Raw genomic sequence first — 63,382 nt, 5'->3', positions numbered from 1 at the left:
TAATTGAATTATTAAATTGTCTTCTAGATTTTGAAACTAATAAGTTGGCCAACCTGTTGATTGAACAAGTAAATGAAAAGGTTAAAAATGACTGAATTGCTAGCTTGCTCATTCCTAGGTTCTGGTTTTTCCTTGAGAATTCCGATAGTTTCCATTTGGGGACTGTTCACGTGCCAGCTGTGTTTGATGGGAGCTCTCCATTTTTCTCAGACGAGTGGAAATACCTGCTTCTTTTTGAAAAGCTTATTGTAGGAGTGGGTAGAAGTGCTTAAGTGGTGTCTGTACAGTATTATATAGTATTCCTCTTTTCCAAATATCTAGGAACACAGAGAAAGGTAAAATGGATATTATCACTCATATTCCAAAATTCTCTATGTGGTTTGGATGGTTATTAAGAATCTCAAGCCGTACACGTGTCCAGAGAGGATCTCGTATCCCCGTGGTCTTTCTGCCACCCGCCACCCCATCCCAATTTCCCGTCTCAGTAAATGAGGACCGCCATCTACCTTGTTGTTCTAAGATACAGACCAGAAGTCATCCTTTGTTCTTCCATTCTCTCATCTTCTACATCCAGGCTCCTGCCGAGTTCACCTAATACGTCTTCGTCAGCTTCTCTGCCCTGACCCAGTCACTGTCCTTGGACTACCGTGGTGTACCACAGAAGAAGTCAGGAGAGCATCATGGTTGGAGTGCAGATTTAGAGTTAGCCCGCCTGGGTTTGCATCCCAGCGTCTCCACTGTTAGCTGTCAGGAGCTCAGCTGAGCTGGGACAAAATGAGTTGAGCTGTCACATGTGTCAGGAGTTGCAGTAGTTGATTAATGCAACAAGCCAACAATGAAAGGAGCCTTTAATCACCTGTGGTGATGGTGTGAGTGAGTGGTCTAAAATTGGAGAGGGTACCAACTCCTCTGGTTCCATTTCCCCATGGAAGGGTGCACTGATCCAGGGTCAGGTATATCAGCAGAGACATGGGGATTGTCTCAGTGTTGAGGAAGCCGCCAACTAAAGGCTCCAGCACTTCTGGGACCCCCACAGTTGTGGGGGAGGATAAAGGAAGTTGGGTTAGGAATGGAAAAGTATTGGAAAAAGTCAGAGTGGGACAAAGCATTTTCAAGGTTTCCCCCTCCTTCCCTCAGGAGGAGGTCTCAGCAGAGGTGCTCGAAGATCTCTGCCCAAGTCCTCACCTAAAGAGACCTAGGGATGAAGGCCTCGGGGCTGGGAATGCACATATTCCAAAAGCGTAACTGGCCAGGGAGGCCCAAGCTGCTGATGGCAACTGCTTTAGAGACTGCGGTGTGTTGCCTGTGCGTGGCGTCTTGGGCATGTGGGCGGGTACAACCTTTGCAGTTGCCTACGAAGAGATCTGGAAACCACACACAGGTTTGTAGCCAGGAGCCAGACTCCTCTGCTACGGGACCTTGGGCAAGTTTCTTAACCTCTGCATGCTACCATTTGTAAAGAAGATGTAAAATTATTAGAATTACATACTGTGTTAGTTTCCTCTTTTGTTGTGTAACAAATTTTCACAAACTTAATGGCTTAAAACCACACACACTTTTTACCTTAACAGTTCTGGAGGACAGAACATTATTGGAATAAGAAGAAAAAATCATGATTACATCAATGAAGGTAGAAATAAAAGCCTGATAAAATTCAACTCCTATTGATGATAAAAACTGTCATAAAATACAAAATTTTAAAGAGCTTTCTTGATTTGATAAAAACAATACACCAATAATTCTACAGCAAATACTGTGTTCATGGGGAAACTTGCATTCTCTGTAAGATCTGCCCATAGACAAGAAAACTCACTGTTACTGAAGGTTGGCCAAGGCTGTGATGGAAGGAAAAGAAGACTTACTGGGATTGGAAAGAAAAATAAAATTGCAAATATTTGCAGACATTATGATTAGGTAAATAAGAAATAAGTGGATTGAACAGAACAACATTAGAACTAATGGGAGATAAGAATGATAGCATGTATCTTTATTGGTATTAACCAAGCAAAAATTTAATTGGATATCAGATACTATCTATGATAGCTGCTAAAGCTATGAAGTATCTAAGAAATCTCTCAAAAGAGTGTAAAACAAAATTTACAGATGAAACATTAAAACTATTTAAAGGGCCCTGGCAGGTGTAGTTCAGTGGATTGAGCACGGGCTGCAAACCAAAGGGTCGCTGGTTCGATTCCCAGTCAGGGCACATGCCTGGGTTGCAGGCCAGGTCCCCAGTGGGGGCCACGTGAGAGGCAGCCACACACTGATGTTTCTTTAACTCTTTTCTTTTCTTCCCCTCTTTCTAAAAATAAATAAATAAAATCTTTAAAAAAAACTGCTTAAAGGACTTACCGGCCTGAGAGTGAGGGAAAACTTGAATAGGATCCAAAAAGCACAAACTTTAAGGTGAAAAATTGCTTACTACAAAATTAAGAGGTTCTTTGATTTGAAGGACAGCATAGAGGAAACGAACAGACAGATTACAGGTTAGGGAAAGGCATCCAAAATGCCTAACCAGGGACTGACATATAGAATATACAAAACAAAGCCTGCATTTCAGCAAGAAAAAGACAGGAACCCCGGTAGGAAAATGGGCAAAGGATATGGTTAGGTTAGTCTGTCTGGCTAGAAAGTATATGAAGATAGATACAACAACAACAACAAAACAAATAAAATAATTCAGTCCGCATCAGAATAGCAAATATTAAAAACCAGAAAATACCACATTTCAGTTAGGATGTGAGAACTCTTGAGCCCTTCTAACTGGTAGAGTTATCCTGGAAAGAATTCTGGGAAATCTTCGTAAAATTAAATGTGTACCTATGACCCAGTCGGCCCCTGCTTCGTATCTCTCAGAGGAATTTGACACAGGTCCATAGGGGAACTTTATTATTTGTTTACTGTGGCTTTGTTTAGGGTAGACATTTGGATTGTTTCCAGTTTTTCTTGTTGAAGCAGTGCTGCTATGAATATTCTCATTCATCTCCGCACGTGCCAACATTTCCCCAGTGCGATGGCTGGGTCCTGGGGAATGCGCATCCCCAACTGTACTTGATGATCCTGGTCGTCTTCCAAAGTGGAGATGCTGATCAGTATTCCCTCAGGCAGTGGGACCATAAGAAATGTAGTCACTCTAGATCCTTGTCAACACTTAAGACTGTCCGATTTCAAAAATATCACCAGTATGGTTGGTGTGAAATTGTATCTCAGTGTGATTCTGACTTTCGTTTTCTTTTTTACTAAAAAGTCAGGCATCATTTTCATAATTTTTTGGCCATTTGTGCTTCATTCTTCAAGGAAGCACATTGTGGCAAAGAACATAATCTCTATGATATCAATCATTTAAAATTAGGTAATCTTGTTTATGGCCCAGAATGTGTTCAGTTCTTATAAATTACTGTCTCTGCTTGACATACTTCTCCACTTTTTGGGTACAATGTGTTATATATACATATATATATATATGTATACACACACACACACAGTAAAGCTTATTAACTGTTCAAATCTTTTATATCCTTACTGATATTTTTCTGCTTGAGTTTGGAGCTATCAACCACTGTGGTGTGCTAAAAATCTTCATCTCCTCTGGTATGTGTATGTATTTCTTCTTGTAATTCTTTTTAAATATTTGCTTCGTATAGTTTTAAGTTATTTTGAATTTAGTTTAGAATTTTTATATCTGGTGAGTTAAACTTTTCTCATTATGTAGCTTGTTTCAGTGCCTTTGGCCTTAAAGTCTATATTAATACAGTAACATTAGCTTTCTTTTGGTTACTTGCACTGTATATATATATTTCATACATCTAATTTCACTATTTGTTATCATTATGTCATAGGCTTCTTTCTAAAGCAACTTGTAAGTGGATTTTTTAAAATTTTTATCCAATCTGATAATCTTCATTTTTAAACAGGTTTATTTTTCCATTGAGATTTATGTAATAATTCATATTTTGTATGTATTTTCATGTATTAATATTTATTAAAACATTAAATTCTGGTTTTTATTGGTCCATTTTTTCTATGTATTCATCTTTCACAATTTAGGACTTTCTAATTTTGAGGATTTAAATCATTTAACCTAGAAAATTCAACCATTATTTCTTTGAATATTGCCTTTCCAAATTTCCCCTATTCTATTCTTAGGAATTCCAACTTGACTTTTTTTTCTTCCTAGAAGTTCTGTTTGGTGTCTTTGTCCAAACATTTCTTTTTATGTTTTAATCTTTTATTTCCTATTTATATTTTAAATTCTCTGGCAAGTAGTTTACTGTGGGAGCTGGACCCAGTGAACAGGAGCGGAAGATTGCAGAAAGTGGGATAAGGAGAGAGGGAGAGAAAATGCAAGGGTGCCTGGTGGGTGGTTCTCTGCTGTGGGCAGCTGGGACTCAATTCCATCAGGAACTTTAGAAGAGGTGGTATCTCAGAACTGTCCACCAAAAGAGAGAAAGAGGAGGGCATTTGTTACACTTTTAGTCAAAGGTGTAGTGGCCCCAGGGATGGCGACTTCCCTGTACTTCCAGGTATGCATGCTGGGTGCCTACCTGGTTTCTGAAGGCATCCTGACATCAGAGAAGCCCAAGTCCAGAGAGCAAGTGGCGCAGCTGAAGGAAACAGTACCAGATTACACCCATCACTCTCCATTGCATAATTGCACTGTCTGGTGGGTGTCTTGTGGTCTGATTCTCATGGCTGTAGTTTCTACTGGCTCTGTATTCTACACTCAAGCACAAATGGTGATTTGTTTACGGGTCTTGTGACATTTTACACTGACCTTTTATTCCTCGGTAATTCCTGTGGGAATTCTTGGAGAATTGATTTTAAGGTTTTGGCCCCTTTAGGGTGGGGTTGCCTCTGATTCTGGCAGGCATCTAAGCGTACTACCAACTCGGATCATTTACCATGTTCTTAACCTACGGTTTCTTTGGCACTTCCCTGGTGCTGTGGATTTGTACTAGACACCCAAATGAAGGTCTCTTTTGTGGTTTTGAATCCTTAGGTGAGATTGGTTTTCTTGTCTACTAACACTAGGGATTGAGAAATTAGCTTTTCTTATTTCTGATGCACAAAGTGGATCTATGGGTCATGAGTTCTCCCATTAGACTCTCACCTCAGTCAAGCCCTGGACTTTGGGCCCACTTTTTCATTTAATTTTAGGTACATCAGCTTTCCTTTCCTACTTGTCAGCTTATTAGCATGTTTTAAAAGTTTCCTTTCTTTTAATTTTAGGCATCAATTTGGGGGGTTTTCAATGGGAGGGTCAATCTGACTATTTAGGTTGTAATACTGCCCAGAATGGACATATTTATTATTGTTTTTAAGTCAGAAAGAGCTAATAAAATTTCTAGTAATTCAGGAAATCTCCAAACTTATCGCTACTGCCACCCAGTAGTCAGAGCACGCGGCGGAGAACCAGTTTGCCTGGTCGGCATCTTGGCTCTGCAGTCACTGGCTGTAGGGTCACAGATGAGCTCATCAGGCCTCCTGTTCTCTCATCAGAACAACGGTGCCTATTTCACAGGGTTGTGATGAGAATTTCGTAAGTTAATAGACACAAAGCACTTAGAATGGTGGAAAATGTTAAGCGCTTAATATACATGAGCTATTATTATTACTGTTATTCTTTCAAACTTACCTTCTCCTTACAAACTACTCCTTCCGTTGCCCATTGATGGAATTGAGTGTGTGTTATTTTGTCTCTTCCAGCTCTCTTCCAGCTGTTAATAGGAGGAAGTCTTTCTCAAAGAATATGTGTTTCATCACTTAGGGAGAATTTTCAGCCCTGCACTCCACCATACCCCGCCCATCGTTGCTGGCTCCCTATCTGCTCTCTGTTTCCTTACCTAAAGGGTTGAAGTGTGGCAGGGCTCTCTGTGCAGGGCTTCTCTGACAGGGCTGCCTTCCTCAGGGGCAGGACTCACAACACTGCTATCACATACTACTGCACCAACCCTTGGAATCTTAACACAAGAGCAATAAGCTTCAATAACAAGATTTACAGCACTGGGAAGACCTGAAAATCGGAAACCCTCTAATCTACTGTTGAGTCTCGGATCTGGGGTTTACTAATGCTGTAAGTGATGCTTCAGCCTCTGTTCACCTCTCAGTGTGGTGGCAATAACGAAACAAGATAAGGGACTTAAAGATCTTGCTAACTAGAGAGCCCCACCTTGGCATTACTAAGAGTTTGGGAACGCTTGTTTGAAAGACAGGATGTGATTAAAAACCAACAAACCCTCATTTACATTTGGAGGAATCAAGTGCACTTGATTTGTTCATAAATGCTTGTGAGGACAGTGGGTTACATGCCATGAAGCCCAGTTGATGTAACATCATTAAACATGAATTGACACCACCACACACAACAGTGTGCTTCTTCCACCAGACCAAATGCAGTGATCATTAACCTAAGTAAGCACAAGAGGCTAGAGTTTGTGTGTCGACACAGAGTTCAGCTGTATGTACTTATTCCTCTAAGTACTTGTGACACGCCATGTCAAGAGTTCAGCAGCTGAGTTTCATAGAGGGCAGTGTGATTCATCGGGATTATTAGGATCCTCCTGGAGTGACGTCCCTGGGCTGATTGCCTTTGACAGATCGGTTTGCTTAGATTAAAAAGCAATTGCTGCTGTCTAGTCGAATTTAAACACTGGCTAGAAGAAGCTGAACTCTAACTCTGTACAGTCTATAGAAACTATTTGATGGGAAAATTACATCGAATGTAGTGAGAGAGAAAACTAAGTTTCGCAATACTCTGGGGCATGGTTTTGTAATAACGTGAAACAGTGTAACGAACAAAAGTGACCCCAGGCGTGTGTGAGGGAGGAACGAGTACATTGCTTTTTTTAAAAAAAGATTTTATTTGCTTATTTTTAGAGGGGAAAGGAGGGAGAAAGAGGAGAGACACATCCATGTGCCAGAGAAACATCGATCAGGTGCCTCTTGCACACCCCCAACCAGGGACCTCACCAAAGGGCAGGCCTGTGTTCCGACTGCAGACTTGAGCGGTGACCTCTCGGTTTGTGAGAAGGCACTGGCCCCAGCGAGCCTCACCAGTCAGGGCAACGGTACCCCACTTTTAATAGCAACTTCATCTGTGCCCACAGTACTGCTAAGTTGGTAACAGTGTTTGAGGTACCTCTCTGCTCCAGGCTCCTCAACACTGACCGCCATTAGAATTGGAGTGGAGAGGATTTGTCTTCTGAGCTGAACAGTGGAAAGTGTTTTGGGATGCAGGTGTCTCCTTCTTCCTCCCTTTGGAATGGGCCCAGGAATTTAACAGAAGAAGCAATAGCATCAAGGGGACTGAAATAGAAGTGTGCTAAAGTTTAAATCATCTTTTAAAGAAATGAATGTCTGATTTAAGTGACATTTAAGCCTAATGCCTAAAACTATATCCCCAGTCCGCCTGAGCTGTAGATGAAACAGGTTGAGATGACGTTAAGCTGACCTCTCTCTGGTGGGTCAGCCGACGGAGTATTGAAAGTAGTACGGGTGAGAGGAAAGTCTCACACACACCCTCCCTTTCACCACGGCTTCCTTTGAGAGGCAGTCTCCTTGATCTCTTTGAGCCTGGAGCCTGGCTGCGATGTTCCGAGTGGAGGAGATGAGATGCCTGGCTTCATGGGTATCACTCTCCTTTCTTAGGAGTATCAGCCCTCTAAGAGGATAACCCTTACTTGGACACAGACTACAGAAGGCATGGTTATACAGTCTTTATTTTAGAGAATTTGTAGTACATTTTTTTCAAAAGAGCATTGCTACCATGTCCATCTCTTAGTGTATTTGTTAAGTTTTGCAACCATCCTGATGTTCTAAGTTTAGACCATTTCATCACCCCAAAGAAACCCAAGTATTTGTTGGTAGTCTGTCCGGCAGAACACGGAGTGCCAGGAAGCAGTGCCAGGGGAAGACTCCAAACACATGGAGGACACAAAGCTCTCTGCAAGGCCAGCCATCTGGATGAGAACACCTCTGCCCGCTGCATCTTCGCATCAGAGCCACCCAGGACAATAAGGCAGTCTGGCACTGGATGGAGCAGTGCTCTCACTCCCGTGGAGAACAGGAGAGCAAGGTTCGCTCTTACGGTAGTCGGTCACTCATGCCTAGTGGCGGCCCCAGGCAGCTGACAGGGCAACTGGCCTATGCACGTTCCCCCGCTGCCACAACAGAAGGACCTCGACTCCTTGCCAATGGAGTGTGAAATACTGAAGCTGGGGAAGCACCTGAAGGCCACTGGGCTCAGGGACCATCTCTGGGCTACTTCTGCTAAAGGTGTGTCAGCAGATGTCCGCAGGCTGCTAGTGTCGTGGGGCTGCCCGCTCGACTCCTTGGTACCAGCCCACTGCAGGCTGTGCTTTGCGTGTGGGGGGCCTGGGCGGGACTTAGCAACACTGCCTCACTTCACTGAGGGCCCAGCACCCTCTGCTCCGGTGCCCCTCCCACTGGGAGGAGATCTCCAGGGGGAGGCAGCGATTGGCGAGCAGCAGGTGCAGCGCCTGCCCCAGCGGGCGCACAGGATTGAGTGTGGTGCGCTGCAGGGCTGTGATCAGCCCCACCCTGGTTCTCCTGGCTCTTCTGGCCCTCTGCTGGTTCACCTCCTGGTTCAGCCCGGCTCCCGCCACTGCTGTGGACTTGGCACCGTCTGGGCGTTGCCCACCCATGCTATATGGTATGCCATGCCATCTGGAAGGCTCTCACTGTAGACGGCCTGGGGTCCTCAGGCTGGACTTCCACCTCCGCATCACTGTTGAACTCGAACAGGAGATATCTCCTGGAGTGGATGACTGTGGTGTGGTCTAGGCAGGACCGCCAACACAGTCTCTGTGGTGGGAGGAGCCCCTTGGACTTCCGGGCCCTGGCTCCCGGCTGGGATCCAAGGGTTGTTGGAGGCCCTGCCTGTGCTGCTCCTGCTTGGCACAGATGAGCTCCATCTGTCTTTTCAGCCGGGCTGGGACCTCCCTGCTTCTGTGGGGGAGGTCCATGCTTTTGAGGTTGACACTGTTGTACAGGACCAAGCACCTGGAGGCCTGAAGGGCAGAGGCCTCGAGTTTGGCTCCGATGTGCAGGAAGCCACGGCTGAGGAAGACACATCTTGTAGCAGCAGAAACAGGCAGCAGACACTATCTGGGAGGATGTTGGCTCCTCATCCGGGAGCAGGCAGTCCTGGCCCTCGTCTGGAATCTCCTTGGGGTCATAGCAGCCTTTGACCATGCACACAAGGCTGAAAAATGGATGGCTCAGAAGTTGCTCTGCATATACTCTACGAAGATATAGGACAGGAGCATGTTTTTAGAGATGGTGACGGCAATGTTGTTGAAAATGCAGCAGCCCCATTGTGTGAGGTGGGTACATGTGTGCTTCTGCAGCAGGGTTGTGCCAGAGAGCAGCAGGTAGAAGCAGGCCAGCAAGAAGCCCAGCCGAAGATGCTGGTATGGGTGGCTCCTTTGATGAATACCACCACTGGCACCTTTTAGAAGAGGTAGAGAATGACTTCCACCTTCAGAATGTCAAGGTAGGACCTGCAGTGATGAAGTTGGGCACAGGGTTGGGCTCTCCTGCTCCCCAGACTCCAGGCAGTTGGTGTTGATGCCGGCCACACAGTGCCACCCTTTGGTATGCTTGGCAGAGAACACTTGCCACCACTGAAAGTCCCAGAGGAGCGGGGGAAGTCACTGATGAGGTTGGTGGAGTTGGGGGTCCTGAAGAAGTCAGGCAGGTACAACCACTTGATGAGTGTGGACTTCCTGGGGATGGTTTGGTTCGGCTGCCAAGGGTAGTCCATGTACAGGGTGGGCTGATGCCCAGGCTCAGCTTGTACTGGTGCAGCAGGAAGAGTGCTGGAGGAGGCAGTAGATAGGCCAGAGGTAAGGGATGGCCCGCAGCATCAGTGAGTGAGGATGGCCACCAGCCAGCAGCTGTGTAGGATGATTATTAAGTTCATGTGCTGCCTAATCATGTTCATGACTATCAGGAAGAAGATCTCCAGCCCAAATTGTGGAACAACTTGAAACAGCTGAACAGCTCTTGTTCCAGCTACTGGCAGTATTGTCAGTACTGGCTGGGGAGGGCAGTTGGGCCAGCAGGCGCTATATGGGCAGTGGTGCCCTTGGCACTGGTACACCATGGCCTTGAACAACAGCAGCAGCAGGATCTGTAGGTGGTTCTGGATGTAGCCCAGGTTCAAGAAGCTCTTCTATACCCTAAGCCAGTTGATGAGACTCTGGTACAGCAAGGACTGGTTTATCTCCATCTTCTACTGGTTGGTGTTATTAGGAGGGGCTCACTGAGTTGCTGGAATACTCTGGGGCTGATGATCTTGAGCTGATAGAGCAACTTGCACACAGTGATGCAGGTCCACAGTGTGGATAGACAAGAGGCCATGGAGGGAATGTGGAGGGAAGGTTCACAGCAGGGCCAGCAGGTGGTTCACTACCCACACCCTCTTTGAGGGCACCCAGATAGTACACATGGCCTCCATTCTGAAGATGTGCAGCTCCAACAGATGCTGCATGAAACCCTGCATATGGAAGTGAGGATGTCCCAGAAGCCAGCAGCTAGGTCTAGCAGCCGCTTGACTACCAGGCCCCATTTGTTGACTGTGGCTTTTGGGATCTGTGTGACCTGTTATGGGCCAGCTGTGCTCAGCCTGTCATCTCTGGGGCCCTCCTCCTTCTCCTCCTGCTGCTATAGCAGTGGGATTTTACCCTCCACAGTATGGCCAGTGAGCCCAGAGTGGGAAGTGGCATTGGGCAAGTGCAGGGATGGGGTGTGTGCCCCAAGCTGGTGAGGCATGAAGAGCTGGTGGAAGTAGTGCATCTGCAGGATGCAGGTGAGTAGGAAGTGCCCAGGATGAGGATGCTGGGCTGAACTGCTCCAGGCCCAGGGCCCCCAGTTCTCATCAGGGAAGGGCATCAGATTGTGCGAGTACGTGGAGAAGTGCTGGACCTGGAAGGTGTGGTAGCAGTGAGCACCAGTGTGGTATAGGCCATCACTGGCCACCAGAACACCTTGAGCAGCTTCCTCCACAGGCTGTAGTAGATCTGGAAGAGAGTGAGGTGGAGCAGGAAGAGGAACATCTCAATATTCTTGTAGAGAATGCGGCTGCCAGTGAGGCTGACTGCCAGAGACATGTCAGCACACACATAGATCTAGTAGCTGGCGTGGACACCTGTGACCAGTTCTCTCAGTCTCCAGAGCAGTGTCTGCATCTGTGTGGGCTCTGTGTCTGCCACCATGACCTCCATCAGTGCAGCAGGGACCTTCGCCTTCTTCTGCAGCTTCTCCTTGGGAAACTGGTGTCGCAGCAGCCAAAAGGTCAAAGTGTACAGAAATGTGGCACTGAGGTCCAGGCAGGCTAGAGGGTGTGCTGCTGCCCCAGGTGGTGCAGGCTGATGGAACCTAGGGTGGCGGGCAGCTGGGGATGCAGGCCCATTGCCTACATGTAGCGCAGGCCACATAAAACCAGCCTGTAGAGCAGGATGAAGGTTGAGCAGAGCATGGCCAGCTGGTGGCAGCTGCACAGAGGGAGGAAGAAGATAAAAGTGAAAGTGAGTCAGCTGTGGTAGGTGATGCTCCACGCCGTCCAGGTGATCAGGGTACACACAAGCTGCAGTCCGTGGCCCGGACTGTGCAGTGATGTCTGCCTAGGCTTAGCCAGCCTGGGGGGCAGGGGCCACTGCTGGACATGACTGTGGTCAGTCAGGTCGTGTGTTCATTGGCTTCTGGGTCAAGTACTGTGCGTGTAGGCTTCATATACTGGCCAGCCACTTCCTCTTCAGACCCGCAGACCTAGATGGTCAGACCGCAGACTGGTCAACCTTGGTCAGCACCACCTCCCACTCCTTCTTGCTCTTCTCCTACCCACCTCTTCCCTCTGTTCCAAGGGGTGGTATGTGTGGAGCTTTAGGAGTGAGTTTCAGAAGCTCAACTGTAAGACCTGTGCAATCCTGGAAGAGGTCTTCCAGAGGCTGCAATTCAAGGATATTTGTCTGGAGCAGATGAACCCAGAGGGAGTTGGTGCCTCAGCTCTCTTTGACGTGATGGAGTGTCACTAAGCGTCACCACCCCTTTCCAGCACCCCTCCTTCCACAAGCACATGGCCACTGCAGGCCAGCAGGCTGCTGCTCAGGACTGGGAGGGCACATTTGTCCAGTGATAATGCAGGGGTCCTAAAATGAGCTTAGGGAGGACAGAAACATCCCATGAAGTAGAAGGGCTTGCTTGATCTTCATTTCTAGTATGTGAATACAGACAGATCCTTCTAACCTTTTGGGTTTTAAGTGGGAGGCATCAGAAAAGTTGCCACAGGGACAACTGGCCGTGGTGGCCACGTGTTCATGGTGAGTTTCCTTTATTATTCTTTTGTGTCCATTCTTACTATCATTGTGAAGCAGAATTCACCAAGCATTGGATTGTTTACCTGATAGGTAATGTGAGTTGGGATTAGATCCTGGTTGAAACAGGCTAGTTTTACCCTACTGGTGATGTCTTGTTGCCAAGGTAATCCTGCTCGGAACAAGAAGGAAACACCCTGTCATTTTCAATAATCACAATTCTGGACTTCACTTTAACTTCAGAGAAGTGTTCTGAGCGTCACACTTAGGAATTTGATTTTGTTAATTCTATTTGAACGAAAGGCTTAAAAAAAACTTACTACAATATTCTTGAGATACTCAAAATTTTGTTCCTAGAATAATTTTCTAGATTATCTGGCTCAGGAATTAAGCAGCAGCTACTCAGCACCAATCAGCTACTGCCAGACTGAAATGAGGGCTCAGTGATGCCAGAACTTCCAACTTAAAAAAAAAAAAGCTGGAAATTTGGATATTTATGGAATATATCCATAATTTTAAATGGCAACAATGAATACAAAATTTTTTTAAAAAAGATTTTATTTATTTATTTTTAGAAAGAGGGGAAGGGAAGGAGAAAGAGAGGGAGAGAAAAACCAATGTGTGGTTGCTTCTCTCGTACCCGCTACTGGAGACCTGGCCTACAACCCAGGCATGTGCTTGACTGGGAATCAAACTGGTGACCCTTTGGTACATAATCTGGTGCTCAATCCAGTGAGCTACACAAGCCAAGGATGAATGTAAAACTCTTAAAACTCTGTTAAAGTTGGAGTCCCTGCTCTTTTAGTTTGTTTTCATCCTGCTCTGTCCTCAGCGTGCTGTGCATTGGTGATGTTGTCCACGAATTTAAAGGAATTATAGGAGATTGTAGGTCTTACTGGCTCTTCAGACTGACACAGACAATAAAAATGTTTTTAGCCTCAGCCTTTTAATATAAATATTGGCTATTCAGACCCAGATAGATATTAAGAAGTCATGTCACTAAACTTTCTTCCCTCTTTAAGCTTTCACACTCGATTAACTAGCCATTTATAAAGTTAGATCTTCAAAGACACTTTATGTTAGCTCTGGGAGTTGTCCCTTATACTCAGCTAGAACTTGATAAAATGCTTTAAAATCGAGACTCTATCTCCTTTCCAGCTCAAGTGTTAAAGATTGGTATCTTTTGAAAGTGGGGCTTTCATAAAGAAGCATCCTGGGCAATTTGACACTCAAGGAGAATGGCCTGGGAAACTTGCCCATGGAGAATCCAGCACCATCACTCAAAACAGAGCTCTCAATATATTTAAAGCCATACTGGGAAGGGACTAGAGATGCATTTTAAAAATATAGAATGGGGAGATAGAAACAGACTGTTTCTTGTGATCTTTTTCTCCTTGGCTGATTTGGGGATTTTATTTCTATATTCAAAAAAAGAGCTGGTTGTACATTCTGCTCCCTGAAATACTTCAGGCTCTTTCCAGATGATTGCCATAGTCTTTAGTTTCCTAATAACTTTCTTAAGATTTCCTTCCTGTGAAACTGTCTCATGGTGGAAGAAAGAAGCCTGTGGTCACATCCTGACTTTCTGGTGTGTGGTGGGTCAGTCTCTTTCTGATCGTAGAAAAAGGCAAGCAGGAGGAGGTTCCGAACCCTTCTCTTTTCTACCTATAAACATTCAGAATTATAAGCCTTTGAACCAACACAACTGGATGTCTAAATATGTTTTGCCAAGTAAGATGATCCTCTTAAAATGGGGCCATTTAATGGCAAAAGTGAAAATTTGGAATTTTCAGCATGGGAGAATGCCTGATGTTGGAGAGCTCTAATAAATGCAGTATGAGCATCTCTCTTCTGAGAGATCCAAGTGCTTTTGTACTTTTTGTGACTTCTATTTTTTACTTCATCTAGGCAAGATAGAGTTTTTGTCCCTCATGAATAGCAGTTGAAGTGCACATTGTATATACTAGTAGGTGGCTATGAGATGCTTCTGAAAATTAGCCACTAGAAGGTACATCTCATGTGTGAAGCAACATTTTGGCAGATGGACTTAGCTTCACATCGAGACTGGCCTAAAGTGGCTTTCAGGATCACAAATAAATTCCATGCGGAGCCCCACCAAATGGCATTAAATGGAGCATGGTGTAAATGCTTGAAATGTACATCACACTTGCTGAGATGGCCTTTCTGATAAAAAGTGGGTCCAGCAGCTAAACATATGGTGGTATTGTTTATGCAAAATTCATTGTCAAACTGCAGCGTATAGGAAAATAATGACTGTTGTTTTCTTTTGCTGCCATTCCTGCTAGGAGCAGATTATTGTCTGTTCTCTTGTCAAAATTATGTTAAATGATGATAATAATTAAAAAATAATAAGCTTCATAATTTTCCAAATGTTCCATCCCCAGTTGGTTGCTCTCAAAGAGTTTGGCGTATGAACCCCTCCTTCGGGATGCTGCATTTTTTCTCCCTTATAGCTAGGGTCTGTTCCAAGGGTAAAGTAAGAGGTGGTATGCTTTTCAGATGCTGACTTCCCACTTGCTACTTGCTTTTATTTATAAAAAAAGAGGATGCTGTATTTCTTTCTCTTGCGAACATAATTTATTCAGTTTCAACTGGCTTTCTAGTTTTGAGTAATATTTGTTATTTTGAAGGTCTTTGTAATGATCATATTCTTAGTTTTACTTTTATAAATTTGAAGCTCTATGACTTCAAATGATTATTCCTTTAATCATTATAAATATCTTTTATGTGTTTAATCAACTGATGCTTCGAAATACTTAAATTGATGAAGTCAGTGTATGTAACAGTGGTTTGAGTCTGCCATGATCGTTCTGTTTGAAAGACTCTGAATGTGAAGTTGAAGAGGGAATAGTGCTTTGATCCACGTGTCTTATCTACTCAGGCCAAGATCTGTAGGTTGGAGTAGCCAAGAGGTGCTGGTATTCATTCATTTCCTCGCTTTCTGGAAAACTTCCCCTGCCATTTCTCTGTACAAGTGTCAGATCCTGCTTATCTTTCAAACATCTTGGTACAGGTAGAATGAGTTATGTGTTCTACAAGCTTCTTACCTTGATACATGATGAAAAGCTTCTTTTATGCAACGTTTCTTTAAATACAGAAAGCTTGCAATGGACCACCTTGGGACCATGCTTTCAATAACGGTGTTGAAGAGATTTTTCCCAAATTGCTCCTCTCAGAGAACCCAGGCCTGCATTAATGGAGGCATTACAAAGGAAAAAAAATCTAAATTTTACATTGTTCAGTGACAAAAATAAAAAAAAGGCAATGGGTAATTCTGAAGGCCCCTCTCAGGTGCTGAACTACCATTTGGCTGAAATGTCCTGGTTTACTGTGAGTGGATCTCTGCCTGTAGAATGAAATCTTGTTGTTGCTTATAGGTATAAGTTCTTGTTCTTTCATAATAAATCTAGCCCAAAGACATTTCTTTCCTGTAAATTTGTTTCCACTGAAGTGCTTGTAAACAGTATCTGCTTCCATTACCAGTGGTAGACCAGGTTTAAGCATCTTGTAGAGTAAGCATATGCAGTAAGAATCAATATGTGTTTTATTAGCACAAAGAGACTCATTGGATTGATTTTTTTTTTCTTTTTGCTTTTATGGGCACTTGCTATAAAAAGGTAAATTAAAAAGTTAACCATTTGCTACCTTACTTTTCACTTAAAGTCTTTTATTTGATTACTCTTTTCAGGTTAATCAATGCTTTCTATTTTGCTATTGTGCTGGCTAGAGAATGAAGGTGGTTTTAATTTATAGCTTTTATTTATCTAACAGTATTGTCAGCATCACAATCTTTATGCATCCTATTAGTAGTCTGGAAAATATTTCTTACTACATCGAAACAGAACAAAATTCAATTTAGAAATATAATTTCCTGCCACGGAGACACTTGATAACGGGTGTGTGGTGGTGGTGGTGGTGGAGATTAATGGAACCCAGCGACAGAAACTTGATTTAAAGCAGGAGATTAATACTGCTTTATCAGCCTACACTGCAAGTGAATTGGCTCTGAAAGGAAAAAAAACACACACACACTCTGTTTGAAGTTGCTGAGTTGTCGGCTTGTTGGTTGGAAAAAGGTCTCTGGACATTTATTTTGTTATTGCTGAGTATTTGCTGCATGCTTGTCTATTTGACAACACAGGAGCAAACCTGCACACAACCCAGACTTGCTTATTTTACAGTAGTAACATGTTTCTTATTATTCCTTTTGATCCCTCAGGAAGCTTGAATGCTGTTGAGGTCAGCTTCTGACTTAAGGGGATTACACTCAGTAAATCATGTCAAAATTAACGAATAGAATTGCGCTGACACTCCAGTTTGGTTGGATTTAAGTAGAATGTTTAAATGGTATTTTTAATTGCAAAGCCCCTGCCCCTAAATCCTAATATAAATACTTTTTTCTATCCTTTACAGAAGTTATTAATTTCCTTTCCCAACTATAAAAGTATGAATCTTCCAGTAGAATTTAAAGCAAATCTGAAGATTACCTCGGTGGGTTGAAATGCCCACTAGATCCATTCTGAAACAAAATAGGGAGCTTGGTGAACTGTTAGATTGAGAACCAATGGCAGTGGTTCCCAATTTTGATTTTTAAGCATTTTTTTATTCTGAGTGAATTAAAGTATTTGAATTGCTGGAATCAAATTTTTTTGAACTGGTGCTCGAGCTATATGGATTTTTGAACTTGTATTTGTCTAATAAGTCCTCCTGGGAAATAAAAAAGAAGTAGGGTAAGTTCCTCACCCAGTAGCTTCACAGAAGTGGCTTGAATTTTTTACAAAAGTTTGAATTTTTAAATTAATAGCTTACAGATGAATTACTTATTACGGAGGGAGATTTTAACAACTTTTATTTGTTTTTACTCACTTTGAAGCCCTGTAGAAGTAATTGAAAAAATTTGCATTAATTTTATTAAGTTCCGTAATCCAAAGGGTATATTGCTAGAAGTCAGAATATTGGGCTTTGGTTTACATCCATTTAACAACTTTCTGTGTCCCTCTGGATCTATAAACATTTTCTGTTTCTAAAAGAACTGAAGAGTGATACTAATATCCACTTTACCACATCGCAGGGTTGATGAGACCAGCAAATGAGAGAATTTGTGCAAGATGCTTAGGTGTATGAAGGGCTATAGGCGTATAAGCAATTTTACTTAACACAAGATTAGTCTGTATAGACTACTTTGAATATTTTGTACTTATGATTTCATTGGCGGAAGCTCTGTCATTTCACATCTACCTTTATTTTATGTTGAGGTAACTGAAACTATCATAATTTCTTAGATTGACCCATAAAAGGCTTTTTAAATGTTTTTAAATATATGGAAGAGTAATGACCTACAGTGCACTTCTCTTTGGAAAGGAAGCACATGAAATAAAGGAAGTGAAAAAAATTAGGGCCAATTTGATTTGCTCCTGGTGGGCTCTCATTACATTAAATAAAGGGGTGATAATGAACGAATGATAGCTTCATTAGTTCATGGACTCTCTTGGCTTGGTGCTTGAAAAATTACATATGCCTGCAGGGGATATTAAACCATCTTAAAAAATTTTTTTCCAGCTGAAGGCACATACCAAACTCCCATCTTAAAGTGGCTATACATTCACACAGAGGGAAAGAGTTGCTCTCAGGAATTTGAAATCATTTTCAAACCATAAGAATTTAGCAGAGAGGACAATCTAAAACATTTTTTAATTTCAGTGAACATGCATATGCTTTTATTCTCTCTTGTTTTACTGATCCACTGGGACCTTCAGTGAATATGCCTCTTTGACCTTTTCCTAGTCATCAAATTACTCTCATCCTGCTTTTTCTCTTTTGCACTTCCTTTCCCAAATGGGCTTTCTTCGGTGCTGCAGTTTAAATTGTGCAGTGCCTGCTTCGGACGTTGTCACTTGAATGAATTTTAATCCTGTCCATTCTGACCTTGCTGGCCCAAGGGTGCTGACCTCTTGGGATCCAGTGTGGGTTTTGCCTGGGGTTCATAGCATCCCCAAATTTACAAACAATTTATTTTCCATCCTTGGGAACAAAGTATTGGAGATTTTCCTTTTCTCTCTCCCCCCTACCCACCCTCTCTTTTTAAAATTCTCTCTTCTCTATGCTAAGAGTGACATTTGGGAGCAGTAAGGTCAGGTATGAAGATTACTGACTTAGACAGCCTAGCTGCTGTTATGAGTCTATGTTGGCCAATCAGACTTGGAGACCTAGACAGGCTTCAGTCAGATACTACTGTTATTGATCTTTCTAGAAGAAAACACAGAGGGAGACAGCAAGGAGATACAGCGTCATCAACTGGTGAGGAGGCCCAGCAGCTACCCTAGTCCAGAACTTTTCTGACCACTCCCGCATGCAGGGTCGAGGTGTGAGAGCCAGGGTGTGTGGGGTCACCTGGTCATGGAGAGGCCGCGGCCTCTTTCCTCTGCCAATCCCTGTATGGTTTTCATCAAGGCTGAAGTCTGCCTGCCGACTCACAGATCCCCCGAAGCAGGATTTTGTTTCACACAACGCAGAGGGAAAGACAACTCTTCCCTATTTATCTTAACTCGACTGTTTCCAAGGAAACAGGGCAAAGAAAGCCTAGGTCATTCTCAGGCAGGCCTGCCTCAGCTGGGCCTGATATTAACCCTGTATTTACGCTCACAGATGCTGCTGTAGAATGGTAGCATCACTATGTGCAAGAGCAAATGCTAAGCTTCATTGTATTACTAGAATGTAGAATGTCTTTAACTTCAACATTCACCACTTCATGGTTCCTAAGGCAATAATTAGAAAGAGAAAGTTATTAGATATTCATCCATCCATCCATCCATTCAATGCCCACATATATTGAGTGTATGCTGTGTGCCTCGCCTGATTTTAGGTAATAAGAATGCAAAAACAGACAGGACACAGATCTGGCCACTGAACCCTTTAGAATCTGGTGTGGGGCTCATTTGCATTTGGGGTACTACAACACAAATTTCCAGGTTCCTGCAGAACAGAGTGCTGTGGGAGCACAGAGAAGAGATCAAGTCAATTTTTCCAGTGTTTTGTATCTTACACACCTTATTTTCACCCTTTCCTTATAAGCAGGTCTATATAGAATTATAACTGATGTTCATAATGGTTTCTCTGAGATGCTTTAAGATCATAAAGTATTCTCTGAATCACTGAAAAAAAGACTTGGGAGTAATCTGTGTTTTATTATACAGGGTCTGGCACAAATAATACCCTTCCTTTTTAAAAGATTTTATTATTTTGGGGGGGGTGGAAAGGAGGGAGAGAGGGAGAGATACATCAATATGTGGTTGCCTCTCAAGTGATCCCTACTGGGGACCCAGCCCACAACCCAGGCATGTGCCCCAACTGGGAATCAAACTAGCAACACTTTGTTTCACAATTCAATTCACTGAGTCACACTGGCCAGGGCTGGACCCTATATTTTAGATCACAAATACCAGGAAGCTGTTAGTATTCCTCCCAGCACATTCACACAGTATGGTGTGTCTCTGAAGTGAATGCTAAAGGTTTGTTGAATTAAGTTTAAATAATACTACTAGGGACATTTCAAGATATTCAAGACATTAAGTAACAGAAAAAATAAACCATAGTACTTCAAATCCAAGCTTTTGGAGTTTGTGCCTTCCAAGAGTTCATACATACTACAAAAAAAAAGAGAGAGAATTACTCAAAACATACTAGATAGTCCATTAACTGAGGTTCTGTAATAGGCTATGGGAAGGTAGCATGTTAATGTATGTTATATTCTACCCCTGGAACAGATGTCTTACATGACATGGTATGGATGTCACCATAAGATGTAATTCTAAGTGGGGGAGCTAGGGTTCTGACCTAGGTAATTTGATTTCATCTAAGATATTTGTAACATCTACATATTTTTTCTCATTATCTGAGTTAGAAAACTATTTAATGAATCCATTGCCTGTTTGGGGGAGAATCCAAGTTGAATATTAGCTGAGAATGTATTCAATATTCAGATTTACTTTCAACAATTTCTGTTTGTCCACTATATGCCAGGTACTTCCACATGAATCAGCTATTTTATTCTCACTGTAAGTTTTTAATAATTTTTCACTTTTATTTTTATTTATTTATTTTTAAAAATTTATTCTTTTATTGTTGTTCAATTACAGTTATCTGTGTTTACCTCCTACCACTCCTGCCCCCTGCCAAACCCACCTCCCTCCCTTGCTTCTATTCCCCACCCCCTTAATTTTGTCCATGTGTCCTTTATATTTGTTCCTGAAAACTCTTTACCTCTATCCCTGATTAACCCCTCCCACCTCCCCTCTAGTTACTGTCAGACTGTTCTTCATTTCAATGTCTCTGATTATATTTTGCTTGTTTTTTTTCCTCTTGTTGATTATGTTCCAGTTAAAGGTGAGACCATATGGTATTTGTCCCTTACCTCCTGGCTTATTTCACTTAGCATAATGCTCTCCAGTTCCATCNTTCCTGAAAACTCTTTACCTCTATCCCTGCTTAACCCCTCCCACGTCCCCTCTAGTTACTGTCAGACTGTTCTTCATTTCAATGTCTCTGATTATATTTTGCTTGTTTTTTTTCCTCTTGTTGATTATGTTCCAGTTAAAGGTGAGACCATATGGTATTTGTCCCTTACCTCCTGGCTTATTTCACTTAGCATAATGCTCTCCAGTTCCATCCATGCTGTCACAAAGGGTAGGAGCTCCTTCTTTCTTTCTGCTGCATAGTATTCAATCGGGTAGATGTACTACAGTTTTTTTATGCACTCATTTACTGATGGGCACTCAGGTTGCTTCCAGCACTTGGCTATTGTAAATTATGCTTATATGAACATTGGGGTGCATAGGTTCTTTTGGATTGATGTTTTAGGGTTCTTAGGATATAATCCCAGCAGTGGAATTGCTGAGTCAATAATTTTTTACTCTTCAACTGATAAAAATTAAGTTCTGAGAAGTTAAATAATGGTCACATACCTGAAAAATGGCAGAGTTGGAAATTCAAACCCTGTTTTTTGAGTCAAAGTGTAATGTCTTATTCATGATAAGACTATAAGTTAAGAAGGAAAAACAAGAAAAAAATTTATGAAACTATTTAGAAGTCAGAGGGTAAGAAGATATAAAGATAAGCCATAAAGTCATAGTTTTAGTTCCTCTTTTAGTTCATCTTTTTAGTTACTCAAACAAAATAAGTTTAGCATATGTACCTTGCATTTACCTGTTTGTTTTCTATTCCAGTATAATGTTTGTTTTCTTTATTTCATATTTCTTAAATTTTATCGAATGTTTATCTCTTAATCTGCTTATTATCAGCTTCTGCTTTTGGGCTACGAGGTTGGTGAAACCATTGTTTCTCCAGTGTCTATCACAATGACTCCATGTAACAAACACGTAATAGATGCTTATAGAATGAATAAATGACCAATGAAAGACTAAAACCAGATGCCCGTCACTTTTGATCCCAATTGAAAGTCAGCACTGGTGAAACAGGAATTGTTTAAAATGGCTGAGCACACCTATTTAATCACCACTGCCCTGCCAAATTCCTCCCCACTAAAATAAGAACGAAAGGTTTCTTTAACAATGAATAAATCTTCAAGGAAAAGGAGATAAGGCGAAGACATCAGCCACGAACCCCTGGAAGCTGGAGAGCAGATGATTGGTTGCAAGTAGCAAAGCAGATTTGAGAGATCTGAACCCTGACCCAGAGCTGGCAAAGTAACAGAGTGATTTGATTAGCAGTGGAAAACCCCAAGAAAGCCACAGAATTGGTGTCACAGGTTCTTCTAAAAGGGGAAATAGTGGAGGGGCCAGGAACAGGAGGACTGCTTGAAAATCTGTCTGAGAAGCTGTGGCAGAGAGAGCTACTACCCCCAAGTCCAGTCTCCCTTTCTTCCTTTTGGAATAGAACCCCCTCGACACCGAGTTTTAGCTGAGCTCGTGCTGCCCTGCTGGCAGCTGCGTTTCTCAGTCTTTCTTGTGGGGAGCTGGGCTGCACGAGTGAGTCTCGCTAACGTGATGTGATAGGTGGGGTCCTTAGAAAGAAAGCTAATTGCCCTTCAATTTCTCTCTCCTCTCTTCCTGTGGGTAGGGATGTAGATATCATGTGATGAGTTAGTCTTGACCCTGGAAATGAAGAGGATCTCCTGGGAGAAGGGGGCAACAAGTAGAATACATTTAGATCTTTGGATTATCTCACCAAGCAAAGTTTCTACATCCAGGACCATGTGTCTACTTCCGAACTTTTTTGAGAGAGAGACATAAACTATCTCTTTCTAATTAACATACAAACAGGTCTTAAGATCTTCTCTCCCACTCTGAACAACCTTGGCAAGACACTGGAAGTTTATTTGTGAGGCATTATTTATACTAAAAATGGGCAAGTAAGTGAATGTTCACACACTCACAGTCATGACTCTACTCTCCTCCATGTTCTCTCCCACTGGTCCCAGAATTTAGAGTCAGGCTGTACCTACTGTATTTTGCTATGTATAATGCACACCTTTTTTTTGCCCAAATTTTTTATGGAGAAATAAAGATGCACATTATACATGGTACTAATTCCTTATCTATATAAATGTTTTTAATTTTTATTTATGGTTAGGTGTTAAAAGTGTAACTCTAGACAGCAATAACAATATCCATATACAAAATAATACTTTGGAATATGATAATTAGTTTTCTTTATTTGTTTCTTTTTTTTTAAAGATTTTATTTATCTTTAGAGGGGAAGGGAAGGAGAGAGGGAGAGAAATATCAATGTATGGTTGCCTCTCATGCGTCCCCTGCTGGGAACTGGCCTGCAACCCAGGCATGTGCCCTGCCTGGGAATCAAACTGCAATCCTTTGATTCGTAGGCCTGTGCTCAATCCACTGAGCTACACCAGCCAGGGCTGGTTTTGTTTCTAAATATAAATAAATAAATAATTAAACAATTAAAATGAAAGATTTTTTCCCCTGAAAATTTTGGCCCAAAACGTGGGTGCACATTATGCACAGCAAAATATGTGGTATTTGCAGGAGATTGAAAGAGTCTTCTCTGAAAAATTTGACCAGCCCAGGAGAAAAGACCTTTATCTTTTGATATTGAGTGTTTGCCAATGAAACAGCCTAGACTGATGATTACACAAAAGAACAAAGCTGCCGGACCTCCCCGTCGCACACAGAGCTTCTAGTAAACTTTTCAGTGCAAAACTTTTAAATGGAGGCAGATAACAAGGGGTCTTCAGACATTTGCGGAAAGCATCCGATAAGGCAGACAGACACAGAAACATTCTTAAAAAAGCACCTTGGAGGGAACAGGCAGTAGGAAGGCAATCGGAAGAAGAAAATATGACCAAAGAAAGTTATTAATAGAGTCAGAGGGATGAAAGAAGATATTGCAGCCATAGACAAAAATAGTGGCTATAAAAAAGTAACATTCAGAAAACAATAAGAGAACTAGGAAAATAAAACATGGAGAGAAGTAATAAAAATTCAGTGGAAGGTCAGGAATATAAAGTTGAAGATACGAGTGAGGATGTAGGCCAAAGTATAATTTAAAAATTTTCCAGGACAAGAATTTCCGAAATCAAAGAGCACATGAACTTTTGGGAGTGTAAACAGATCCAGCCAATTTGGGAAACAGTTTGGTGTTGCTTGTTGAGTAGAAACAAAATTGAAACAGACTCACAGACGAGAAAGCAGACAGGCAGTTGCCAGAGGGTGTGAGGTTGGAGGCCTGGGAGGAAGAGGTGAAGGTACTATGAAGTACAAATCGGTACTTGCAAAATAGTCCCTGAGATGTAAAGTACAGCATAAAGAATATAGTCAATAATATTGTAAAAACTATGGTGCCATTTGGGTACTGAACATATCGGGGGAAACATGTTGTAAGGTATATGATTGTCTAATCACTACGCTGTACACCTGAAGCCAGTGCAAAGTAATTGAAAGTAAACTATAATTGAAATTAAAATAAAAAAGAAATACATTTCATTAAAAAAAGACATTATGCCTACATAAGGGGTAGTGTTTTTGTAACAAGACTGATAGCTCCATCTGACCATTAAAAAATATGCACGTGTAACTTTGTTAAGAATAAAACTAACATTTTAAAGGTATTATGCCAGTTTCTTTTCATAACAGTAACAGCAACTGCATACTGAAGACTGTCTATTTGTTAAGCATAAAAACAAGATATTTTTTCAGACATTATTTCTAATTATAACATGAACCCTGCAACTGAGCTATTATTATCACCAGTACAGAGAAGAAAACTACCCTCAAGAGAAATTAAACGACTTGGCAGCACCACCTCTCTGTCTCCAAGGTCCGCCTCTGGGCCCAGGACATGCCCGTGCTTCTCTGAGGCAGGTAGTCCCCCAGGATCGACCGGGGATGAGCGGATTCCTGACTTTATGGCAGTCCTGGGAACTGAAGCGCGTGTGGCCTCGCTGTGTGACTATATTCGTGAGTGGCAGCGATAACAGGAAGTTCTGAATTTGACTGCAAGAAGTGACAACTCTGTTCTGTTCCAGCAACCGGAGGCCTTTAGAGGACTTGTCTGCTGGCCGCTGAAGGAGACAGAGCCCTCAGGTGCCAGGGGTCTTTCCACCAGAAATGTGCTGAGTAGAGTGGGGAAGGTGGATGGCAAATGTCAACATGTGAATGAAATAAGGCGTTTGATTATCTTTTTCTGTGAGCTACTTTTAGCTGCTAGGTTCTGTAGAGGCAACTTCTAAATAAACTAGAACTGACAGATAATAAACAATAGCTAAGGCTGTAGCAACAGAAATCGATGCATTTCATGTTCCACATAAGAGAAAATAGTCAGGATGTTTCAAGTCCTTTTAGAGTGATAAATGCAATTTACACAATGAGCAAGAAGCCATGATTGGGAATAGATGGTGTAAGACCCCATTGAGGACACGGAGAAGAGGGTTTGATGGGGTGATGTTGCTAACCTTAGGAACTGACAGCATAATCAGTCCTGAGAGTTATAAAAAACTTGCAACTCTAAGCCAAAGAGACAAGAGAGGCTTAGGTCCTGTGTTGATCCCATTACCCTTGTAGTGGCCACAGGGACCAGCCTGCACGGTACAACTGATTGCTTCTGTTTGAAGAGGTGCTGCCTTGTTCATCTGAGAGATGTAGAACCAAACAGTGTTCAGGTCTTTGGACACACAAAGCTGTTTCATGCACATAAAGGTAAGAGGTACCTGTGTGTTTCCAGAGAGTTTTCCCCAGGCCACTGCCAAGTCTTATGCTATCTGCTACAGTTAGTCTGAAGGGCACACTCCATGCTGGGAGCCCTTGCAAGGCACAAAATGAACTCACTGAAGTTTTATGACATCTGTTCTTAAACAGGCTTCACACACCTCCTAATGTGTAACGCCTCCACATTTCAGTAGTCTCATAACAGAGCTAGGGGGTTTGAGGGAGGTGTACCTCCCACCCCCCTCCAAAGACCATACTTGTGATGTCGAGGTCACTGTTTCCCCCTCCTGAAGAAGGAGCTTCACAAAGAGGCAACAGCCTCTGTGGGCCAAGCCTGGCCTTTGGAGCTGCCATGGCAGAGGCTCCGAGCAGGGTGCTGAACCAGCGTCTCTGCACCCTCAAGGCCACTCTGTGACCCCCAGCAAGTTTCCAGACCTCTCTGAAACAAGGCACATCTGTTGTACAACAGCGATGATGTTCTTCCCTCCTCTAGAGTGTTTAGTGGGGTAATGTGTGTGGGGCACACAGCAGAGCCTGCACGTGGTCAGCACTCAGTAGATGCCACTTTTATAAAGTTGCTTCCTTACTCTGAGCTTCCTTTCCCAACTGCTGCAGTGGGGCAGTCAGACCCTCCCCCTGAAGTTGTTTGTGGAATCAGAACTAGTGCAGGCTGAGGCTATGGCTCAGGATGAACAGTGGTCTTTGTCCCTTAGCCCTGCAGACCCCATCAGGGAGGATGGAGCTGCAGAAACGTTCAGCAGTGTGAGGGCCCATCTCAGGAGACACCCAACTGTTTTAGGGTCCAGGCTCAGAAGCAGGACCAGCTACATAGTGTGTGGGACCCAATGCAAAATGAAAGTGTGGGACTCTTGTTCAAAGATTATTAAGAATTTGAAGACTGAGACAGAAGAGCATGGAATCTTCCCGAGCATGGGGCACTCTATGACTTCACAGATCCTGTGACTATGAAAGTCTCATAGTGTCGCTCTCACCATAACTCACTGAGATCAACCCGGATTGAAGGGGAGGAAACCTACAACTCACCTTTTAATGCCAGGAGTGTCAGACAGTTCACAGACATGTGCTGGAATCCTCACATCCAGATTCCTCTGATTCCTTCTTTCTTTGACTTTCTAGTGTTCTGTCCGTCATTCTTTTCATTTTTGCTTCATGCATATGAATTATCTTTTACTTATATTAGGGTGCTTAGTATTATTTGCACATTTTCTAGTTTTTATTTGTGGTTAGTCAAATTCAATTTTTAAATAATGTCTTTAACAATTCTACAGAAGTAAGACTTTTAAGTTTATTTGGCAAAATGATGCGAGTTTGCTGCATTCAGTGAGCTCTGCTCTGCGGCAGCCGCCTCTGGGTTGTATCTCCGTGTGCTCGGCATCTGTCAGGGCAGATGCATTCTTTGACGAGGAAGAATAACTCTTTGTTGGGGTTCACATTAAAAAGAAAAAATAGATAGGTCCCACTGCCACCCCAATACACACACATACCTCTCCACTCCACTCCCCCCTCACCACTCTTTGGACAAAGGGGTGAACCACTCCCTCCAATTGGGTACATCGAACATCTCTTCAATTCTCATGGTCACGTGGTCTCATCAAGATTTTCCAGAGTGTTGTCTTCTTCTCAAACAGGCCACTGTGTTTCTTAAATCTTAAAAATTAATTGTATATTAACTAGCTTGTTTATGTCACTTTTTAGTTTATATGGCACTAAATTCTCAGATATTAATTTTCCAGCTGTATTGAAAAATAATTGACATCTAGCACTACTAAGCTAAAGGCATGCAGCATGATAATTTGATTTACACAGTTTGTGAAATGATTGCTACAATAGGTTAAGTTAACATCCATCTTCTCATATTGATATAATAAAAAAGAAAGTAAAAAAAGGAAAACATTAAGATACTTATTCATTAACTATTAACTAGCACATTTTGTTTTGCTCACTTTAAGTTTACACATCACTTCCATTTTTTTTATCTGCAGTTGGACCCTCACAAGACACATTTATAGTAGTATTTGTCCCTACTGATAGTAGAGAAAATGAAGTTCAAATTGTAGGCGCCTTTTTCCACATCCTGCACCTTTTAAGACATAGAGTTTGAAACTGAACAGAGGTCTTTTAACTCCATATGCTCACTGTGTGTTTGCATTGCATCATGCTATTTCCTATTGAATTTCAGACTTCACCAAATTCAGTGCTCAATAAACAATACAGTCAGTTCTTCATGATCTAGGTCAGCAACAAAGCTCAGTGGTGCCAGCAATGGTAAATCACAGATAATTGCCCAAAGGTTTCAAGTCCTTGCTTGAATATTCTTTTCTTAATTTCTTGAGTAGATAATATATGAACATGATAAAACAATTCAAGTTTTCATCCATCCTTGATTCTCTAATGTACACAGGTAACCATACATATATCCCTTAAAGCACTCACAAATGGTGGCATGTGATATAGATTCCTTTTAACACCTGCAGATTATTTTGTGGTTGTGTGCTATCCCTTAACTGATCCTCAACTGAAGAGTATTTGATTTTTATTTCATTGTTTTTAATACAAAAAGTTATATTTTAATTTCACTTTGCATATTTCTTTGTTTACATATGAGAGTATTTTTATAGGTTGTATTAAGATTAGAATATACACATGTAAATCTTCATAGATATTTAATTTTGATATAAATATAATTTATATGCTAAAATGTGTACATTTATGTTTTTGATAGATACTGCCAAATTTCTTTAAAAAGGGGTTTTTTTACTTACATTCCCACCAACACTGTATGAAAGTAATTGTTTCATCTCTCCAGTGTAATGTACAATCAAACTTTTGTTTTGCTCTAATCTGGCAGTTAAAAACTGGGATCACAGTGTTATGGAGATTTGCTTATTTTGAGAAAGGTTGAGTATTTTCTAATATTTTGAAAAGTCATTTGTCTTACATTTTCTTTGACTTAACTGTTTTTACCCATTTTTTTCTTTTGAGTTGTTGACTTTTTTTGATTTGTTGGAATCCTTATATGTATTGCAAATATTTTCTATTTGCTATTTGCAAGCAGGGAAAGAACATTTTCAGGCAGAAGGAACAGCAAGTGAAGATACCCTTCGAGGTACAAGAAGAGTAGAAAGAACAGTGTGCTATTTTCTCCACTTTGTTACTTCTTTTCAAGCAGAAACTAGAAGTCATTATATAGTAAAATTCCTTATTTTTACATTAAAGTTTTAAAGTAATGTTAAGACCATTGTAATGGAAGATTATAAATTTCACGTTTTCTTTGAGTAATTATAACAGTTTCATTTACTGTGTTGAAATCCCTTACCCATCTATACTTTATTTTTGTGAAAGGTACAAAGTAGATATATATTTTTCCACAGATGGCTACTCAATTGTTTTGGCAACATCCTTGGATCATTCATCTTTTACCTACAGATTTAGAAGGGCAGTTTTATCATATCTTAAATTTTTGTTTGTATTTGAGTCCATTTTGGGACTCTTTCTTCTACTCTATTGCTCTATCCTTTCGGACATAAAAACTTACTGCTTTAATTGTACACATTTATAAAATACCTTCTACTCTGGTTGGGTTTACCTTCTCATTAGTCTCCTTTCTCAGAATATTCTTGACTATTATTCTTGACTATTAAGCTGTTTTTACATATTAACTTTAGAATTAACTTGTTTCATTCCAAATGTTCCTGTTGATACATTTTTAGGACAGCATGACATGGACAACTTTAATAGTGAGTCTTACTAACTATTCATCTGAATTTTAAGGTAAGTTTCTTTGAAGTCAACCAATGTATGAGGGTCAGTATTAATCATATTATCACTTTATACAGGAAGCAGAGATCTGAGGAATAAGGATCTGATGAATAAGGATCTAAACATCCTTATTCATCAAAGATGCAAATATGGCAAGTCTTGAAAAGGCCCAAGACTAGATGTTCTCCTTTACACTCTTGATCTTTCTGTCGTACAATAGTCAGTGTTATCTATCCCTTTGTGACAGGGAGAGGCAGATTCTGGAGACCAAGGGCACACTGGTCGTGGCATGCAGACTTTGTAAAACATGGTGCAGTAGAAGTAGCTTTGGGGTGGGAAGACTCCAGTTCTCTCCCGACTTGCTCTTTCTTATCTGCAAGATCTCAGGAAAATTATTCAACTTTTGTAGAAATGCAGCATCTTCAGTAAATGGTGCACAGTACTTAATTTGCAAAGGATTAGAATGTACCTTATCCTATTTGGCACTTTGGAGGCACTTAATAAATGGTGTTTTTCCTCCTCCTTCAGAAATGTGAAATACTTTCCCACTTGATACTTGGTTTTGAGGATCACTTTGTAGAGTGAAGTTTACCACACCATTGAAAATTCTCCCCTACAGCTGAAGTTTCAGTCTATAAGAAGCAGAAAGTCTTTAACCCAGATGGGGGAAGGGCTCTGACTTGGTGGCCAACACCTCACTCTTCCCAGCTTTCCCTGCTTCAGTGGCTTCATGGCCTCGCCTTCTTGCCTGTGCTTCAGCGTTCCTTCTGTCTTCATGGGCAGTTTCCCCGACCCCTGCCTTTTCTCTAAGGCTAATTTTTACTAGCTGTTTATAATGAATCTGCTTAGAATAGGGGCCAAAACTTTATAGTGAATAGTGAAAAAGGGTTTAAATTGTTTATTTTTCTTGAAAAATAAAACTAAAAACTATAAAAATAAGTCTTACTGAAATAAAATTAACATAATTACAGTGATAAAGATTGAATGCGACATTAGTTAAGATTGAGTCATTTTGGTAAAAAATTCTTTTTCACAAGACAATTTTACCATTATATACAATATTGTTTATTTCACATTTTAATTACAGCAAAAATTTGAGGGCTTTATCAGTATTCCTAAGATTCCCTCTTAAGCAGGTGGTGTTTAAATAATGTTTTTTCTTTGCTATTATCCATGCCGATTTTCTGTGTCCTCACCTGTAAGGGGTTCTGTCTCTGGTGCATGACCATTTGTCAATTGTTTTGCTCAGAATTCTCAGTTCTCACCTATAACTTTTGTTGCCTTTATGGATTCATTCATCTTTGGCAAGCCTGACAATTTCACTTTGCAATCATCTTACATTGAAATTTGTTCTGATTGTATGAAGTTTGTGACATCTTGCTATTGTGAATAATGCCCCCAGCCCACCTCATGGCCTTCACATCCTAATCTGTGGGATTTGTGAATGCTGCCTCATGTGGCAAAAGGGACTCTGCTGATATAATTAAGGTAAGGCTCTCAAAACCTTATCCTGGATTATCTGGGTGGGTATGAAGTAATCACAAATGTCTTTAGAAGAGCAAGGCAGGAAGGTCAGCATGAGCGGTAAATGTGGTGATGGAAGTACGAGGTGATACAGCCACAAGCCAAGGAAAACCTGCCGCCTCTAGAAGTTAGAAGAGGCAAGGAATGGACACCATCTTGGAACCTGCAGAAGGAACAAGCCTATCCCTCAAGACTCATTTCGGACTCTCAGCTGTAGAACTGTAAAAGAATAAACTCATGGTGTTTTAATGCACTTAGGGTGCAGTAATCTGAAATGAATACAGCCAGATGCTAAGCCAAATGCTGACCTCTGAGAGCACAGGGTTGGATAGAGGAGTTTGTGAGGAGTGTAGGGGAAACAAAATCAGTTCATTAGTGAAAGACTTTAGCTTCTCCATGTAGCCTGTAAGTGTGGTATATAAGTGTCTATACCAGTGTATGTGTGGACAGTAAAAAAAAATATTCAAAAGGGAATTTATATCATCAGCAGCTGGGATTCTTCTTTGCAGAACTACCGGATCTAGTTGGGGAAACAGTTGGAGTGAAAAATGAGAGAAGCCCCAGAGGATTGATGACCCATCATAAAAAAAGAGCCTGAAACTCCGAGTAATAAAGGAAAGATGCTGACAGGTTAGTGAGACGTAGAGGTTACTGATGCTGAAATATTTTAAGAGACAGAGAGAGAGAACAGGGGCAGCTGTGCCAAGAAGTAGGACATGGGGACAGAGGTGAACAAAGGATTTTTAGAAAGTGTTACTGTGTGTTGTGTATTGTAATTCATACCTCTTGCCCCCAACTAGCCTCCTTCATGAAAATCTTCAGTAATGATCCAGTTAGGCTTTTGTTTGTTTGATTTTTAAAAATAGATCTCCAGTGAGGCTTGTTCTAAAGCAGAAGGGGGCACAAGTTTATTTAGATTGCACGTTCTCAAAATATATTATCATTATTTCTTACCAGAAGTTTTTAAGCCAGGTCTCTCTGACCTATGATGTTCTAAGCTAGGACCAAGGTGTCTGCAGCTTTCTGATCTTTAGCATTTGGGGTCAAGGCCTCTTGTTGACTATCTTCTTAGAGGTGCCTTTAAGGCAACTTTTGCTTTCTGAGCGCTGCCTTCAGGGCTAGGCCTTCAGGAAAGAAGCCTTTCTAACCCCGGCTTCATGCTTCTGTTTCTCATTTTCTTTGCTTTTCTGAACTTGTAACAGTCAAACATCTGTCACGTTGGCATTCCTTTCTCTGGCTGCAGTCTCCTTGGCCTATCTTGTAACTGTTTTAGATGGATATTCATCTCTGGGACAGCTCCTATACCATTTTGATGAGCACATTGTGGGAATTTGAGAGGAAAGCCAGTGAACTGTGTACATGTGCACACAAGAACCCACATCCTCATACCAGTTCATACATCATCAGCCAGAGTCCACTTCTGATCATTAACAACTGTGATTACAACCAGATTCCTAGGATGTGGCCCAGAGGAAATGCAGACTACCCAGACAATTTCCAAACTGCGCTCTGTGACTTTCAGCCTGAAGCATTTGGAGGCTCCTGGGCAGTTTCAATTAGATGTCTCCTTTCCTGTGTCCTCTGTCCCAGTCCCAGAGAGAAGCAAAGGCAGCTTTTAACTTTCAAATACCCTACCTACATTATTTGGCTGCTGGGTGCTGCATGAAATTCTCCTGGAAGGTGCTATGGAGTTTAAGGGTTTTAGTGTAAGTTTAGCGGGATGATTCACAGTTAGTCAGAGAGGTCATTCTCGGGCACAGCTTCCTAGGAATGACACTGTGAGCCACATGTTCCTGCTCCCCAGTCTCAGCAATGACTCCCTCATGAGGAAGGGGGACTCTGCCCAAGTATTCATGACCTGAACTGGTGAAGTCAGGGAGAAAATAATAGGATTTATTTTCCTTTAGGCTCTGAAAGGTCTGTGTGACTGTGCCCATAGGGTCTGTCTCTTCTGGCCAGTACGTCACGAAACATGGCTGAGTCCAAAGAGTCTGGGCCTCCGACTGGCCCATAGAACTGACGGGCCGTGTGAGGGATGTGGCTATGCCTAGGGTGCTGGGTTTATGATCAAGTCCTGAGTGATTACTGAGGAGAGCTAATGGCTCTTCTAACTGCAAAGTAAAAAAGGAGTTCTTAGTACAAATGAGAAGCAAGCGCTTGTGTCAGCAAATTTTTGACTATGGTGAAACAAATGGACAAGCCTGAGTTATGTTTTTTTTTAAAATGTGGATTTGGTGAGCAGAAGGAACCCGTTACAGACAGAATCATTTACTAAACAAAGATGAACATTCTTAGATAAAATCTATGTTTTGCCTGGTGGCTGGCACACTAGGATTATTTCTGACAGAAAATAAATAGCAAGGTGATATGTGAGATGTGAGAGGAAAAAACTTGGATCAACCCATGTGTTATTTGGTAAAAAGATCCAATCAATTTTACTCCCATTGCCAGAAGAAAAAGTTATGTAGCCATGCTGGGTAAGGTTCACTTATTGCTCTCCAATCAAGAAGTAAATAATATCTAAACCCTACAAATTGAATTTTTATTAAGAATTTTATCTCTGGTTACCCTGGGGTTTATGAAATCTTTTAGAGCTTGTGGAGGAAGGCAATATATCTCAATGCACAAAACCAGATTGATTGAGGTGAGAAATTTTAATTTTTAGGGTCAGAAATATACCGCACCTTTTAGAACATGCTTAATGAGGAGAGGACAGATGTTGCTTTAAAAGGCATTCTAATTCTTCTTGTATCATTATTAATCTATGCTACTACTTCATTGCTAGTTTCACATATTTTACAAATTGGGATTAATTGCTTTTTTTTGCATAAGAGTTTCAAAGTCACAACAAGGTCACAAATTTGTAAATTGAGTAAAATAAATTCATCTCTATCATGACTTTCTGTGGACTTAAAATCTATTTATTCATTATTTTGTGTATTCATAAGATGCCAGTACTGGTATTAATAAAATTTATATTTCTTATACAGGAATTGCTTAACTAAAAAATATAAGGGGCAGTGCTTAATGTAACATTTTTCAAAGATGAACAAGTGGAAATGTTTAGTTTGCTCTTGTACTGCCTATTTCTGACTCTTCTCTATAAGAACAAGCAATAATAATGGCTGCTATTTCTAATCCATATTGAAAATTTGCTCTATGAGAGGTATTTTGCATATAGATGCTCATTTAAGAAACATTATTGCCCTCCTTTTATGGCAGAGGAAACTGAGGCTGAAAAAACTAAAAATCTTATCAGTGTAATCAAGGGTTTTAAGTACCAGGTTCAGATTTCGAGCCTGGACTGTCTCAGTGTTGAAAGCCTAGAGTTTTCTAGTTTCCCACTATTTTTTTTGAGAACTAAGTGCCTGTGTGTTCTTGCCAGGCCACCTTTTCTCTGACCTCTGCCAGGATCAGAGGCCAGGGTCTTAGGGTATTGAGAGGCAACGTTTTCTGATACGGCATCAGGATAGGCTGGATTTTTCTGTGGTGTAAATAACCCCAAAATTCAGTGGCTTAAAACAACAAAGATTTATTTTCCATCAATCCTGGGCACCACGTGTCCATTTTTGCCTCATTTGAGTCATGATTTCCTCACTCAGAACCTAGGCTACATAGAGGGACACTGTGACTGGGCAAGGGATTGTGCCATCAGATGCTGGCCCTTGTATAGTCTCCCACCAGGAAGTGACCTGTGCATTTCCTCTCGTGTTTCATTGAACAAAGTGGTGGACTTGGCTCCACCTGGAGAAGGGGAATTTCTCAGAGAAGGGGAAGTGTGTTCTCACCATATTCCTGGAAGTTGGGCAGCAAACAGTGTCAAGAAATAGCATAATTCCACATATATCCAAAAGAAAATGATTGGTTTTAAATATACCTTACTTTTAAGAAATTCCAATACATATGCCCTGCAATTAAAATGGTCCCTTGTTCTGTTCTAAGGTTCAGAAAAGACATGCTCATTCTCAAGACTGTTCTAATTCATCCCCTACATTAATGACTTCCTTGTAGAAGAAGTCAGTAGTGATTCTTTTGTTTCCCTACAAAGGCACTATTTATAATGATTTGCTTGTTAGCTGGATTTTAAGGAAGAGATAGAAGGAGGTGTAAAAGTAATCAGCATGGATATGTTGAGAAAATAATTTAATGGCTAGAAAAAATTTCCTAGTTCATCTCCCCCTCAAGGGTTCCCATTTATATAATCCATAGCAGAATTTATAGTCTTAATTCAAATGGGATAGATCATTTGGTACCTTCATCAGTGATTGTTTTTGTAAAAAAAAAAAATTAGAAGGTGTAAATTAACTCTCAAGTGTCAATTTAAACAAGCCTGTGAGGCAAATGACAGGAAGGTTAGTTAGAGAAATTTCTCCAGCAGAGGGGACAAAATTCATTGGGACTTGGAGGCAAGGGAAACCTTAGCTGTCCTAAAATGAAAAATGCTGTGCAGTGATTGCAATTAATAGCCTGTCACATAAAAATAGAATGAAATCATCTGGAACTCTGCCTTGCAGTTTAGTTCAGAATTTGTGATTTTAACTTTGACATTTAATTTCTGTGCTTCTTTCAACATTAGCTAAGCATAGCAACCCCCTAAAAACAGACGGTAACAACTGGACCCCTCAGCTTCTGCTTTGCAGTGCCCGGGAGGGCTCCTGTGCGCTCTGTGAAAGGTGCAGTCACACAATCAAAGTCGTATCTTCCCTGGGGTTTCCTGGGGTAGACCGGTTCTGCAATTGTCCAGTGATTGTTTAGGAGAGAAAGCCCTCAATTTGGTCTTTCTCTTAAATCGTTTCTTAATTTTCTGCACTGTGGCTCCTGGCTTCTTCCTTTGCCAGCCTCACTGAAGTATCTAGGATCAAGGGGAAGTGGCCTGTGCCATAAATTGCTAAGTGGGATTTGTTGCCTCCCTGAGTGGACTCCCACTCTAGAAATCCCCTCTATCTCTGCAGGCCAGTGCCCAAAACATCTTTCTACAGCTGTGACAAAGTTAAAGAATTCTCAGGCATCGAAACTTGTGGAACGAAGGGCTGAGGTGGCCTTTTGGGGCTACCACGCTTCTTTTGTTTTGCATTCACAAACTGGGAAATAGCTAATGTTTGTGCATATAGATTTTTTTCCTTTTACGTATTGGCCTCACAGTCAGCCTATGAATTTGGTGGGCCACAGGTGATTGTTATCAGTTTTATTATTTTTCTCTCCATGCCACTGATAAGAAAATGGAGGCTCTGGGTTGTTGACAAGTCTAACGAACAGCTGCAAAATGCTAGAATCCAGTTTTTCAGACTCCAAGTCCTGTGCCTTTCCCTTATGCCATGCTGACAATTCCTTATTAGTAGTCCAGCCCTGAGGAATAACTACATGGAAGCAGTACCAATAGTCCCGCATGCTCCCTTCAGAGTCGCCCTAGTTTCCAGTAATTACAGACCTGGACTTGCCGTGGAAAGTGCTGCTTGTCGGCAGGTCCCTCACGTCATGTGGTCTGCGCCCTATGTTGGCACAGTAGCCCACCTTTCTTGTTGCCTGGTTTTCTCTGGATTTAATCTTGACCTTCCTCATACAACATCTTTCAGCAGAGGCTGCTACTCTTACACGAAGGCGAGGGACCATTTCAGTTGGCACCTCATTTACAGAAAAGATCAGGAAAAATGAAAGAAGGTAGGACTTGATATTTCTTCAACAGTGTACTTGCATGTGTGAAAGCTGCTTTTCTCCTGCCATCAATTGAGTGGGCCCTTTCACTACCCAGCTGCCAGTGTGGCCCTTGCCTCACCTCTGGCTGGAGTTCTAGTTCCCTTTAAAAGAAAGTAAACATCTTTCTCCAAATCACACTCCTGGAGGCAGCCAAGAGGCCTGACATCAGAGATTTCTCGCACACCTAGAAGCCTGGGAGCCTTGCAAAGGGTTGTGCTGCCAGTCCTCAGGGCGCCAAGTTGGAGAGGACGGAGAGGATGAACAGGACAGGGAGGACACATGACTAGAGAAGGGAAAGGCAGGCTGGGTTTTGCAGGGTGCCTGGGGGGTAGGTTCACGGTGGGAAGAGGCAGGTCTTCCTGATGGGGTCCAAGTCCAACAGAGGAGCTGAAACGACAAGGCACGCAATCCAAAACTGAGTGAAAGTGCTTAAAGGGAGGACAGACGAGCAAGCTGCTTAGTTCAGATGTGGTTGACAAATAAAAGGCCAGAGTTCTCATGGGTTAACTTGAGATTTGTGTTTCATGACCTCTTTTGGGAGCTGACAACTTGTATTATTTCTAATACACCATCTAGGGGGTGTTAGTTCAGATTCTCTCTTTGATGAGCCTTGAAACAATTTACATAGATTATAGCACCTGGCACAACATTGTCAGGAACAAACACTGGGAGAAAGGTAACAGGTGACCTGGCCTTAGTTCCCAAAGTGTGCTCCCTGGGCTAGTGCATCACCTGGTGAATCATTAGAAATGTAAATTCTCTATCCTCCTCCCAGACCCACTAACTTGGAAACCCCCGGGGGGGTTGAGGGGCCCAGCAATCTGTGTTTTAACAAGCCGTTTGTGTGACTATGGCGCATACTCAGGTCTGAGCTGCACTGCCTTAGATTGTAAGTGTAAATGACTAACATCAGAGTATGTTCACTTAGGATGAAATGATGGAGGGAGAGGGAAAGGATGCAGAAAGGTGAGGCAAAGATTTGAAAGACACATTTCTCTGCTGTGTTCAGAAGGGCTAAGATTGCTTGAAGTTTGAGCGCTGGATAAATTGGGGTAATAACAATACTATACAGAATTGTGACCTTGGATTGCCAAGGTCACAAAAGGGCGAGGTGGACAGTCGGAAGGAAAGACAACAGCTGGGATTGGTTGGGCCCACTGTATGATCGCTCTGAAGCAGGGTCATGGAGCATTGCCCCGTGTTCTGACTCTGTGACCTTCTTTGGTGCAGACACAGTGAAATTAATCTTCCCGAAAAGGGCAAGAGCAGAATTATTTAATAGAAATTAATTTTCTTGGGGGAATACAAGGAATTGGCAATGTCATTCAATATTTTATTAAAATATTTATTCAATTTGGAGATAATAAATGATAAAGCATCAGCAAGCTTCTTTTTAGCCCTTTATTAAAACTATGATTCATGAGTCTTCAAATTAAAAAAAAAAACCAAAAAGGACAATCAGCATCATTTTAGTCTAGTTATTTCTTTCTCGAAAAAACCAGCATGTAAAAAAACACACAGTGTTATATGATAACGCGCTTCTGGAGAATTTAGTCCTTATGGCTGGAATTCTGAAACCTGCAAATGAGTCACTGATTGTCATCTTGTGCCAGGGAGATGAAGGGAAACCTGTTCTCAATTACTGGGCAGCTGGTGTGTTTTAATTGTTTGCTTTTTATAAGCAGTAAAATAGGAGTATTTCTTAAGTATCCTTATACCTATTAATGCTAGTGCTTTCCACACTTGTCGTGTATCACAATCCCCAGGGAACTTGTTAAAAATGCAGATTGCCCGCCCCTTGAGGTTCTGATTTAGTAGGCATATGATTTTTAACAAGCATCCAAATGATTTTGGTGCAGGTAGTTTGAAGACCATACATTTCAAAATCCTGCCCAGGGCCTACTCATAATTTATGTGCTCATTATTTGAGCATATCTAAAAGTGACTGACAATTCATAAAAAGTCAGTTTAGTGTAGATAAAAACTTGACTGTGAGCAACACATGCTTATTTAAATAGAGCTTGGTTATTTGGCATTTGGGGAGAATGAGCCTTACACAGAAAAGCAAATTTAAAAAATTAATAGACTGTTTAAAAATGGTTTAGGATTAGAGAAAATTGAGCAGATAGTACAGAGTTTCCATATACCCCCTCCCCTGCTCACAGTCTCCCTTCTTATTGACCTTTTATATTAGTGTGGTATATTTGTTATAGGTGGACCCGTATTGGTACTGTGTGGTTCACTGAAGCCCCTAGCTTACATTGAGGGTCATTTGTGGTGTTCCACAGTCCTGTGGGTTTTGACAAATGCATGATGTTTTGTATCCATCACTATCGTACCCTACAGAATAGTTTCTCTGCCTTAAAAATCCTGTGTTTCACTTATTCCTCCCTGTCCCACTCCTTTTTGTGAGCTCTTGGCAACTACTGATCTTTTTTTTTTTTCTTGTCACTATAGTTTTGCCTTTTCCAGAGTGTCATATAGTTATAATCACACAGCATGTGGCCTTTTCAGATGATTTCCTTTTACTAAGCAATATGCATTTAAGTTTCTTTTATGTCTTTTATATTCTTGTTATGGCTTGATAGCTCATTTCTTTTTATTGTGGAATAATATTTAATTGTATAGATGGCCCATTTTATTCATTCACTTTTTCAAGGATGTCTTCTTTGCTTCCAGTTTTGGAAAAATGTGAATAGAAGGGCTATCAGCAGTAGTAGGTAGGTTTTTGTGTGGATGTAAGTTTTCTAAAACTAATGTTGGTAAATACCTGGGAGTGTGATTATTGGATTATATGATGAAACTATGCTTAGTTTTAGTATGAAACTGTCTTCCAAAGCAGCTGTACTATTTTGTATTCTCACCAGCAGTGAACGAGAGTTTCTGTTGCTCTCCATCCATGTCAGCGCGTGACATTTTTTTGTATTTTTGCTTTTTTAATAAGTAGGTAACAGTATCCCATTGATGCTTAATTTGTAGTTCTCTAATAATATATGATATCAAACATCTCTTTATATGCTTATTTGCCACCTGTATATTTTCTTTAGTTAGGTATCTAGTTTGATCACTCGCCCATTTTGTAACTGGGTTGTTTTGTTATTTTGAGTTTTAGGAATTCTTTGTATATTTTGGATATAAGTCATACATCAGACATGTTTTCTAAATATTTTATTCCAGTCTGTGGCTTTTTTTTCTTGTAACATTCTTTTTTTGAAGAGTAGACATTTTTTTTCTTAAAGTCAACATATCACTTTTTCCTTTTTGGATTATACATTAGGTGTTTGGTGTAAAAACTCATCACGAAGTCTCAGGCACATAGATTTTCTCCTATGTTATCTTCTAGAAGTTTCATGTTTTGAATTTTACATTTAGTTTTTGCTTGAGTTAGTTTTTGTAAACAATGTAAGGCCAGCGTGTAGATTTTTTTTTTACATGTGGATGTCCATTTGCTACAATGCTATTTGTTTAAAAGACTACCCTTTTCCCATTGATTTGCCTGTGTTCCTTGTAAAAGATTAGTTGACTGTATTTGTGTGGGTCTGTTTTTGGAGTCCCTATTCTATTTCATGAATCCATTTGTCTACTCTTTTACCAGTACCACACTGTCTTGATAATTATTGTAGCTTTATAGTGTGTCTTAAAGCCGGTTTGTGTCAGTCTTCAGACTTCATTTTTCTTCACTATTGTGTTGGTAGTTCTGGGTCTTCTGTCTTTTCATATGAACTTTAGTTTATATGTTTGTTGACATGCAAAATAACTTGCTGGGATTTTGATTGGGGTTGCATTGCGAATCTGTATATCAGCTTGGGAAGAATCAACTGGAGAATATAGAGTCTTCCTATTCAGGGAAACACTTTTTTTAATACATAAAGATATTTCTCTGTAAGCTTGAAACATTTAGATAATAGGATAATTTTATAATAATGTCTCTAAAATATGCTGCTTTCCCTAACTTTCTAAATGTATATGAAATAAATTTTGCCTTTTTTCTTATGATTTGGGATTATCCTTGTGAGTTTCATTGCTCACTGGTTGTTCATACAGTGGTATCTGCTTCTTAGTATTGCTTCTCTGTATTAGTTATCTCAGTTACCGTTATGGCTACTTGTCTGCACGTTCCTGTCACCAGCTGTATCATGGGCTCCTTCAGGGCTAGGATCTTATCTTAGCCATTGCTGTCCCCTAAGTCTGGTAGATGCTTTATACATGTTTGTCAAATGGATCTTGAATCTCTCTAACATCCATTTCTCTGTTTCAACTTTCTGCTTCTGATCTGTCGTACTCTAGAAAAACAGAAAAATCAACTTTGTTAAGAGCTATCTGCTTAAAAAGAGTCAGTAAATGTCTAAGCAAATACCTGAATACAGTCTTTCTGAGAGCCATGTGAGTTTTGGTTTTAGAAATTCCATGCTTATTTTCCAGACTGGTTAGGATTGTTCTCCGTCACCTCCTCATAGCTACTTCTAAAAGTTCTAATCCCATCTCCAATATTTTTCCTTATAAGGCACCAGAGAGCCACTAAAAGTATGATAGGCTGAGTTCTGGATAAGTTGCCTTTGATTTAAACTTAAGGCTTTGTTATGGAGAAGTCCACTTAGAACAGAGCACAGGAGTGAAAAAAATATTAGTGAAGTACCTGACTGTATGACAAGACTGGCTGCAAACTTTAGAAATGGATGTTGGCATTTTAACTTTATCTCGGAATTTTAAAAAATTGTCAAGACCCAGATGTGCTTAAGAGATTATATGGCCTTTACATTTCCTTTTAAGAGCTGAAAAGTCCCAAGAATAATTTACATTCAAACTGCTTATTTATGCTTAATTCACCTAAAACTGCTTTTAAGGTGAATATATAATGTTTAAATAGTGCTGGGTAGTGCTTCCTTCCCCCCACGTCCACATCTGCAGTAGACACATTTTTCGTTATATCTTTCATATATAAGCATTTCATTTTTTAAAGATGTGTTCTAGACTAAAGAAACTTAGCATAGTCCCCAAATATTTAAAACCTAATTGTAATTAACCTTGGCTTGTGCTATGCTTTATAATTAACATAGGCCTTTCAACTGCTCTGATTGATTTTATGAATTCTGATGCTTGTTTTGATAAAACTCACATAGAAAGACATTTGGAGGTGGAATTGGTGAAAAAATGGCTTAAATTCAGGAATTTGAGGAGGAAGTTATCTAAATTCAATGCGGATTTGTATTTTATTTTTATGTATACAATTTAATCATTTCAAAATTTAATTGAATACTCCTTATATGAAGTTCACCATTATGTTTATCTTCCTTGGGGGATTAGTGAGGTTAAAGGAATAATATTAACTCAAAGCTAAGAAATTAAACTGTGAAAGCCAAGCAGTCAGGCTCCAAAAAGTTGCTGTAATAAAAGTCTATCAAAAGTTTTTCTTCAAATAAGAATTAGAACACTTCCACATATAACTCATTTTTTTTCTTTTCCCTTTTCTTACTTTCTGTTTAAAAGGGGAGAGGTGCCTTTGGTCAGACTGCGTTTGTCAGACCATGAAAAACTGCTGGGTCTCAGGCTGCCATTTCCGTGACCTCAGGGGTGTAACGAGTGCCCCTGGGTGTGCTAACCAGATACCTTTGGTAAGGTTCAGTTTCTTCGAGTAGACTGCCAAGGTAAAGTATGAAACATGAGGATAAATTTTAAATTTATTATTGAGGAAGGGTAAAGTCTACCTATATAATAATGTTAAAACCAATGACATTATATTCAAAACATTCCAAATGTTGGCTGGGTGGAGGAGGAAAGGGAGATAACAGAACTAATCCCTTGTGTTCCGGTTTGGATGTGTGTATCTGCTCAGTAAGAGGAATCTTGGACACAAAGTGGCTTAAACAATGAGGAGCATTGATTATCTCACTTGAAGGGAAGTCCAAATGTGGATCACTCTAGAGTGATTGATTCATGGCTCAACAAGAGCAAGAACTTTTAAGTTCTTTGCATCTGTCTATTCTGCTCTCCTGGATCTGCTGACTTAGTTCCCTGCCTCCTCGCCCCAACCCCTGCCTGCATTGTGGTATAGCTGCCACTGCCCTGAGAATCATTGTAGATACGGTGACATCCAGCAGCCTGGCAAGGTTACCCCAAGTATCTGTTAGTAAGAAAAGCCTTTCCAAGATTTCCTATACATTTCTGTACCCAGAATTATACCTCATGCAACAGGAACAGAAAACAAGGACATTTGGAGTGTCCCCTGCCACCTCTCCTGAGCAGCAGGGTATGAAGAGGTGGTGAACCACAGTCACCTTTTTAGCAAAAGGGAGGCGAGGGCTGGATTTTGGTGTCTTATATTTGGTAGCAATATTTGTGCACCTCTAACCAAAATTCAATATTTAGTATGAAGGGATTGGGTGGAATTATCAAATGAATTTTCCATATGTGGTGGGTTCATGTAATAATAAACCAATGTGCCAAAAGGAACTCAGCTTAGAGACTTTGAGGAAAAGAAGAAACAGGGAAATAGTCAGTGATTAAAAGTTTGGCTGTGGTTTTAAGGCTGAGGCACATTCGTGCTGTGACCCACAAAAGAGAGTTCACCTCTTCCTCTCAAATCTTTCTTCAACCATCTCTAGAAGGGAATTTCTATTTTAAGCTGAGTAGCCTTCTGCAAAATATCTGACCAGGGAGTTTATCAAAAGGATTCAGATAAAAGGATGCAGTTTGTGTTATCTTAATAATATGTACTATCCTGAGGCTTGTTTGAAGTTGGCAAACAGAAACATACTTCCAAAAGAGATTTTGATATGCAGTATATGCCTATATGAGAAATGTGAAAATGTTAAATACTTTCAAAATGTAGAAATAAAATTCATACCTTATTAAAGCACATTGAAGACTGGAATATTGTTATTTTTTATTTCATTTTATATTTATCTTCAGAGAGGAAAGGAAGGAGAGAAGGAGAGAAATATCAATGTATGGTTGCCCCTCGTGAGTCCCCTGCTGGGAACTGGCCTGCAACCCAGGCATGTGCCCTGACTGGGAATCGAACCACGATCGCATGGTTCTCAGGCCCACACTCAATCCACTGAGCTACACCAGCCAGGGAAATATTGCTATTTTTTAAACACTTTGGCTGAATTGCATGTATTTATTTTTTGGTTTTATTGAGATATAATTGACATAAAAGGTGATGTAAGTGTAAGGTACATGACATGATGATTTGATATAAACATATATAGTGAAATGATAACTACAAAAAGGTTAGTTAACATTTTTATCACCTCGCATAATTACCTTTTTTTGTGGTAAGAACATTTATGATCTGTGATTGATTATTCTTATTCTTTACACTGTAACTGTGTTGCATGGCTTGGCCCATAACTCCTTATCCCTCCAGTTAAAATTATAAAGTCTTATAATAATGAAATACTTAGACCCCTTTACTTCATCACCCATGTGTGTGTAATGAATTATGTAATTCTGGTTAATTGCTGGTCAGTCCCAAGAGACTGGAGGCTCTAGTGCTGGTTTCCGAATGTTTACATCAGGTGGGATTGGGGCAGCAGCTTCTCCGAAGGGGAGGAACGCGTGGGAAGCTTGACGTTTTGTTCTTTCTCGTACAAAATAATCATGAAAAATGGGAAGAATGGTAGCGAGGGCAGACCCGGGGGGCTGGCTGAGGTGAGGGATCCTCAAGCACCCCTCTGACGTATTTCTTAAAAATCATGCTGCGTTATATTTGGACCACATTCTTTTCTGTATTTATTTTTTTCTTCTGACACTTCTGATTTTTCCCTTTTTTAAATATGAGACATCACATATTATGATTGTCCAGCTGCTTAATCATAATATTTCTTTAATATGAATTAATCCTACTAGGTACAAGGGTACCATAATGGGCATAAGGGAAATAAGCTTTCTTAGGATTTTTTTTTTGATGTCTGAAAATACATATCCTACCTTCACATTTAATAGGATTCCTGAGTATTGAATTTTAGGTTCCAAATTATTTCCTTTGAATTTGAGGCTGTTATTTGGCTACCTTCTTGCATGTAGTATAACATGATAAATCTGATGCTATTCTGTTTCCCATTCCTATGTAAGAAACTTGTTTTAGCTGTCATCCTGCTCTCTATCTATGAGTCTATCTCAACTTTGTTGGTTCAATTTGTTCATTAGAGTCCACCTATGAGTGAAATCATATGCTATTTCTCCTCTGACTGGCTTATTTCACTTCGGGGAGCATAGCGGGTGGAGGGACTGAGCAAAAAGGAAAAAGGACTCAAGGAGATGGACAACAGTGTGGTGAGTGTGAGGGGTAGGAGGGGAGTATCAGGGTACTAAATGGTAATGGGAAAAATAAAAATAAAAATAAAAACATTGAAAAATAATGCTATGAGACAAGCACAGTGGGAAAAAAGGAAAAGAAAAAAGAGAAACTTGTTGTTGTTGTTATGGTTTTATTTTGGGGTTCTTAAATTTTGTAGGGGTTTGCTCCTGTCTCTGCTTGGCTCTCAGTGGGGCTCCCAGTGTGAAGACTCTTCAGCTCTGTGAGATTTTCTTCATTTATTTGATTATTTTATCTCTAGGGCTTTTTTTCTTTAATTTTTACTTTCTGGAAATTTTATAAAATAAATATGTGTTTTTGAGAATTCATCTTCTGTGTATCAATTTTTCTTTCATATTTTCTCATTTTGTTTTGATTGTATGACATGTGTGATTCTAAAATATGTATCGATCATGCTTTTTGGTTTCCAGGAACAGTTCGTGTTCTGTTCCCTTCGGGAAGTGGCAGCGGCCTCTCAGATGTCTCTGGGACGCCAGAGCTGTCTTTATGTCCGGTCAGCTACTCTCTGCGTTTATTTGGTTCTTCTCTTTTGCTTGATTGTCTGCTTGGATTTATGAATAAGTAACAAGGTTGATTAATATGGATAGCTGATGTAGGTGTTTTTGTGTGTCCTTGTGGTGAGGCACTGATTATTTTAAAATCTTTTTTTTTCACTTGAATAATTAATGCATACAAAGACTGAAAATTCAAGACAAAGAAGGGTATACACCCCAAACCATCAGTCTCTCAGAAAACCCTACCAGCTCTGAACCACTGTTACCAGTTTCCTTGTTGTTCTTTTAGAAAGTCTTAAAGTATGTACAGGAATATCCATATCTGTCTGTGTCTCTATCCATATCTCTATATTTATATATTCTCTACCTTTTACAAAAAGTGGTAACATACTATACATGTTGGTCTTCACTTTGCTTTTTTAGAAAACCTGTTTTGCAGAGTATTTACACGTGGATATATTATCTTTTACGCAGCTGCAGAATTGCACACCCGATGGACACGCTGTTATTGATTGTCTCGTTCTCCCGTCGACGGGGATGTAGAGTCCATATAATCTTCTGTATCACAAACATTCTCCACCAAATATTCTTGTAAAGACTTTTGGATGTTTATTTGAAAAACTTTTAAAAAAAGAAATTTTATAGGGTATGTGTATTTGAAGTATGATTTTAAAACATTATGTTAAATTAGTTAATCCATTCAGAGGTAATAGATGTTCTTTGGACAAAAGTCCAAAGGCACAAACAGAAATTTAAGTTTTACTTAAATTTCCTTCAGCCCCTTCTGTCTTCCCTCGGCCGCGCTCCTCAGTTCCAACTACAACACTGTCATCACACACGAGTGAGTGTTTGTGTGTGTATGTGCACGCGTGGGGATTTCTTCTTACATCATTCCTAGAAGTGAGACAGCTGAGTAGAAGAGTTGCGAGGCATTTCTTTTTAAAAGTGAGTAAAATTTTAATTCCTGAAAAATATTCACATTTGACTTCTTATAAGAGGAGCCACTCGGGCCGGCCCAGCACTGTGCCACGAGACAGACCCTGGGAGCTCACCTCTGCCGCCTGCAGCCGCCTCCAACCCCACGTACCGTCTGGTTGCTAACCGTTCCTCTAGGACCCCACATTTATCTTCACCAGTATTACGACAGAGTAGATTCTTGTAGCTTCATATAATCTCAATTCCTTTCTAGTGTTGGAATCCTGGCAAATGACAATGAAGAAACGACGGCTGGCTCCTTCGAGCTCTTCAGCACTGTAGAAGGTAAACGGTGCAATTAAGTTATCTGCGTAACAACGTAAAGAGGCCCGTGTTCCATGATAGGCGGCTTTCTGTGCAGGACAGTGTGATTGCTGAAATGGTGCTTATCGTTCTACCTTTTCATTACTGTCCGTTTTGTTTGATGTTGGCACCTTTTTAAAGGTTTCATTTCTCCAACTGCGGACAATTTTGGTTGGTTTCTAATGGCACTCATCTATAGAGAGGCAGATAGTCCTTATTACCCATCTTAAAGAGTCAGAACGGTATCAGGAAAGCATAGCTTTTGCATTGAAATTCCTAAGTATAGGTAGCTTACTTTATCAATTTTTATTGTCTGAGAGTTTTGGTGAACAATGTGGAGATTTACATTAGTAAATAAAGCGAGACTGGGTAGTAGAACATTAATGGGATTTTAAAATTAGGAGATGTGGGTTTGGAAACTGTCTGTGCCTCCTGTAAACTGTGACCTTGGAAAATCAAACAATATCTGTGTCTGTTTTCTCATTTGTAAATGCTCACAGGATTGTTGTGTGGATTAAAGAGATAATATAGCCCCTGGCTGGTGTGGCTCAGTGGATTGAATGCCAGACTGTGAATTGAAGGGTTTGCCTGTTTGATTCCCAGTCAGGGCACGTGCCTGGGTTGCAGCCTGGGTCCCCAGTAGGGGGTATGCATGGGGCAACCACACATTGATGTTTCTCTCTCATCATCTCCCTTCCCCTCTCTTTAAAAAGATAAATAAAATATTTAAAAAAGAAATAACATAAGCAAAGCATGTTGTCAAACACTATTAAGTGTTATATAAAATCATTATATATCATAATGTTATACATAATGTTATACATAATGTTTAACATTATAATCATAATGTTAAAGTGAGAAATGGACAGAACTTACTAACATCAACAAGAATAACATTATTATTTCCAACATTGCATATTATGGTAGAGTTTTAGCTTCAGATATGTTGGGATTTTATAGTTCCATAAGTGGAAAATATGAAAGGCCATACTTTTTTGTGAATGGGACATCTCAGTAATTCAGATTCTTTTGGGCCTCAATGAATATTGCAAACTGCCCTTTAGGACCAGAGCCCAGGATAGGAATGTAAATGTAGTGGGAGACAAGGCCGGTAGGATGAATGAAACAAGCTTGTGAAGGGCCTGGAATGCTAGCCTCAAGGAGACCGGATCCTAGTTTTTGAACTGGAGCTCTGTGGGGCCGTCACATCATGGGCATGAGGTGGAATATAAAAAGATGCAGAAAGAGAAAACAAGAGGGTAAAAACTTCTTCAATGGCAAAAGATCTGGAAACATACCTGTTTGCAAGTAGCTACTGAAGCAGGAGACTGACTGGGGTCTTCCTGAGTGGAGGCCTGAGTCTCCTACATTCCTACAGTGAGCAATGCTGCTGCGGAGTCTGTTTCTGTGGGTGGGGATTCGGCCAGGAGACAGGCTCCCCTTTGTATTCTTGGGGGACTTCATAACTTCCTGGCCACCTACTTCACTGTGTAGTAGACTTTGGCTTGACTCTGCCTGTTTGTCGAGTGTGAGAGACTTCCATTCCAAGCTCAGCACACCTCTGAGTCTTTCTTTACAGCCCAGCAGACCCAGATTGTAGGCCTGTCTAAGCCTATTCCTGTAAGGCGCTATGAGGGTTTGTAAGAAGGAGGAAACACTGTTGTAGAGCCAATAGACTGGTGGGGGAGGAAGAGGCTGGGAGCGGGGAAGGCACCGAGGACCATGGCCACAGGCCAGGCATGAAGTAGCAGTGTCTTACACTGGCAGGTGTAGTGGGGAATGGGGAGGCACAGCCGCATGGCAGAACGGTGTGAGAGAAGAGTCAGTACTAGATGGAAAGAAGACGCTGGAGGCAGGAGTCAAGGGTTTGGTCAAGAGTTCACACTCCAGTGGACAGGAGAGGGGAAATGTGATCGCGGGAAGTAGGGAGGAGGAAGAGAAAAGTGTCAGTGTCCACCAGCCAGGTGGAGCGCCCAAGTACGGTTCGTAAGGGAATGCAGACTTGGAGAGGTAGGAAGCAGACTTGGAGGTTTTCCGTTCCTAAGCCAAAGGAGAAGCCTTGGTGTAACTGAAGTTTCTACACATTATATTCCAGTGAAACAAACACTCTTCCTTTCACAGGAAATTTTATTCAGATTGTGTAAGACCCGCTCTGAGAGAGGATGTGCAGCCACCTGCGCTGGCTCAGCCCGTTCCGTTGCCTTCCCTTAGGCCCACGGCCAGGGCACACCTTAGCATTAAGATGTTTTTGTTGAATGTGTATGTGAGCCCATACTGGTTGGCAGACCCCGAACACAGCAATTTGCACTCAGTGAGACTCATCAGTTTTGAGAAGCCACCCACTTACTTAGTCATCAGGTGGTAATTCAACTTTGCTGCACATTAGAGTCACCTGGGGAGCTTTTAAAAACAATTCTGAGGCCAGGTTACAACCCAGACCAATTAAAGTCCCCCACTCCCAGTTGCTTTTAATGTATGTCTAAACATCTGACACACTGCCAAGCATCCCCATTTGGGTGGAAAACACAGCTGATGCTCCACTTAAGTGATACTGTCCTTCAGAAAACTGCACTCGAGCAGTTCGTCTCGGTACTCTCCAACAGAAACCTCTCCACACTCTCCTCTTAGAAACATGCAGGAGGTGCCCAGGAGGAAGGGGGTCTGGAGAAGGAACAGTCAGGCAGGGGAGAAGAGAACCAGGAAAACTCCATGTCCTGGACAGTAAAGAGGGGGGACTTCCAGGAGCATGAATTGGTCATCAGTAGCAGTCACTGGTGCCAAATGCTGTTGCAACTTAGGGAAGGATGGCAAGGACTGAGGAGGAGCCAGAGAGTGTTCCACTCCACTTTAGTATAGTGGTGTGCTGGGAAGTCAGGCTGCAAAGCAGGTGAGGAATGCGACACTGAGGACACAGAGGTGGTGAGTGTGAGCGGAAGCAGTAGCCTGGCTGTGCGCGTGCCTCACAAATGTTCTTTGCTTGACTTGCACATTGTCTCTTTCATAGCAGTTAAAGATTTAAAAAAATAAATTTTTAAAAGATTTTATTTATTTATCTTTAGAGGGGAAGGGAAGGAAAGAGGGAGAGAAATATTACTGTATGGGTACCTCTCATGCATCCCCTGCTGGGAACTGGCCAGCAACCCCTGACCGGGAATCAAACCATGATCCTTTGGTTCATAGGCTTGCACTCAATCCACTGAGCTACACCAGCCACAACAAAAAAATTATTTTTAACGCTTAAAAATAGGAAGGTTTTCAGCCCTGACTGGTGTAGCTCAATGAATTGAGCATGGACCTGCAAACCAAAAATAGGGAGGTTTTATATAAAACGTAAGTTTGGTTTCTCTTGAAAAAACTGGGAGATCTAGATCTGACAACACCTGGCCTTCACTCCACTAGGTAACAATTGGTGGTCTGTTGGGAACTGCCCTGCCTGGTTTCAGAAGCTATAATCCCCTCCCCCCGCCATAGCTAAGGCTGAGTGAGAGACCTTGGGACCTTAAGCCACTAGAAGACAAAGCTTATCTCCCTGGCAGGGGCACTGCCTATGCCCCATTTACTTCACCCTGCTGGGCCCCAAGCCTGGCTGGTTAGCCAATGATGGGTGAGATTCCTCAAGTGAGGGATGACCTAAGACAGGCATGGTTATGAAGGAGCCCCCCAGAGAAGGACTTGGGAGGCGCTATACAAAAAGGGGGTGATAGACCCTCGCCTTTTGGCTTTGACATAGCCTGAGTCCTCATTCTGTCTTCAAGAAGTCTCCTAATTTCTTGGCTGCTTTACTTCCCCTGCCTGACTTAAGCCTAAACAATGACAGAGTGCAGTCCTATGCTAGAAAGTGCAGATTCCCCAGGGGCAATCAGGCCTAAGAAGAATATGTAAAATCCTGTAAAACCTGCTTTGCTAAGAATGCTCTCAACTTTCTGATAAGGGTTCAAGCAGGAAATGAGTTAGTTCCCGAAAGTTTTATAGCCCCTTAGCTAACTGACCTTGACTCAGAATAAGCCCTCATACTTCTTTGTAAGTTAACTATTGTTTAATCCTTAGTGCTTAACAATGATTGATGAGCTTTACCTGTGTTTCTGTGCAAATGAACCCAATAAAAGCCCATTGAGGAAAAGTTTCTTGGCCCTTCTCCTTTGAGATATCAGTCATCTTTCCTCCCCAAGCAGATCATGTCTTGGTAGACGTATTCTTATCCGTGGCACCTGGGGGTGTGGGATGGGCCCTGTGGGTGGAGTCCTCCCACCCCCAACAGTATTCCACCTTAGAAATAATATGCTCTCCCCTGATTCACCCCTCAGTTCATATCCCAATGATTATCCTTTCCACCCAACTCATTTCTTCCATTTGCATGACCTTCCTGGATTCTCTAGGCAAGTGAATTTGGGGCTTAGATTTGATCCAAGCATCTGTTGGGTGGTTTTCCAGAGAAAGGAAAGGAGGAGCCCTGTGTACCATTGTAGGAGGTCAGGGAGAAGCCTGCATTGAGGCTGTCATGGGGAGCGGGGCGTCAGGAAATTGGAGCAGGTAGTGGGGAGGTGGAGTAAAGGAAGAGCTTCTTGGGATTTTTCTGGAATAGAAAGAACCCAAAAGTGGGGAGGGAAAGGAGAATGTGTGACAATAGAGATTTGGGGGAGGAGATGAGGGAAGATGGGAGACTATTTGTCTCAGTATCACAAGCTCCTCACTATGAGATAGGAGGACACTAAAATATGGAGAGGATTTGGAATGATCATAATAGGAATAAATGAAATGAAACTTGAACTGGGGGTGGGATTGTGAAATTGACCCTAAAATGTACTGTTGAGTATATAAGGATTTTTGATGATTTATTTAGAAATAGCTTTTCCTCAATTTTTTGGAGACAACAGTTTTGATTTTATAGAAAATCATATTTTATAGGATTTGCAGTCGTCTTTTTTTATTTTAGAACCCATCCTTGAAATATATATAATTTCAAGAGCATTAAGGAATAAGTCCCATATAAATTTTTGGCAGTATGATAAAACAACTGGTTTTACATTGTTTACATTTTATGAAACTTCAATTGTATGTTGAAAAATTTTCTGTTCTGTTATTTTCTGGTGGTATTGCCATTTTTTAAATCATGTAAAGAAATGGTTTAAAAGCCCTTCTGCCAAAATATTCAAATGTTGTGGTTTAACACCAATATTTCCATTTGACTGAACCCTTTCAGATAACATAAAAGCAATTTGCTTTTATTGAATGGAACAAATGTTTGTTTGTTTCTTAGGGAAATTTTTTTTTTTTGTTATTCAGGTCTGCTTATTTTTAGAGATGGAAGGCATTATATAAGCTGAAATGGTGTTGCATCAAAATTATCTTTCATCAGTTTGTTTTACACCACTTATTTTTAATTGATGCTGGCATCCTCTAGGCTGCTCATGGGTAAATTTGTTTTGCTGATTTGAGTGTTTGGAGATTGTTGCATGGAGTCTGGGAAGCATTACAAATTCCGAGTCTGTATTTGAGGGAGGCTATGGCTTATAGCAAACTAAGAAGGTAAACCATTATATTGTTTTATTGAAGACTTTAAGAGTGAGAGATTAAATTATTATTTTTTAAAGATTATTTATTTTTAGAGAGAGGGGAAGGGAAGGAGAAAGACAGGGAGAGAAACATCAATGTACGGTTGCCTCTCAGAGGCCCCCTACTGGGGACCAGACCCGCAACCCAGGCATGTGCCCTAGACTGGGAATCGACCCAGCAACCCTTTGGTTCGTAGGCCTGTGCTCAATCCACTGAGCTACACCTGCTGGGGCGAGATTAAATTATTTTCATAGTAAGAGTTTACATATCTTTTTCTTACTCTGTAGAATTGTGTTACATACTGTTGTACCATTTAATTTTCTTCATAAGGAGGGAAAATGTCTATGATTTACAAGGCCATCTCATAAATAGTTAGCTAAATTATATAATTTGAAGAATGTAGGGTGTTGGGGTTTAAAGGGGCAAGTTGGTTTGTTCCATCTCCCCTCTGAGTTCTGAACTTAAACAGACATAGAAAATGAACACTGGGAATGAAACCGAAAAGATGTAGGGAATTTATTGCAAATAAAATTTGAGAATATGGCTTAGATGTGGGGCCAAAATGGACTTCCTACTTCCTTGCCCTACAGGCTTAGCCAAGCACAAAGGTGATCTGTATTATTTTTTAAATTAGTTTTATCATTTCAAATGATGAAACATTTATAGAAGGTATAAATAATATCTGCAAAAGTTAGAAAACTACTAATGAAAAGGAAGACACATGTATTTGCCACTCAATTTAAAAGTATCAGTGCCTTTGATGGCACAATAAGAATTTCCCCAATTCCACCTCTGACCATCCCCACCCACCTACCCCATGGTAGCCACTATGAACCCTGTCATTAGCCTTCTCTTGCTCTTTCATATGATTTGGTAGCTGCTTCTGGTGAACCGTAGAAGAGGAACTGAAGGAGGCTGTTCTGCAGGCCAGGAGACAGCACAAGTCTGAGCTCGGCTGATCACCATTCATGAGTGAATGGTGACCTTCATGGGGGATGGATTGGGCCTGCAGAGGGATGCATTTCCCCTGCCATCTTCTGGAAGGAGTGTGGTCCAACTCACACCCACTGGGCTCAGAGATCCTGAGTGAGAGGCCACTCATGTACAGCGGCCTGGAACTCAATGATCACCCAATGGTGAAAAGTAGACCAGTGGACATCAGGCTCTCAGCACAATACAGAAAAATTGCTCCTCTTACTAGAAGCCAATGAGTAAGATCTGTATATACACAGTGTCTATCCGGCTAGAGCAGAAGTTCTTGTTTTGTGAGCCATCAGGAATGTGAGGCCATGAAAGGAAGGTTCCCCTTATACCAGAAAACTCAATTCCTACTTACATCCAATTAAGTACCATTCTATGCAAAATTTTACAATTAGGGATTATTTTCTTGGGCTATTTCTTCTTTTCTTCCTGTGATTCATTTAAAATAAATTTGATAGAGGGAGAAGACGGTCTTATGAAAAGCCACGAGAAGCACCATGCTGTGTATATGGCACTTTTTACATTTGGGGGGAGGATAACAGCATGAGACACGGAATGTTTGTCCCTCTCTTGCCTTCCTGCCTCCTGTCACTGGTGAGGGAGGTAGAAGATCCACTGCCCTGTGCGCCCCTAGCCTGAGACCAAAGCTCATCTCTGTGCTTGAGTAGCTGGGTCAGGGCATAGCAAGGGTTTTACTCTTGCTCTGTTTGAATGGTTGACTGTGATAAAAAAAGGCAGTGGGGGGCAAATTCATTTGCCCACTCAAGTGTGAAAAATATAATTTTATAAATTTATCTGTACTCATGAATGGTGATCAGCCGAGCTCAGACTTGTGCTGTCTCCTGGCCTGCAGAACAGCCTCCTTCAGTTCCTCTTCTACGGTTCACCAGAAGCAGCTACCAAATCATATGAAAGAGCAAGAGAAGGCTAATGACAGGGTTCATAGTGGCTACCATGGGGTAGGTGGGTGGGGATGGTCAGAGGTGGAATTGGGGAAATTCTTATTGTGCCATCAAAGGCACTGATACTTTTAAATTGAGTGGCAAATACATGTGTCTTCCTTTTCATTAGTAGTTTTCTAACTTTTGCAGATATTATTTATACCTTCTATAAATGTTTCATCATTTGAAATGATAAAACTAATTTAAAAAATAATACAGATCACCTTTGTGTTTGGCTCTCTGAAGCCAAAAGTTTATTTGTTTATCAACTTCGAGGAGTATGAATTTAGGAATTATATATTCTTACAAACATATTCTAATATAGCATTCCCACAAGCATATTCTTATATAGCATATGAGGCTATATTAGTCCATACTCCAATTCAATTATCTAAGGCCCCCCACTCCCAAAATAGCAGAAGGACTTTTGGACTTACATAACATGCGCCAGGTGTGTCCTGGACTTTGGGCCTGGCCATACCCAGGAGCTCGGAGGACAGTGTGCATCTTCTCTTCTCTGTTTCTCTCTCAACTGTGTTAATCCGCTTTCTGGCTTCAGTGCTCTTACTGCGTGACTTCATCTTCCTGGCCAGGGAAGATAGTCACATGTAATCCAGCTAACATTATTCCTTTAACTCAGGATCCTAGAAGAAATGTGCATCTTTCCTGATAGCCAGGGCTGGCTACCCAATTTGTGGAGCTTCTTGTTCAAAAACCAGGAAAGAAAGGTGCTAAAATATAAAGTGATCTCTTGCCATGATGTTTTTTTTTTAAATTTCTTAATTAATATCTTTCTAAGTAAAGAAAAACTAAGAATTTAAATTATGAGCATGAATCTTATGGTTTATATTGTGCAGTGCCAGTTCTCAATGCAAATATATGGTCACAAAACTCATATACGGAAGCTCTGAAATTGCACACTTTACATTTCATACGTGCATTTGTATTTTGTTCCTAGAAGAACCCTGAAAATGTACAAAACAAACTCAACTATTTTTTTTTATTTCACCTCTTGGTATGTTCACGTTCTACCAATGCTCTTCAGTTTACTGATAAATAAGGAAGGATTAAAAGGAAAAGGTTGCCCTATCTTACCTTTCCTTCTATATCATCAATTTCAGTGAGATTGCTAATAAAGGAAGTAACACAAGTAAGAAAGGATAGGATGAAGTTATTAGGTTCTGATTCTTAAAACGCCATCAACTTCTTTTTGTATTGGAAGCAAGTTCTGGTTCAGGTGGGCAGCACGGCCTCTTGGAGCTGTCAGCACCCCTGTTTATTCTGTCTGAAGTGTAACATGCTTACCTTGTACTCTGAGTCTCCCGGAACTGCCTCATGCACGATGTGGGTCCACTGGAATGCCGTGCTCGTGGGTATCATAGGTGCTGTACTGCAAGCGGATTGTGCATTTCCTCAGCTGTGTGCCTGCCTTATTGTCCCACTGAAATACAAGGACAAAGATAAAATTAAGAATTTCAGAACGGTAACGGCAGAACATTTAAACCGAATCTCTCTGAGCATAGGAGCTTTGTGACTGAGTAAGTCACACACACAAGACTGGACCTGCTAATACTCCCTGAGGAGCATTCTGATTGTACCTGCTGCTAGCTGGGTCGAGGATTCTGATTGGCCCAGCCAACTGGGTTGTTCATTTGCCTGCGAACCTACCGTTGGGTCGAGTGTATGAAACACTCTGAATGGCCAGGCCTGGCTCATTTGCGCACAGCCTCCCCAACCAGGAGGACTCCCTCAAAAGACCCAACGATAGGTAGAGATCATGTGTTTACTATAAGGAGCTTCATCTCTGTCTGCTCCACTTCATCTCCTGCCACTGTATTAATCCTCAGTCCCCCCACTATTGTCTCAGGGACCTTTTTCTGTTCCTGGTGTATGCCGGATTCCTGCATGTTGGTGCTTTTGCAAACACTCTTCCTTCTTTCTGGAACAGATTTCCTCTTCTCCTGGAAACTGTTACTAATTCTTTAGCACTTAGTTCAAATTCACTTCCTCTCTGGGATCTGCCCTGACTTCCATAGGCAGAATAGTTGCTCAGACCTTGCACATTAACAGTTCTTCACTCGCTTGTAAGTCATGGCACTGCTGCTTGTATTCTGAAGAATTTGCTTCCTTTGTCTACTTCCTCTAGACTAGACTCTAGGCTCCTTGAGAGCAGGGGCTGTATCTTATCCTTTCTTTTTCAGATTTTTTCAGGTCCTGTACAAAACGCTGATATCACAAAATAGTGTTTTCAAGCTGCCTTCTATAACGTGATAGAAGGGTGGTTTTATAAATGACTCCCATATTCAGGATATGATTGGGGCTATCAGAGAATTTTCAGATTCTTCTTTCTCTAGCACTGGACTGTTTCCTGAGTAAACTGGAGCATCACTTGGTTAAAAGTCTCAGAGAAAACCAACGAAATGCAAAACTCTGAGAAGTAATATTGTGAATATAGATAAGTTTCCAATAGTATATTTCCTAAGGTCAAGCATAGTGTCTGTGGGTGAGTCCTTGGGTACGGTCTGTGGACAGGCAGCAGGCCCCGTTTCCCAGCCTGTCCACTGGGCGGATCAGCCCGGACTCTGGGAACTCAGGAGCTATATGTATCGTGAGTAGGAGATCAGTCCTATATCACCTTTTACCTTGATGCTTGTTCTCACATGGTCATGCTCATCTGTAGCAGTCCAGGGGAGCAGGAAAACAAATGATATGATCCTATACTCACCTTTAGGTCCTCTGTCCAGCTCTGCTTATGTAGAAGGTCCACTCCAATACAATACAAGATGAAAGGACTACTGCTCAGAATTCTGTCGTTGGAAAATATGCTCCAGAAAAGGAGCAGCCACTGCCCCAATGTATACAATTTCCATGTTAGAAATGCTCAGAGTCTGGAAGCACCCCCCCCCCCGAAACTGAATGTATATGATTCCTGGGTTCCAAGAAGAGAAAGATTAGAAAATGGAACTAAAGTATACGAGATGAAAATGGCAACAAAATTACATAAAAATTACTCAGTTATCCATAAGCTAAGGATATGAACATGTGAATTAGGCTGAAGAGTAAAAAACAGCAAAAAGAAATATGATGATTCAAAATTGTGAGAAGAAACTTTATTGTCACAATATCTTTGTTCTACTTAACAAAATCGTGACCCATTGTTTTCCTGCTGTGCTCTAGGTTTAATCTTTAAGTCTTGACTGTTCTCCAAGGTACCAAAACATACACAGATCATTTTGTACAGTCCTACTTAAAATATTGGTTTTTTTTTGCTAAATCACATCCTAATTAGCGTTTGCAGTTGGACATCCCATTAAAGTACAGACCTAGCTTCATGTCGTGAATGTGTTTGCCGTTGCTCCATGTGATAAAAACAAGGTGGTAAAAGAAACTCTTAAAAGTAAACTAAAATAAAATTATAATTAAGAGAGTTTTAGAATTTTAAAACCATATAAAAGTTGAGCAGGTCATTTGTCTTCTCCTTTTTTTAGGTCTGAATACTTTTTTTGCCAGTTTATTGATTCATAAAACATTCACTATCCATCATACCTATAAGAAAACTAAAAACTATGATGAATGTACCTTGTAAATATTATATTTGATTGGTTAGGATGTTGTGTCATCATAGAAAAATTAATCACTTAAATCAATATGGAATTGAGATGTGTGATTAAGATGTTTAAAAACCCTCTATCTCTAATCATTATTTGGTGATTTTTTTTTGGTCCTCAAAGAAGATGAATGTTGTATCTGTTAATGACATTTGATCCAGGGCACCTTGTAACTAATAGCCCCCAAGCAGAGAAAGTTCACTAACAGAGATTGTTATAAAAGGTAAAGGACAGAATAGAACAAAAAAAATTGGAGATGCCAGAAAAAACAGGCTGTGAATTGATAGTAATGAATGTGCAATTTTCTTCATACATGGCAACAATAATCCATCACCTCCCACGCCCTGCTGAGATGAAAAACTCTAATTGGCCTTGGAGATAATATTTGTTAGATGCAGTGTCAGACTAACAGGTAGTTAGAAGTGTGTTAAGTAGCACATTAATTAAATTGATACTCAAGCATTTTCAAAACTTTAAAACTTCCTGTTAAATGATTGCATACATTTGAAAAAATGTGTAGCATTTAACAAATTTTTAATATATGTATATTTTAATCCTCACCTGAGGGTACATTTATTGCTTTTAGATAGAGGAAGGGAGAAGGGTGGGGAGAGGAAGAGAGAGAGAGAGAGAGGGAGAGAGAAACGTAGACCGGCTGCCTTTTGCACACATCCTGACCAGTGATTGAACTGGCAACCTAAGTATGTGCCCTGATGAGAATCGAACCTGTGACCTTTTTGTGTGTAGATGACACTCTAACCAACTGAGCTACCTGGCCAGGGTGTGTGTAACATTTTTGGTAAAATGGAGATACTCTTAATTCAATTATAATAAAAAAACTTTCACTGATGTAAGTCAAGAACAACAAAAAGTTTTTTAACCTCATTAATTTATAAGCATAAAAAGAAAGAGAATTCTTGGGGGTGGGGAATTGAAGTGAACAATTGAATGCTCACAGGCTTTGTATATCCATATACATGTGGAATATACACACAATGAACTATTCAGTATTATTCTACTATTGTTAAATTTAACATGTCAATGATTGCCAGTAATGCAACAAAGGGTTTCTACTTCCAAATTTGGCTATTTTGGAAGGCCTTTACTTTTTGGAATTCTATAACTCAAATGATTTTTTTATTTATACAACCAAATGTAAGTACTTGCTTTTGCATGGAACTCTTTTGTTTAAGAAACTATGTTTAAGAGGAAGGTGAATCCCTAAATCCACTTGGTCCTGAATGCACAGTGACATTCACACTAACAGGTGCTTTGCAGAAAAAGGATTCTGTGCTTTACTGATTTTGCAGAAACACCTGGTAAAACAAAGTTAAATGTTTCTTCAACATATGGCATCTTAGACCTTCAAGTGCATTCTGACTCTGGGAGGAGGACATAGTACTGAGTGTTGATGTAAATGTTATGGCCATGAATGAACTCTGGACTGAGGAGTCCTTGAGAGTGGGATGGAGGAATGTGTTGCCCAAAAACAGTTTCCCTATTTGTAGAAATTGCTGTGTACCTCAAATGAGGGTCATAGTGTGAACTGGGAGTGAGGAAGCTGAATAGTGGACCAGGCCATGGAGCCCCTGTGTAGGAGTCCACACAGGATGGGCTTTTGAAGGAATGGATGGCAGGTATCCCAACCAGCACTAAGTCAGGAATGCAAGAGGTTGGCGTGAGACCTTTCCTCCATGTCACATTTAGACTATTTTCTCAGCTTTATCACATTTATTCTGTAGTATTTCCATTCACCACTTTTCTTTTTTTACATTAACCTGTCCACTAAGGATGAATACGTTGATGAATAGATGGTGAGAGCAAACCAGAGCATGATCTTAATGCAGAAGCTGCACGCCAAGTCCTATGGTTGGAGGAGGCTGAAGAGCTGTCCCCAGAACGATCTTCCATCCAGTCTGTGGAACTTACTGCGCCATATACTCAGGTCTCCCTTTTCCAACATATCACCTGGAGACACTTTGGACTGCTTTGAGTTTATTGCTACCCCCTCTTTTTTTTATACCTTTAGCAAGATCGAGTATGTTTTCTTGTATGTCTCCAATATTATTTGTGCCACTGGTGGAGATGTTTGTGGCAGTGATTTGTGTCATTGGGCTATCTCTGAGCACACCTACCACAGTGACCGACTCCAGGCAGTGGTGCAGCCAACAGCCTCGGGTGCAGGGAGTCAGGGGCTGTGTTGTCTGTAGAGAATTTTACAATAAAAAAAGAGGTTGTTCACTTTCTATTGTTATCATGCTCCATCAAGTTTCAACAACTCCAGTGATAGAGACACTCCTTCCTGAAAGAGCAGATGCCACCCCCCCAACAGCTCACTATGAAAAATTGTGTTGGAGAAACTAACCATATTATATTTTTATATTTTATGCTTTCCCTTCCTACCTGTCTCAAGGACAATTAAATTCATCTTATTTGGTAAAATCAAATTATTTAAAATTAGGAACCTTATCCGCAAAAATCTAAAACCAGTTTCTTATTGAGTTGCCTCATCTTGATTACTTTCCTGAAGGAAAAATACCTATGTAATAAAAGGCACTGAGTTAAAAATACAGTAAGTCCCAGGTTGTGTTTTGTTTTGTTTTGAGAGAGGCAATGTCACTTTGTAGAATTTACTCTTGAATGCAAAGACCTCAGTTGCAGGGTTGGCACTGAAACTGATGAACCACTGAGACCCACAGCATCAACTTTCTGGGGTTCAGTTTTCTTATTTTAAAAAGATTAATGAAGGGGCTAGGCAGGTCACTTTACAACATAGTGATTTTAACTAATTATGCTAAGTTAAGATGATTTAAAAAGTCTGGATTAAAGAAATAATCATTGATTTTAGAGTCATCATTATCTGAAAAGCAAATATGTAAAGTCTACCAACTCTGAAATACCAAGCCCTGGGCATTTAAAGATGGTCTCCCAAATTTTAGAACTCTTAAGTAGGAAGAGCAGGAACCCCTGCATGCCCCAGAAATAATTCTCTTGTAGACGTTAGAAGGTAAGCTCCGCATCCCCAGAAGGCCCTGATGTCTACAGATGGCAGATGCTTTAAAATCAGGCTGGCCCTGGCTGGTGTGGCTCAGTGGATTGAATGTCAGCCAGAGAACTGAAGGGTCACTGGTTCGATTCCAGGTCAGGGCACATGCCTGGGCTGAGGGCCAGGTCCCCAGCTGGGAGCCCAAGAAAGGTAACCACACACTGATGTTTCTCTCACACATGGCTGTTTCTCTCCCCCTCTCTCTCCCTTACTCCCTTCTCTCTAAAAATAAATAAAAATGTTTAACATCAGGCTGAAATTAGCCTACTACACAGATTTTGCTGTTCTTGCTGCCTCTGCCCCACCTCATCATTTCCTCCCAAGTTTCTCCCAGGTCTTTTCCCTGTCATGGAACTTTCTCAGAGCGGGGTCCAACCATTTGGCATCTCTGTGCCACACTGGAAGAGGAAGAGTTGTCATGGGCCACACATTAAATACATTGTGACATGTAATCACGCAAAAAAAATCTCAATGTTTTACGATTTTGTCTTGGGCCACATTCATAGACATTTGGGCATGCAAAGAGCCTGTGGGTAGCAGGTTGGACACCCGGGCTACTGAACCATTTAATATCCATGGTGGGCATAACTGAATTTTTCTGGTTTTCACCTGCAGAATGGGTATTTAGATATGTTTTTCAAGGATCTTTGAGTGTCAGGTGCTTTGTTCAGTGATCAAAAAAAACTGATCTTTCTTCATTCACTTATGCATTTATTAAAAAAATAAACAAATGAAAAAAGATTGCTTGCCTAGTGTGTGCTAAGGCCACTGGCAGGGCTGGGATAGAGCAGGGAGTCAACTCTCTGCCTTTGAAGAATTTGCCTTCTTTTCGTGGGGTGGGGCTTGGAGAACACAGGTGGAGTCAAGATGTGCAGACATAGTTTTTGATGCATCTAGAGTCCTTGCATAATAAACCATTTATTCTAAACAGTGAGAGCAGCAATGTGAGAGTAATGTACTTTTAGGAGTCACAAGTCCCTAAAAATATTTCTAGGTGTCAGTTAGACCTTATGGTCTTGACTTAGACTGAGCAGCCTGACTATCTTAGGTTAGGCCAGACGGAACTCTCTCGAGGCCTGGCCCTTGTTGCTCTCCCTAAGCCGAGGGAGTCACAGGCTTGGGGTTTTCCCCCATCTTTGGTAGCAGTGTTTCCCAAACTTGGCTGTGCCTCGCAATCCCATAGGAAATCACTTAAGGAAGCAGTTTAAAAAATATATGTGTATAATATTTATATATACTAATACAATGGATATATCTATAGTACATATACTCTAAATTTCTAGGATATATTTAGTTATACTCTAACTTTCTAGGAATGAAGGACCTGAGATCTATATTATCCATAAAATTCTCCAGGTGATTTTACTTAATAAGCCAGCTGTCACCATTTTCAAACCAGATTGAGGAACTACTACTAGATTAGTCATTCTAATGAAAGGATTTCTTCAACCTTCTCTTGTGAATGCTCAGGACTTCACAGTGTTATGCTTAAGGTATTTGAGGAGTCTGCCTACCTTTCCAGTTTCATCTTTCATTGCTTCATTGCTGGTTCTCTCTGTTTCAGACTCACCTACTGACTTCTCGTGGATGCGATTGGCACTCCTGCTTCTGTGTCTTCTTCGAACCTTTCTCCATGTCTTCAAGGTCCTCTTCCTTCTTCTTTAGGTCTCCACTCTTTCAAAGGTGGCTCCAGCCCCACCTCTGACCCAGGCATTTCTCTACTTGGCGACCTGAGTGTCTTCCTTTTTATAGCCTCATCATTTAGGTCACTCATTCATCACTTGTATTATAGTCCTTTGTGACCCCCAAGTCTGATTCAACCTTTGGAAAGGTTTCTAAGTGACTGGTGCACTTAGTGACATAGCATTTCATTAATGATAGTGATGAGGGACATTGTCTGATACTCTTTAGAAATCAGTGCCTCTGTTTGCCATTTCAGAAGACACTTTGTGAATGTATTGAAGGCACACATTGTGTCTCTCTTAATCACTGAAATTGTGTGTAGTGCCTGGTCTACAGTCATTTGTTGAACAATGTTAGGAAAAAGCCTACATTATTATTTCAAAGCCTTTGGTGTTGCTTTTGGTTAGTTGTTTGGTGCCATTTCAATGAGGGTTTCAAGCTTTGCTTTCCATTCTTCTGTTCTCATTATTTCCTTTTTAGCACACAGCAGGAGTTTAAGCTGCCCACTTGACACCAGGCCTGGTTTGTGTCCCAGAAAGAAGCTGTTTATCATGACTTCAGAAGTCAAGTCGAGTAACCTGAATTATCCTGTGATTAAAGTAATGTATAAACCTTGAGGCGATTCCACAGTGAACATTCTATCAGCTGAAAAACCTCATGGTGCTCCATAAAAGTGATCTTATGGGCTATCTGGGCTTGTTTATGGTTATGGGGTTCAGGGTAACATGAAGGATCTGACCCTGGTTCACAAGACAAATTTCTATTTTATATTATTTCCAAACACCTTAACTTAAATTCTTCTGATTTTAATTTTGTCCAAGCCTCATAATGTACTGTATGTTCATTGGATATGGCCTTTCTGAAAACTATCAGAAATAGTCCTTGTTATGTCTGAAGGCAGACATTCTATCAATTCTCATAATATTCAAGAAAAAAATAACTT

General features: G+C 40.9%; 1 pseudogene; it reads right to left on the bottom strand.

Moving 5' to 3' along the window:
• Positions 1–8,605: 8,605 nt before the first annotated feature.
• Positions 8,606–55,439, bottom strand: LOC119000348 (piezo-type mechanosensitive ion channel component 1-like; annotated as a pseudogene).
• Between the last annotated feature and the right edge of the window lie 7,943 nt (positions 55,440–63,382).

Source organism: Sturnira hondurensis, unplaced genomic scaffold (genome assembly GCF_014824575.4).
Source record: "Sturnira hondurensis isolate 20B ecotype Veracruz unplaced genomic scaffold, ASM1482457v3 Scaffold0015596, whole genome shotgun sequence".
Taxonomy (NCBI): Eukaryota; Metazoa; Chordata; class Mammalia; order Chiroptera; family Phyllostomidae; genus Sturnira; species Sturnira hondurensis.
This window is presented reverse-complemented; position numbering and strand designations above follow the sequence as displayed.